Consider the following 72,089-nt stretch of genomic DNA (forward strand, 5'->3'; position numbering starts at 1 on the left):
GGGTTCCGCGACATGTATGACTAATAGAAGTAACTGAGAAGATCCAAAGAAAACCAGCACCTTTCGTTATAGGTTCATTTTGTAAGCACTAGCCGGCCGGTGTGGCCGTGCGGTTCTAGGCGCTTCAGTCTGGAACCGCGTGACCGCTACGGTCGCAGGTTCGAGTCCTGCCTCGGGCATGGATGTGTGTGATGTCCTTAGGTTACTTAGGTTTAAGTAGTTCTAAATTCTAGAGGACTGATGAACACGTATGTTAAGTTCCATAGTGCTCAGAGCCATTTGAACCAATTTAGTAAGCACGGAGTCGCTTAGGCAGCTTCAGCGCAGACGCTACTAGAGAGGGGTTCTGCATCACGTTACGGTCTGTTGTTAGCGTATAGAGAGCGTTCATTCGTAGAAGAGCGAACCAGCATATTGTTCCTTCTATATGTATCTCGCGAAAATGCCAAGAAGATAACATCACAGAGATTCGAGCTCACACAGAAACTTACGAACAATCGTTCTTCCCGCGAACCGTACGCGAGAGGAACAGGAAAAGGAGGAAGTGACGCTGGTGCACGAAGTATCCTCCACCACACACCATAAGGTGGGTTGCGGAGTGTGGATGTGGATGTAGACGTAGAACCTCTTCATTACTTATCAATCCACCTAAGTTTCAGCATTTTTTTTTTTTTTGAGCACGTCTCAAACGCTTCCTATCTTCCCGTAAAGAAATAATGTAGCCAATAAGACAACCTGTGTCTTCCCACTTCAGGCTATCGTCTCACTGTCTGTGGGAAGACGAATGGTCGTAAGGTGGTAAAAAATGAACTGCGTTTAAGTAAATAGACCATCCAGTCGTAGTGAACCTCACACCAGTCACAGATAGAAAGAAATCATGCACACCTATTGTTAAAAATAGGTCACTGACCAATGACACAGTTTTCTGCTCTGGAGGTAGGTGGATGGGATGATCAAATAATATGTGAAGCTTGCGGAAAATCTTTACACGTAGTTCATATGCTGACATAAGGGTAACACTCAGCTTGGCTAGAGACTTGCCCATGATCTAAAATGACAAGGGCAACAATACCACACGCATTTAAAATTTGAAGTGCCAGGCCTCGTACGTGAAGAGGGGATGAACCCAGTGAGCTCTGAGTGAATGTAATTATCAATTAAACACTCATTCACATTTAATAATAAGAAAATTGCTTCAAACCATTAGTGGACTTGACGAAATAAGTTGTAAATTGAATATATCAGTGGTAAATGACATGCCTGTCTAGAAATTATGAATAAAACTGCTAACATGTGTTTCCCTGGTGAATCGTTGCGCCTATTACGCCTACAAGCACAAAAATCGTTCAAACCACGAGATGCGTGTGTTGATATCCAGAAAGGGAGCGGATGACCACGTTTTTAAACAGCATCGTCGTCACCACTACCATCACTATCAATACAGAAAATGGCATTTGGGATCTTTGCATGTCTAAACGCTTTCTGAGAAACAGACTATCATCGAGATTCTTTTAATGAATTTTTCAGCCACGGCCTACGCAGGTGATATAAAAAAAATGTCTCTGAGCACTGTGGGACTTAACATCTATGGTTATCAGTCCCCTAGAACTTAGAAATACTTAAACCTAACTAACCTAAGAACAGCACACAACACCCAATCATCACAAGGCAGAGAAAATCCCTGACGCCGCCGGGAATCGAACCCGGGAACCCGGACGTGGGAAGCGAGAACGCTACCGCACGACCACGAGCTGCGGACAGATGATATCATTACCAGTTTTGACTTCTTAGCAAGTCATCATCAGATGACCTGATTAAAAAACAAGAGAAATAGGTATAGTAAAGTGCTAGGAAATCAGTTACCAAATGAAACTAAGGGGCGCCTACAATGTTAAGTCTACTTGTGCGCTAATTGTTGGAAGTAAAGGCTACAGTTAACTGCGTAAAAGCACAAGCTGGTAACTCTTAATCTCAAGTATCCACTTAGAAATATTCATAATATATTTTATAATGCATCCAATCTTGACCCCTTGAATTGTGTTTTGGCGAATAGCTAAGGAATATATTAAAATGAGTATGGTAGTGTGCAGAAGTTAGTTTGAATTTGTTATTTAGTTTCGTAATATTTTATTACCCCCACTTTTCTTTCTTTTCAATCGTATCATACTATGATGAGCTTCTAAGAAGATAGAATTGGTTATGATACCGTTTGTTAAAACAGAAAAATACAATAAAAGAATTTCGATAACAGGGCTTTTACTGTGCTCCCCACAGCAGTCCGCGTAATTTGTTATGTCCTACGAATATTTCTTGAGGGGATTTTTGTCTTCCGATTTCATGCATACTCGGAGAGATTAGGAAGTTAAACATTACTGAGCAAAACTAATACAGCAAGTGCAACGGGAAATAGGTGCGTGCGTCACTTGAGAAATTATTCGCTTCCGTGCTCAGTGCACTGATCAGTTGAGCAGTGAAAAGGAGCTGGTATGGACATTACAAAAACGCACATTTTTTTCCATGAGTTATACTGAATTAATTACGAGATATGCAAGTTCTTGATGACACATGACGAATTACCACATTAAATAATTTATGTTCACACAAAAACATTTCACCGTCCAATTTTCAACAATTAAATCGACTATAGTGGTGTTATGGAACTATTCTACAATTTATGAAATTGATCAAATTTTTATGAGGACTATTAGAGCTGGGATCAATAGGATTCTCACCAATGAAAATAAAATTGGGCTGAAAGCTTGCGAAAGTGTGTTCTTCAGGAACTCAAAGGAAATATTAGGTACACTTTATGTCAGGTGTCCATAACTGAAGCATTAAAGGTGGGTATTGTAACCCACGCCCTGTTGTACTGCGTAGTTAGTAAAAGGATAATTTCATTTGTTTGTAAGTTGGAAACGGGGTGTTTTGAAACAAAGTCGCTATCGATTTTTCGCAAACAATTCGATCTCTGAACTCACAACATCCACACGTTACTGGATGTTGGCGGGAGAGTCTGAAACTGAGTAAAGGCTGATGCTGCCTTTCGCCTTTTCTGAAAAAAGAAATAAAATAAGAATGGACTGTGCGATGTTTATGGAAATGTAGCACCTGTAGCACTAGCTCAGAGGATTTTCTACTTAACATTTCAGAGGTTGGGTACTGCTCCCTAGTGCACGACAAATGTTAACAAGTTCTTCAGTGTCGAAATTCCTATTCGCTGAACTGGACGCAACATGTCCATTCTCTGAAAGTTGCTTATCCACAACTTATTACCATCCTTCGTAAAAGAAGTTACTGGAAAACCAGCAACTGAGCCAATAGCGGCTTCAGTAATAAAATTACTGCTGAGTTACGATTTTTCATTAGTAGTTTAATGCGTTTCGAGAATTTATTTCCATTTCATAGTATTGTAGGAGTTTGCATATGCGGGAGGTATGCAAGTGAGACTATGCTGAAAATGGAATATGGTGGAGGAAAAACGATTCCTGTCTACCTAACGTGCAAGCTCAGGAAGAGAGAAAAATTTCACTGTATGACAAAAAAGGACTACTAATAAAATGATTGCAGTGTCTGTACTTCCGAGGTCATCAGTCCCCTAGAACTTAGAACTACTTAAACCTAACTAACCTTAGCTTAGGATATCACACACATCCATGTCCGAGGCATGATTCGAACCTGCGACCGTAGCGGTTGCGCGGTTCCAGACTGTAGCGCCTAGAACCGATCGGCCACCTCGGCCGGCCAAAATCTACGTTCGAATGACTCGCAGATCCTTTGACACAATTTAATTAAAGTGTTAAATATTTGACGTTAAGCATGTAAGCGAGAAAAAGTTTAGAAAAGGTATGAAAGTATGTTTAAAGTTTGTTGCAAGTCGCTAAGTGCTCCCATTGTCAAACACTGGCTAATTTTCACTCCATTTTAAGCAAAAGCTAATTTTTCACGCATCGCAATGTTTATGACACTATGTCTCCTTAACTATAATTTTGCAGCCACCATCAGCTGTGTATATGCATAGTGTCTGAAAAATGTGTTGCGAGTAAATAGTAGAGGAAACCTCAATTAAAACGTCTTGTCTGATGCTGAAGTTTACTGCATTATCAGCGAAAATTTGGTAAGCGATAAACTTTTTTTCCGTTCATCATCTGGTTGAAGGTGTCAGCGAGAAAAAGTTTTGAGAAAGTTTGCCGTTACCTGTCATGTTTGTTGGAAGTCATTAAGTGTTCTCATTTTTAAATACTGGTTGAATAATCTAGGTAATCCGCGCCCTTCGAGTTACGCTGCCTCAGTACTGTTTCTAGCTGTATACTTGTCTTACTTAGTGTGTTAAAGCCTCAGTACAAGATTACACTTGTTTATGAGTCGATTATTATAGCATTTAAAATTTTTAAGTGCGGACAATGATAATTCTGTGAAATGCTGAAAATCAAATTTTTGTTGCCCCTGGAAGCAGATAGATAGGCAACCTGCAACTGAGATTTGGCACCATCTACCAGGTTAGGCGTTTAGTAGTGTAGATGAGTATTAAAGAAATCTCTTAATAGACATCCCTTTACGTTTCGAGAAAACTACTACTACAAACATATAGCACTAACAAAATAAAAATCTGCATAATTTCCACATAAACAATCAAGCAAGACATTACACTAAATCACTGAACCCGTCATCGAAAAATAAAAATAAACGATCTCTCTCTCTCCCTCTCCCTCTCTCTCTCTCTCTCTCTTTCTCTCTCTCTCTGTCTCTCTCTCTCCTTCCCTAGTGACTTCTTCGCTTCATTTCGACTCATCCTCCTCTTGTGCTACTTTCTCTACCTTATAAACTACCCCTCTCCCCTCCCGCCATCCTATTCCTCTATCCAGATCATTTAACTCCTAGAATAACCATTCAAATGAATGAATAAATACTGACATAAATAAAAAATCATATATCAAAAGACGATATGTAGATAAAGAGAAAACTGAATGTCCAGGATACATTGGCAACGCTATACACATAAAATACACGGATATGTGTTTAGTCACCTTTGTGGTGGAATATTTGGTTGTGTTTTAAGGCAGGAAATGTCTTGTGCTACAAGTCAAAGTGACTTGGTCAAAAACATCAGTGCCACATGCTGGAACTTGTAAAATGTGTATGCAAGTGACGCTCCTAAATGTTTCCAAAATTCAATCAAAAATGCATTGATTATATATATAATTTCATTTGAAACTTCGTGAAAGATTAAAATTGTATGCCTGACAGACTCGAATTCAGGAGATTTACCTGCACTTGCTCGCGAAAGGCAAAGTTTCCGAGTTCGAGTCTCGGTCCGGCACACAATTTTAATCTGCAGGAAGTTTCATATCAGTGCACACTCCACTGCAAAGTGAAATTTTAACTCGGCAAAAAGTTCAAGTTGCTTATGCAAGTGGCTATTTCAGATCGAGGATCAAATCCAGAATTATAAGTATGTTCGATTCCAGATGTATGATTAAGTATTAAATGAATAAAACAAAACACACTAAACGCATGTGGTAAAATAAATACACATCCTTAATAGTTACAAGCACGAACTGAAAATATCTTACGTAATTATGCACCAGCTACGGACCCCGTTGCCGCGACAATGAGGAATAGATTCCCATTTTCTGGGAGGAAATGGAGGAAGGCGATACCGACATAGAAAAAATATCACTAAACGTAACAAAAACTTCCCAGGCGTATTATTATTCCTTCTGATGACTGATATTTATGAGCCTTCATCAGAGAATCTTTCGGATTACGATGTAACTAAATGAAAATTGTTTGTTTCAAGCTCTTACGATTTGAAGCTGGAGTAGCTGTTTTTAAACCTTACTTCCGCGAGACTGTATTCGTACAAATGAGAAAGAATTTTAAGCAATGTTCCTTCGAACGGGAAATGGCTGAAAGAGTTTTATTATGTGGTTACTTTATCATCTCAAACCTCCACTGAAAACCAGCATACAGACTCTTCATCTTTTGATCCGAGTGGGTGGGTCCTAAGTGTTCTCCGAAAATCGTCGGCGGCTGAAAATCGTTTCAAATTCAGGTAAAAACTTAGTGGTATATGAATAAAAGCAGCCAGTCAGTTACGCAGCTAACTCACCAAGATAAGTTATACATACATCTTGAGCATGGCAATAACTGAATTACGGTTTCACAGTCAGAACAGAAGTACAGTAAATAGTTTCTTGTTTTTCCATTTTTTAAGGGTTGGATGTATTATATCTCTCACGTTTCAGCTACACAGAATAGGACTATCTATGGAGTGTGCATTCAGACACGCAGAACAGAATAACGTGGCCATTACTTTCAACTATCAATTGACCATGGTGCGATGTAACGCTTGCCTCTAAGCACTGATCAGATTTTGAAATTTCATTCTTAGTGCACATAGAATCTATCCAAAAGTACTGTGATTCTTGTATATACATTACACTGGTATTTTTATAATTTATTTTCGATGTGACACAAGGGGTTAACTTGGCTTGAAGCTGAGAGAAATTAAATGCGAGGTTATTTTGCTTGTTTCTCTCAAGTGTGACAGCTTAGATACGTCAATTGGTTTGTTATACGCGAGCAGCGGGGAGACGCCACTGTGTTTTTACGTTTTGTCCTGCTGTTGATGGTGCTTTTAATTCTCTTTTTTAATAAGGTAAGGAGCGATGGCATTGAAAAATGGATACCTACTAAGCAAAAGTGAAAGTGTCTCGAAAATCTTGGGGTTTGTTGCTATGACATGTAGGAACATTCACACATTTTTAGGGTGGATATTCTTCATACTACTTTCTGGTCCCACGTGTTTAGTGTTTGTTCATCCTTAGTGAAACAAAACTATTAATTAGACATGCGCATTATCCACATCGTACGTACAATGTGGCAACACATACTATAGGACATACAATGACTTATACACTCCTGGAAATTGAAATAAGAACACCGTGAATTCATTGTCCCAGGAAGGGGAAACTTTATTGACACATTCCTGGGGTCAGATACATCACATGATCACACTGACAGAACCACAGGCACATAGACACAGGCAACAGAGCATGCACAATGCGGCACTAGTACAGTGTATATCCACCTTTCGCAGCAATGCAGGCTGCTATTCTCCCATGGAGACGATCGTAGAGATGCTGGATGTAGTCCTGTGGAACGGCTTGCCATGCCACTTCCACCTGGCGCCTCAGTTGGACCAGCGTTCGTGCTGGACGTGCAGACCGCGTGAGACGACGCGTCATCCAGTCCCAAACATGCTCAGTGGGGGACAGATCCGGAGATCTTGCTGGCCAGGGTAGTTGACTTACACCTTCTAGAGCACGTTGGGTGGCAAGGGATACATGCGGACGTGCATTGTCCTGTTGGAACAGCAAGTTCCCTTGCCGGTCTAGGAATGGTAGAACGATGGGTTCGATGACGGTTTGGATGTACCGTGCACTATTCAGTGTCCCCTCGACGATCACCAGTGGTGTACGGCCAGTGTAAGAGATCGCTCCCCACACCATGATGCCGGGTGTTGGCCCTGTGTGCCTCTGTCGTATGCAGTCCTGATTGTGGCGCTCACCTGCACGGCGCCAAACACGCATACGACCATCATTGGCACCAAGGCAGAAGCGACTCTCATCGCTGAAGACGACACGTCTCCATTCGTCCCTCCATTCACGCCTGTCGCGACACCACTGGAGGCGGGCTGCACGATGTTGGGGCGTGAGCGGAAGACGGCCTAACGGTGTGCGGGACCGTAGCCCAGCTTCATGGAGACGGTTGCGAATGGTCCTCGCCGATACCCCAGGAGCAACAGTGTCCCTAATTTGCTGGGAAGTGGCGGTGCGGTCCCCTACGGCACTGGGTAGGATCCTACGGTCTTGGCGTGCATCCGTGCGTCGCTGCGGCCCGGTCCCAGGTCGACGGGCACGTGCACCTTCCGCCGACCACTGGCGACAACATCGATGTACTGTGGAGACCTCACGCCCCACGTGTTGAGCAATTCGGCGGTACGTCCACCCGGCCTCCCGCATGCCCACTATACACCCTCGCTCAAAGTCCGTCAACTGCACATACGGTTCACGTCCACGCTGTCGCGGCATGCTACCAGTGTTAAAGACTGCGATGGAGCTCCGTATGCCACGGCAAACTGGCTGACACTGACGGCGGCGGTGCACAAATGCTGCGCAGCTAGCGCCATTCGACGGCCAACACCGCGGTTCCTGGTGTGTCCACTGTGCCGTGCGTGTGATCATTGCTTGTAGAGCCCTCTCGCAGTGTCCGGAGCAAGTATGGTGGGTCTGACACACCGGTGTCAATGTGTTCTTTTTTCCATTTCCAGGAGTGTATAATACGGAACCGCCACACTAACTTCGACGACTGACTCCTACATTTGTTATGAGAGCTCTACAAAAGGACCAAAGATACATATCAAGAAATATATGAAAACATGCTACAAATTATGATGAACCTTTGACAGTAACACTATATTTAATAAAGAAACGTATTATATTTTCGTAGCGTCCCTACTTTAAATCAAACGTAATGACTTGGGTGTGTGTATAACATCGAGGTAATGATTTAGGATGACATGAGTAAATCTTCTCTGCAGGTGAAAATTGCTCGAAATGTGTGTACATTCAACGAACTGACTGACAGCACACCACCACACCACCGTAATTGTCTAGTACTTGTCTCATAAATGTATGGCCATGCAGTCACGCAATTCTCCCTACTATATTAAGCTCTCTCCCTACGATATTAGGTCCTTATTACACTTTGTATATCGATTTTTCAGCACGTGAAGCGCCCGTTGTGGTAACTAATTAGACCTTTGCAGTACTTACTGTGGAAAGTAACGTGTTCTACTTTAACGCATATTGATTTGCATCCGTACCAGGGAAAATGATTTGACATCACTGTTACTAATAAATAATCGTGTAAAACAGGGTAATAAGTGAAATATTAACGTTTAGTTCTTGGCGTAATACGTAAACAAACAGTTTCGATTTGATGTTGTGTCATACGCAGTACGATATGCACACTCCATAGATATTCCTACTTTATGGTCGGCAGCGCGGATAAAAAAATAGAACGGCCACATATATCGATACCTCAAAAACAGCAGAGAAATGCTGGGGCGTTACTGATGCGAATCTAGGCTCACGTGTGCCACCTGGGGTGATATCACATTGCGGATCGTGCTTAGTTAAGTGAGGCAATTTGGCGTTTCTTCAACCTCCTCTTCCCCGTGGTGAGAATCGTAAGATCTAGCTCGCCCCCCCCCTTTTAAAAGCATAATTTTCTTCTTAATTATTTTCATTTAAGAGTACGTAAGATTAGTATTTAAGACAGAACGTAGTGTAGAATTGCAGTGAGAAAATCGAACAAATACTTAAAATGAACTACTAAAATTCGTAAAAGAATATTCATTCTAATTCAATTCACGGGGATCCATGTGTGATGTCTGGAGTGACTACTGGGTCCAACATGTCCGTGTGATTTTCAGTAAAATCATCTGCAACTTGAGCCTCGCTCTGATTTAGCCACTCTAAACCGTTGTCGCTTGTACACGAAGCTCAATACGTCGACGTATGGCAATCCTTGAGCATCGCACATTGCGGGCAGGGGTGGTGGTGGTTAGTGTTTAACGTCCCGTCGACAACGAGGTCATTAGAGACGGAGCGCAAGCTCGGGTTAGGGAAGGATTGGGAAGGAAATCGGCCGTGCCCTTTCAAAGGAACCATCCCGGCATTTGCCTGAAACGATTTAGGGAAATCACGGAAAACCTAAATCAGGATGGCCGGAGACGGGATTGAACCGTCGTCCTCCCGAATGCGAGTCCAGTGTGCTAACCACTGCGCCACCTCGCTCGGTTTGCGGGCAGGGGAAGCTGGTGCACTGTGCACCACACGCCACTGCTCTGTTCCTCCTGTGATGGATGAAAAGTAGATACATGTGCTTCGACATCTTTGTTCTAGATCACCACGTGCAACAGAGGTCGTATGGTATGCTGGTGAAGACATACTAAGGTAGAATCGATTGGCAGTGGCGAATCAAGAAGGGAGCAAATGACGTTCCGTCATGCTCTTAAGGGTCCGAGGCCGTCGGATGCCCATCAGCCTGAGTGATAAGATACGGAGATGGCAGGAAACTGTCGTGAAGACTGATATGCAGAGCACTCCGGCGTGGGTTGCAGTAGCCCTGGTAGTATTTCTTCATCTTGTAGACGTGCCTTTTCAGTATGCAACATAATAATCACGGTAATTCATTTTGAATGAGTGATAGCGCTGACTGAGCCGTCGAATAATGAAACATTTCCGGGCGTAAACACGGCAGGTCGGGACCTGTCCGCGCGTCGCTGCCACCCGACTTGTACGCCGCAACGTTCATCGAGTCGCGTGTTCGGCTGGCCGGAGGAGGCTAAACAATCGAGGAGATCCTGAGCTACTTTGTGGCGTTAGCATAACCGCCATTAATTTTATTGTGTAGGATTTAGCCATTTTTGTGGAGCAACATGTTTTACTTAATTTAATCCAGTTGTATCGCAGTTTTACACTGTTTCTTGCGGAAAAGGTTACGTGCGCTTGGGTGAGATTATGCTCGACCCACCTCCTCCCCCATACATACCTTACATAGTAATGGACGTCTCCTTTGTCCACTGGAGTGTCCTAGTGGACCTTTCAAGGTCGTAGGAGAGGAACAGCAACGTTAGCGAAACAAACATGAAAACAAGTTCTGCAATATTGTACTGTGGGACTCGTAACTGTGCCAGAGGTCGCAGGAAACGAGGGAGTGTGTCGAGCTCGCGCGAACGTCACGAGACGGGCTGACGACATCACGTGCGGACGCCGCTGTGCGGCAGATAACGGCGTCCCCTATATATTGGGCCGGCCCAGTGGCCACGGCACAGCGTCGCGACGTCTCGAGAGCTCGTAGCATCACATCGACCAGCACCATGACGTCTGCCAAAGTCATGGTGAATATCTGCTGCCGCCACTGCTGCTAATGCTGCCGCTGTCTGCTGCCAGTTCATTAACGGAACTTATGATGGCTTAAAGTCTCTGCTGGCCGGGGATTCGAACCCACAGACCGTTAACAGGCAACTCTCTTACAGACCCAACTATCAGGTGTCGCTCCGTCAGAAAGAGCACTGCCTCAGAAAGTCGAGGCGCCGAGTTCGAACGCCGACCAGCACTCAGTTTTAATCTGTTAAGGAAGTTTCATAGTATTGCGCTGCTGACTGACATATTCATTCCTCTTCTTTCTCAGTGTTATTTCTGCTATGTAGGGTGGTCGCTCATCAGGCTCTGTGTCTCCACTGAGCGCGTAATGTGCTAGGTTAGGCTGGAGACTTGCTGTGGGAGGTATCCGGTCATCGTTGACTCGATCGCCCAACAGGTCGTTTACCGTATACTTTCAAAGAAATCCCGCGATTTGCAGTTGTTTCCTGTTCTTCTCGAAGTATTCGTCCGTTCCAGTGTAGACGTCGTTCCCTCAGTTTCTCAAAGATAGGTACCAGATGCGAATTTATCATAGGTCATGCGATTCAGAATTATCAGGCCAGGGATTCACCGAATAAATTTGGTTCTCAGTGCAGAACGTCGTTGGTTTACTTCCTTTGTTGTCGCCCAACATTCTGCACCGTGTCCCAGGCAACAGGGCGGACAGCAGAGGGGAATAATTTTGACCTGAGTTGGTCTGGGGTCTTATTACCACATGGCACACCAGTCCGCCTTATACGAAATACATTGCTGACACGGTTTGTGTTTTCGTCAACGAGTGAGTCGTCGGTTGTGATTTTTGAACCCACATACTTGACGATATTTGTGTCTGACTGATCTGTACTGTCGATCTTGAAGGTATGGTTTGTATAAACCTTCGCGGCTGGAAATGCCACGGTTTTCAGAAGCGAGCCAAAGTGTAAATGATACCTGCACATAAGCTACAACCCCTTTGGAGAATTTCCTCTGTAGGTAGGGAAGAATGGTTTAGTTTTTCTAAGAAATCCATTCGATCATGGCACAACAGCGGGGAATATGTAAAGTAATTAGAGTGGCGTATCCAGCGGCAATAATTTTCATTTAACGAATCAGGGATGGGGTACTTAGCACAAAACCACACTTTGTAGCCGGAACGAAGTATTTCTCGCATTGTTGTTGTAGCTACCTGTCGTAAGGCCTTCACTATCGTCTAGCCAAGCACTGTTATAGTTTTACGGTTTTTGAGTGTTTTTATTACTTGAAAACATGTAAGGCAGAGAGTTAGAAGACGAGAAAATTTACGTGTTAATCGCCTTTCGTTGTTGCTCAGATACTGTTTCAGGACATACGCTCGCAGAAATTGTTGAGAAATGTAGAGAAGCGTTCAACGATGTCGACAGGAATGTCTCTCTCTACGAATACTTTTAGATCATCGTGTCGGAAATAAAGTCTAGGGATAGCAAGTCTACGATTTCAATAATGAGAATAGTTAAAAAGGGGTTAAGAGTAGCGCTGTAGAGTGAACAGTTGACAAGATTTCATGTGAGCGGTTTTAAACGGGTCATTAGGCAAGTAGACACTGCAAAGGTCTGCTTGGCTACTGGATAATGAGATGCTAATAACATCGTTAAGAATTTTTCGGTCTTGTGGTTTGCAAGCTCGACATCCGTTTATCCTTCGTTTCCCAAATCGCTTTAGCCTCCTCTGCTTCTCTAACCCGAGAAGTTATCAGTGTCTAGGGACTCCATCATCAACGGGTCGCTGAATCGTAAATTTCTTTGTTGATCCACAGGTACTGGTGGCAGACAGGACAGGGAAGAGTGGAGGAATGATAGGTCTTGTCGTTTTCAAAGGCCATACACTCGCGTTCACATTCTATATGGATGACATGTTCGAAATTTGAGCTCACCTTGTACTGAATGCCACTACTTTAATAATCTTGCACTGTGCTGAGCAGGTCTGTAAGTTGCAATGTAATAATATTTTTCCAGAACCGTCCTCTGATCGACCCTTCGGAGATCCTGCGCCCGGAACCCATCCACGCGGGGAAACCGATCGCCCAGTTCAGGGACTACACTATCGACGACACGGACCCCATCAAGGAACGAGTCCGCAAGCTCTACTACGACATGCACAAGTACCAGACCGTCGACTTCGTCAAGAGTAAGTCCGCTCTGCGCAACCAGAGTTGCTGCGAATTATTCCTGATTGCTGGTTGCCGTGCTCTTACTCTTACGAACATGTCGCCTGTCTTACAGAACAGCATGCCAAGTGGCTGAAGTTCGACAAGTTCCGCGCGCCCATCATGGACACGCTGGAGAGGCTGAGCGGCATGCTGGACCAGAGTGACCCCGACGTCGACGTGCCCAACATCGTGCACGCCTTTCAGACAGCGGAGCGCATTCGCGAGGACCACCCGGACTGTGACTGGCTCCAGCTGACAGGACTGCTTCATGACATGGGCAAGGTGAGCTCACACAAACACAACAAACTGGTCTTCGTCAAGAGGAATTATTGCATTCTGGAGGTCCTTTCTACAGATGAAATGATTAATAGATACATTTTGAATGAAGTAAACGACACACTTTCTTTTGTCTTGCTTGACAAAAGTTTATTCTCGTAAGACATAAGTTTCAGGTTGCAAGCCCATTTTGTAGTACAGAGCTAATTCCAAAGATGGTAGCCACTTTTGAACTTGGAAAGGGACTCACAACACGAAATCCATGTCACACGAATGTGAAACTTTGTTGAAACAAGGCAAAAGACTGTTACATTTGGTTAGCACAATATAGAATGTCTCACCAAGTAGTTGAATGAATTAAAATGAAAGGATCCGTTTTTGTTACTTAAATAACAATCACAACTGAAAATACTGGTTGGGACACTATCACAACTAATTTCAAAGATGGCAGTCGCTTGTGAACTTAGAAAGGGACTTACGACCCGAAATCCATGTCAAATTAAGGTACAGCTTTGTTGAAGGAAGAAAAAAGACTGTTACGTTTGGTTAGTACAACAGACAATGTATCACCAAGTACTCAAGGTTGAATGAATTAAAATGAAAGGATCCGTTTACTTATTATTTAAATACCAGTCATAACGAAAATTTTCTTGCAAAAATACTGGTGGGAGCACTGTATATTATTATAAAGGCCGTAACAGCTATAAGAGCAAACATTTCCTTTGGTGATTGAGGACGGAATATTGAACAATATTATATTAGTATTTACGTCACTTGTAGACTAATAATTATAATTATTAGGAGTAGTATGTTTTAGGTTGGTTAGAACCTCCAAGGTATATGTGACAATGGGAAGTCTTTAATACTTAATTTCCGCTGGGCAGTAGGTCAGGTGTTGAACTGTGACAAGTGGACGAAAAACGGATAGTCTATACGAGCAGGCTTGGTCAATTTGGTGGTGCAGTTATTATCGTTCAGGAAACGTCAGCTAGTGAATAATGTGGGAAGACTGATTGACGAAGAGTAAAAACAACCAACACACTAACGTGTGAAAATATTAAGCTATCACATATAAAAGTATCTGCAGTTATACCCGTTACACGCTGTATAATTCACTGTAAAATCTGCGTGACATCTATGCCAACAATTTGCATATTTATCTACATATTAGAGGAAATATTCTGACCTCAAGGACAGACACAATCCGATTCCACTAGACTTTTGTTCGAGACGAGATGAAACGTAGCGTGTTCAACAATATTTCTTAAAATGTAGGTAACATGAGAAAGAATTTTCTGTACTAATGGATCCTGTTTTGCATAATTTGCACGTGCGACTCGTTTGCATAAAACATGATTCGTGCCGCTCAGTAAAATTTAATAAGGGTTATTAATGCAATGACAGTGAAGTACTGATTCAGGAGACATGAATGATGAAGTAAACCTATTGTTCCAGATAATGGCGTTCTACGACGAGCCTCAGTGGGCTGTCACTGGAGACACTTTCCCTGTTGGCTGCGCTTGGGCCGACTCCATTGTCTACAGAAACACAACTTTCCACGACAACCCGGACACCTACAACCCCAAGTACAAGTAAGGAAACATTCATGCAAAAATAGAGGAATTTTATTGTCATTGTGACGTTTCTTTTCCGTCGAGAAACTAGTCACTTGTTCACGCAGTATGAAACGCTTATAGTGCGAAACAAACTTAGAAAACATTGTAATCTTACAGTACGAAGTACGGAATGTACACTCCCAACTGCGGCCTGGACAACGTGCTGATGGCCTGGGGACACGACGAGTACGTCTACCGCCTGCTGAAGCACAACGGCTCCAAACTGCCGGAGATGGGCCACAAGATCATCCGCTTCCACTCCTTCTACCCGTGGCACTCGTCTGGTGACTACATGCACCTCTGCAACGAGGAAGACATGGAAACCCTGAAATGGGTCCTAGAGTTCAAGTAAGTGTGAGGAAGAAACGTGTTAATCACACTGTACACTACCAATTACTTGAAGTATACACCGAAAAAAAATAGACACGGTTTCTTGAATGGTATAACGCAACCATATATTAAATTGGAAGTTATCGGATTACTTGTGTCAAGGCTGCTACTGTCCCTGGCAAATTCAGTTTGTTTTACAATCACGCGTCTTGCTTTCAGCCTAAATGCCCTTTTTAAGGGTTATCAAGTTACTTACTGAGCACGAGTTTAAATGTTCTTTCGAAATGTAGCGTTCTGAGGGTGAGTGCCACTTTGCATCGAAATACCTTGATGATTGTCACACATTATAACAAAAAATATTTGGTCAGGCGAACATCGGAAACTGAGGAACATATTTATACAACAAAGAAATTCGCTTCAGTTGCCAGTAATTTATTTATTGCACGACCGCTTTCTAAACCTAAAACTTCGTCTTCAGGTGCCACAAAGTAACATTAACTTGCGTATCGTGCTGTCCAGACGGGCGCTCTGGTTGCTGGTCCTTGAGGCTTTTGTTTGGTATGGTTATGACACCCGCACCCTCACATCCCACAACCCCTATGACTGACTGGCCCGATTGCCACACGTTTATTTTCCCATAATTACTTGGTGGCACCTGAAGACAAAAGTTGAGGCTTCGAAACCGGTCGCGCAATAAATAAGGTTTTACTGGCACTGAAGCGGATTTTCTTATTATATAAATTATAACACCATACTCCGAACGTGAACACACATTATGTTTTGTGGTTGGGGCTTGAAGTACCGTTCTGCGGAACTCATGTCCAGTGAAATACCACATCGATCAGTACAATATGGCAGCTAATAATCTGAAAGTATTTCGACGATAATGCTCAGTTATTGCTTTCTATCGTTTGAAAACGACCATTTTGGTCTGGTATTCTTCTCTTGTATTGCTGCATCGAATCTTGAAGATAAGGCAGCTGCCTTGGTGGAAATAATATGTTTATGCTGCAAGCTACTACACACCTTCCTTCAGTGATGGCGCATCAAAATATCTGACTGCTATCTTTCATAAAATTGTATTTCGGTAGGTGTTCAAGACACAAAACTCCCTTCACACGGTTTATTACCTTCTGTGACAGTAGATTTACAGAATCTAATTAAAATGCTTTACAACAGCATTTTTAAAATTAATCTTTTCCTTTGCAGCAAATACGACCTCTACTCGAAGAGCGACGAGATGCCCGACATTGAGAAGCTGAAGCCATACTACCAGAGCCTCATCGACAAGTACGTGCCTGGCGTCCTCAACTGGTAGACCACAAATTTCCAGGCCTGTCACAGACTCACCATTCCCAACGAAACAAGTAATTTATTCGTTTGTGCTAATTATTAAACGCACTTCCATCACTGCCGAAAAACAGATTGCTGAAAGAGAGCGTTCTGTGCATTTCATGCTTTCATAGTGACAGTTTTGCTCAAATAACGTATTTATTATTGTCACCTGCAAGGAATTTGTACAATTAACCTTTAAGTGTAAATTTAAGTGGACTATTATGCTCCATAGCTTTAAGTGTTTTGGGCATATGTTCTAATTATTACAGCTCATACAAGACACATCATGCTGCTAGTAGCTATTAAACGTAATGAATTTCTATTTGTCCAATGCAAGTACGAAATAGTTCTATTGTAACTGAAGACTGTTAATCTAATATAATGTTAAGTGTCAAATTTTGATAATTTTTTGTAAATAAATTAAACGACAATAAAGTTATTATTGTTTTAAATCTGATTTATTTACCTTTACTTTTTCCTTGTGAAGTCAAACTAACAGAAGGTAGTGATTCTTTTGTCATAATTTTAATAATTCTGATGATAGGCTTACAATGAACTTACAATAATCGAGAGAAAGTAATTGTCTACGGCCAAAGTTTGGGGGGAGGGGGATACACTAGAAATAGTTTAAAAGAAAATGTAATGCACAGTTCTAGCTACTGGCACCAGTAAGATTAGAAAGAAGTTTGAATTAATAAAAGTTAAAGAACGCTTAAGTAAATTTTCTTTCACTAATCGTCCTCTTGGCTAGGAACAAGGTATGTTAAGCTATCAGGAATAAGGGAAATAACAATTTCTGGGAAGCTCACCTGGGTTTAACGTATGATGCATAATCTTCAAGATTGGAAATAATTATTTCCAATTTTGTAAATATACTATTGTATGCCACATTCTTCCGTTTGAATTGCATTACATACATTTGGTAAAATCAATTTTGTTTTGGTTGGTACGGCGGAAAATAGTTTGTTTCAGATGGCAGACTTGCTGACAGATGATTATAGCTATTGAACTGTAAACTGAGTATTAACGAGCCATATATCATCTGAAACTGTGCGTTCTGAAGTAATATCCTTAGTGTGCTCATGAGCATTCCACAGCTAGAGTGGAACAAACGCACCGCGTCAGTTGTTGGGAAGATGGGTATTTTTGGACACAAGGTTATATGGTGTAGTGAGTTTAAAAATGAATTCAGTTTGGGAAGAATGTCAATAGTTAAACGTTCCGTTGATGACGCTGTCATTACAGATGGCCCTCAGGTTCGAACTGGGCAAAGGAACCATCATATCATTCGCTTAATAGATTTGGGGAAGCGACAGAAATCTGAACGTGAATGGCCGAAAGGGAATTTGTCTACCAAGGTAGCGCTTTCACTTAAATTTCTCGACATCTGCGTTGGAGCATGCATTTTGACATTACTATAACATTTCACCTCCAACAAGGAAGGACATTTGTTACTAGTATTAACAGTATGATCAAACTACACAGGCAGTTATAAAAGACGATCTTTCAACAAATTGGGACAAAGTATTACACAGTATATTGGCGCTGCAAATTTCTCCTTACAAGAGTTTATCTTTCGGCATATCGCTAATAAAGTTTGTCTTCACAACACTTGTGACCTGGTACCCTGATCTCAACTTGTATTGTACCTTGTGGTTTACAACCCTGCCTTGGGTACTACATAGCAGCGAGACCCTTCTTTCTTTTAATTTACTTACATGCGCTTGGTTTCATTGCTAAAAGTCTATTGCACCCTACAGTGATAGTTGGATAAGGTTCCTCCTCAAGAACTTCCGGTAACAAGTCAAATGTATTAGATACTGTAAATACAAAACTTCGGGCCACTGCTTATTATTTTTACCCGGGTCCATTGTTCTTTTCCACTTCCACCTGAAGCTCGCAAATTTTTGTCTTATTCTCAGCGATTCTCCCTCTCTCTCGCCCCAATGGAATTCCAAACCACAATCCTCTTACACTACTTCCTGTCTGTCTTCATATATGGCAACATCTACACTTAACACGCTTTGCAACACAGGAAAAGATTAATGCGATTCCACTTTCTAAGCGCAACTTTAAAATTAAACTAAGTCGCTAAATTAGGCGTACAGTTAAGCTACAGGTGTATGATACAACGTAAGAAGTTAGATATGTCCACCTAATACAAGAACTCAGCAACTGCTTAATTGAAGAATGAGTTAATTAATCTATTCACCATAAAATGTAAGTTTAATTCACTACTTATCGCGAGCATTACCTGATTTCAGACAGTGTTTACTACTGGCACAAGACTACCTATTACACAATATGCAATTTTACATTATAATTTAAGCACAACACATCGGATGACAAAATTCTTAAACGGTCAGATGAAGAGAATGCAAATAAACTTATTTAACCTATGAAAATCGTCAATTTTCCACTAGTAGCATAGATGCAGCTACAGAAGGGCACTAGTGCTGCGAAACAAATGTGAACTGCAAGATTCACATATCATGTACGGTTCAATGAAGTAACAGTACGAGCTTAGACTATATTTTCAATTATCCTTTATGTCCAGGCATATATATCAGTTACTTTAAGTGGCTATTGGCAAAGTAGCTGTAAGCTACAGGCTATTTTGAAGAACTATGATTGAAAATGCTAACAGTACGTAAGTTCACAACTACAGACTACTACCGTACGTGTCTTACAGAAATATGAGAAAATTTAATACACAAAAAAGTTTTGAAATTCAAAACAAAGAAAATTTCGTGACATCGTTGAAGGAAAACATTAAGGCGATTCCACTTTTTAAGCGCAATTTCATTTCCGTGACAGTCTTCAATTAGTCTGTGTCAGCTAGGAAATTTAAATGCCATGCACTGTGCTACGGAAGGAACACTAATTTCTGTTGTCAATCCCTCTTGTAATAAAAACATAGTTCTCTTTGTCTCCGTCTACAAGAAGGATAGTAGAAGTGATACACGGAGCTACCGTCTACTATCTTTGATATCAATCTTTTGTAGAATCTTTGAACATAATCTGAGCTCAAACATAATGAGTTTTGTCGACAACATAACCTCTTTCATACCAGCAACCACGGCTACCATTTTTCACGTGAGATAGTGAAAGCGACGGATCAAAATAATTAGGTGGACGTAATAATTTTCAATCTCTGTTGGTCCATTGCGGCCAGAGGACATCGGCTGGTACGTAGTTTTCAATTTAATAAACTTTACCAACAGCCGCACACTTCAAGATATTTTATTTTATTCTGGAAGCAACCACTTTCGGACGCTTTTATCAAATCAACGAACTTATCGCATAGCGCCATATCTTGATTTGTAATCTTTGTGCCACTGATTTGTACGAGTTGAATTGCTGTCAACTTTAGTGTGAATCAGCTGCACGATATCCAGTTTTATGGCGCTGTATGATAAGTTCGTTGATTTGAAAAAAGCATGTGGGGCCTGAAGATTGCAAAATGAATTACCGAAACTGTTTGCTTTCCGAATAAGATATCTTAAAGTGTAGGTTGTTGGTAAAGTTTATTGAATTGAAAACTAACAATTTTTGGCTGCCGAAAGGCAACTGACTCAGTACAACACAAACGTTCGTTAAAAACTGTACAGTTATCTGTAATTATATGGGATATCATACGACTAGTGACTAAACTGAAAATTTCTTGGTTGGGAGGACGTAGCGTGTTCTCTTCGATGGAGAGTCATCCACAGACATTGAAGTAATTTCGTGTGTGCCGAAGTGGAGTGCACTTGGATCCTTGATAATGTTGATTTACATTAATGCCTGTACCACCGTTACGGGCGAGTCCAAGTACAAAGACGCACAGCGGCTCCGAAAATGGCTGAGTCCCAAAGCTGCAAATTTGGATGGCTATTGAAAGGATGGCTTTTGTGCAAGAGATGCACCAAAAACAGCGGAGTGTCAGGCAAGCTGAAAGATGGCTTCTTACAGCTCTCTGAGAATCTATAATAATTTAAAAGTATTAAAGCAAATTTGAGTACATCTGTAATCTTAAGAAAATGAGGCGCATCCATGGCATATCAGTAAGTCAATATCTTTAAAACTACAGAAATTATATTTCAAAGCGAATAAACATTTTACAGAGAACCTTTGAATTAACAACTTTTAAACGCTTCAGGCCATTTCAACATATTATATCTCAGATGATAGCAATGCACTATAATTCTCATCCCTGAAAGTCACTCACCTGTATCTGTTTTATTTATCGAGTTGTGACATCTTTTACCTCTTTTTTATTATTCAAATGTTTGTCAGAACATCATATAATCCACAATTACACAGCTACTGAGTGCAGCATGAATACCTCACATTTTGTCACACTTTTCTATCTATTTAATTAACAGTTTACAATTTTGCCAGTAACTTTATTTAAATATTAATTACAATTGATATCACTAAATCATGGCAGTTTGAAAGGTGCTCAATGGAATGTGTTAGCTGACACCAACTTTGTAAAAAAGTGCCAAATGACGCTTGTGAAACGTCGGCCTAAATAATTATTTAAACAATATTTAACGCTAATCTTCTGACATTTATCATAAGTGAACTTGTGCAAGAATTCTGGCTTATTTATTTAGCTGGCTTATTTGTTTATGGAAAAACCTATGTTTGTATTTATTGTGAATGGACTGAGTGCGACTGAAAGTGTAGAATATTTATTTGTTTAAATATTATTGTAATAGTTTAGTCTGGGAAGTGGTCATGTTAAGTGAAAACTACACTCCTGGAAATGGAAAAAAGAACACATTGACACCGGTGTGTCAGACCCACCATACTTGCTCCGGACACTGCGAGAGGGCTGTACAAGCAATGATCACGCGCACGGCACAGCGGACATACCAGGAACCGCGGTGTTGGCCGTCGAATGGCGCTAGCTGCGCAGCATTTGTGCACCGCCGCCGTCAGTGTCAGCCAGTTTGCCGTGGCATACGGAGCTCCATCGCAGTCTTTAACACTGGTAGCATGCCGCGACAGCGTGGACGTGAACCGTATGTGCAGTTGACGGACTTTGAGCGAGGGCGTATAGTAGGCATGCGGGAGGCCGGGTGGACGTACCGCCGAATTGCTCAACACGTGGGGCGTGAGGTCTCCACAGTACATCGATGTTGTCGCCAGTGGTCGGCGGAAGGTGCACGTGCCCGTCGACCTGGGACCGGACCGCAGCGACGCACGGATGCACGCCAAGACCGTAGGATCCTACACAGTGCCGTAAGGGACCGCACCGCCACTTCCCAGCAAATTAGGGACACTGTTGCTCCTGGGGTATCGGCGAGGACCATTCGCAACCGTCTCCATGAAGCCGGGCTACGGTCCCGCACACCGTTAGGCCGTCTTCCGCTCACGCCCCAACATCGTGCAGCCCGCCTCCAGTGGTGTCGCGACAGGCGTGAATGGAGGGACGAATGGAGACGTGTCGTCTTCAGCGATGAGAGTCGCTTCTGCCTTGGTGCCAATGATGGTCGTATGCGTGTTTGGCGCCGTGCAGGTGAGCGCCACAATCAGGACTGCATACGACCGAGGCACACAGGGCCAACACCCGGCATCATGGTGTGGGGAGCGATCTCCTACACTGGCCGTACACCACTGGTGATCGTCGAGGGGACACTGAATAGTGCACGGTACATCCAAACCGTCATCGAACCCATCGTTGTACCATTCCTAGACCGGCAAGGGAACTTGCTGTTCCAACAGGACAATGCACGTCCGCATGTATCCCGTGCCACCCAACGTGCTCTAGAAGGTGTAAGTCAACAACCCTGGCCACCAAGATCTCGGGATCTGTGCCCCATTGAGCATGTTTGGGACTGGATGAAGCGTCGTCTCACGCGGTCTGCACGTCCAGCACGAACGCTGGTCCAACTGAGGCGCCAGGTGGAAATGGCATGGCAAGCCGTTCCACAGGACTACATCCAGCATCTCTACGATCGTCTCCATGGGAGAATAGCAGCCTGCATTGCTGCGAAAGGTGGATATACACTGTACTAGTGCCGACATTGTGCATGCTCTGTTGCCTGTGTCTATGTGCCTGTGGTTCTGTCAGTGTGATCATGTGATGTATCTGACCCCAGGAATGTGTCAATAAAGTTTCCCCTTCCTGGGACAATGAATTCACGGTGCTCTTATTTCAATTTCCAGGAGTGTATGTCTGTAGAAGGTAGGAACGATTTCTTTTTGGTGGGGACGGCCTTCAGGCAATGAAAAGCAGACAGAAGCAGAACACCGCGGGAGTCAAATGGAGACTGTGACATTTCGAATGAACAGATCAAGGGAACGATTGTGGACACATGGTTGGTAGTTCTGGAAGGAGGCAGACATGCATGTGGTGTCACGTGGTTTTTGATGCAGTGGGGAATAGACTTGGGGCAGTGAACGGCCAATACCATGCTTCTGAAGGAACTTCATATTTCGAGAGATGTGTATGTGCTCCAAAGTAGGAATCATAACATTCTCTTCTTATATTACGGAACTGAGGGTAATCACAGTATGAGTTACAATTCTTTCTATTGCATGCGTTAACTTGTAAATCATCATACTGAACTCTGAACTGTTTGGGCTGGTGAATATTTCGTGTATTGCGTTTACAGAATGGACTTATTTTTTACGCATCTTTGACGTCTATTTAGCTTGGGGATCATCTTTGACCACAATTTAGTTTGGGGATTTTGCTACATTCTCGTAACGCTCTCGAAGTAACTTTACTGTATTTTGTGAGGTATTTTCTATCTGTATTTTAACTGAATATCGTAGGATCACTTCCGTTTATTTGAGATATCCTTTCTTGAATAAACATTGTTAAACGTACTTGCCTGTACTCTAAATCAGTTACAGGTGTTAGAATAGAACCCTTGTTATTAAATTATCCGTTTAACTTTTATTTTGTATTTCTTTGCATTTTATTAACTCGCAGTTCTAGCCAATGCATAGACTTTATGTCTGCTGGATCACAGCTAAGGTTTATTACTTGCTGCTAATTAGCTACAGGGCATGAAAGTAAACGTGCGCGGCTCGACCCTACGATAACATCGAGAGCTGTGCATAGCCTAGACACCAATGGTACCACTAAGCGTAGGTAAAGTGGCAGCTGATTTGCTCGTATGAGATGTTGTTTAGATGAGCAACTCAGCATTAACTGTCGGTTGCTATAGCACGCCTTGGCATAAAATAGAAACGTCAGACTCTTTCAATTGACACGGTCGTCCGCTCCCGGTAGCTGAGCGGTCAGCGGGATGGACTGTTAATCCTAAGGGCCCGGGGTCGATTCCCGGCTGGGTCGGAGATTTTCTCCGCGCAGGGACTGGGTGTTGTGTTGTCCTAATCATCATCATTTCATTCCCATCGACGCAAAAGTCGTCTAAGTGGCGTCAACTCGAAAGACTTGCACCAGGCGATCAGGTCCACCCGCCGGGAGGCCCTAGCCACACGACATTATTATTAAGTGACACGGTAATTTGATGTAAATGTGTGAAATTATAAGATTGGGTACCTAACAAAACACGAAAACTTAATGTGCTGTGACTACAATATCAGTGAGTTACGACTCTATGCGCCCATGCTATATACTGTAAGTGTCTTGTAAACATTTAAGAGGATATGAAGTGGAGTGGTCACGGAAACGCAGACGTAGGCAAAGCAGGTGGTAAACTTCGTCTCACTGTCTGAATGCTAAGAAATGCCAGCAACATTACAAGGAAGATAGCTTACAAGGTACTCTTTCTAGAGTACTGTTCAAGTTTTTGGGACCAAAGAAAATAAGTATAACGTGAAATAAATGTATAGAGTGACGGATAAATCGAATGATAACATGTTTGTTTGACTCTGAGGAAAGCTTCATCGAAGCGCTTCAAAAATCTCAAGTGGTTGAAAGCCAGTTGTCCCAGAAAGTGTTCTTACAACGTTTCAAAAAGTAGTAGTAAGCGAGGAATACGGGAGTGTACTGCAGTCTTATTCGTATCTCTCCTGTAGGACCAAGAAGACAAGATTATACAAATTAAAATGCTCCAAGAGTGAATGGGACGGAAAAGGATCCTAAAATTTAGCACAATAAAAGGTATCCTCTGTCATGCATTTCGCAGTGGTTTTCAGAGTATGGATAGGGATGTACATGTAGCCACAGAAGTAAATAACTATTTAAATAAAAATGAATTTTTGATATCTCACGGTTTTAAATCTGCCTGCGTAGTACAAAATAATTTCTCCTAGCCCCACACAAATCCCTAACTCCATACAGATAGTCCTGAAAATTTCAGATGGTGAATTTTTGATAGCTATGAAAGCACTTACAAAAATTAAAACGAAAAGTGCGGAGCGTTCGCAATGGTTAATAGTAAAGAAGTAAGCTATTCATGCATCAGTTAGTAAGCAGTATAATAGTAAGGATGTGAATTATTCATACATCAATTATGTACTGATGGGCGAGTCAAGTTTTTCATAGCTGTTAAGAACACACATTCACATGTTTTCGGGACCATCTGTATGGAGTTAGGAATCTGCATGCTGCTAGGAGAAATTCTTTTACGTTATTAGTTCGACTTCAAAACGTGATAAATTCATTTTTATTTAAATAATTGTTTTCTACTTTTTAGTCTCGTGTGAGTAAAACTTTTCAACCGATTTCAAACATTTTGATGAAAGACTTATGGTAAAGTTCACGTTTATTTCATTCACTTGACTCAACCAATATATTGGTTCCTTCTGGGGAAATCTCTCGAAAAGACCACGAAGGTAAAAACTAGAGAGATTCGAGCTCATACAGAGGCTTACCAGCACTTGTTCTTCCCGCAAGCGATTAGCGACGTGAGCAGGAAAATAGGGAAATGGGAGTGATAAAAAAAAGTACCTTCCACCAAACGTCAGAGAACAAAGCGGGGCAATACTGCGTTGTCGTCCAGTTCTACGCTACATTTAAAACTTCAAGCCTCTACGTTCATTGGGAATATAGCTCAAAATAAACTACAAAGACAAGAAAGCGATATCCATCTCATCGTCCCCTTTCTCTTTGCTACCAAAGCGTGTGGATAGGAAAACAATCCAGTAATGTTCTAGTACAGTTTACAGTGCGCTGCACGGCACGATCACGTCCATTCACTAACTAGGTCTTAAACTGAAAAGCGAAATGAAATGGAATGATTAGGTTTGTAGTAGAGAAAACGAATGTTCGACTTCGATATATTGGGAGAATTTTAGGAAAGTATTACACTAAAAAGCGACACGAAATGGAACGAGTAGAATTATACTAGAGAAAACGAATGGTTGACATCGATATATTGAGAGAATTTTAGGAAAGTGTAGCTCATCTGTAAAGGAGAACGAGTATATAAAACTAATGCGACGCATTCTTCTGTACCGCTCGAGTGTTTGGGATCCCCACGAGATCGGATTAAAGAAAGAATTCGAAGCAGTTCAAGGGCGTGCTGCTACATTTCTCACCAGAAGTTCGATTAACACGCAAGTATTATGGGAAAGCCTCGTGAGCTCAAATAGGAGTCCCTGGAGGGAAACATACGAGAAAACGCGGAGAACCATTATCTGAAGCTGACTGTGGGACGATTCTAGTGCCGCCAACAAACATTTTGTAACTACTGCCGAGATAAGATAATAGAAATTAGGGTTCGTACGGAGGTGCATAGATAATCATTTTTTCCTTGCTCCATTTACGAGTGGAATATGTAAGGAAATGACTGATAGTGCTAAAAGGTACCCTTAGTGGTAAAAGGTGCCCTCTGCCATTAGCCATACGGTGGCTTGTGGAGTATATATGTGGATGTAGCTGCAGGATAGCTGATATGTCAGGCGTTGCCCATCTTTTCACCCCCACTGCCACCCCTATCGAACAGACCGACGAGAAAGCGAGTTAATATTGCATTGTCGTCCTGTTCTGAGCTATGTTTAAAATTTCAAATCTGTGACTGTTAAAATTAATTGCAATATTTGTATCGAACAGGCAGAGAGATACGAAAGCAGCCCAATAAATACTTGGTAATATTTATTATGGATGCTACCTGGTTTACTGTTAGTGTGTACTTTTACAGTGACTTGTCAGGAAATAATAATGCACAGCAAAAAAGTAAAGCAAATTGTGTTTATGTTCTTGGTGATCTTCGTGCTCGGAGTATCGTTATATTGTTGAAATAGATTGATGTAGATGAAATTCATGCACAATTTAGGTTCTGTTAGCGACTGTCACTATATTTGGAATCTATCCAATAATACAAATAGCTGGGAATATAAATGGCTCACACACACATAGGATCAATCAATACGTAGGCTCAGTCGAGGAATGAGCAGATAGCAGACAACGGTTCACTGTGAAAATGTAGTCAGTTGACAAAGTGAGTAGGGCGCGTACTAAATACGACAACAGGGGTACTGAACATCTACAAAATACAAATAACAGGGGATAAAAAATATCTACTAAGAATGGCAACGCAAATGATTATATATTTACTTGCCTAGCGGAAGAGCGACTCAGAGATGCAGAAAAAACCTGAATTGACAGACGATTAAAGATAACGTCAACAATACCCTATTTACGAAGTTTCAAGAAGCTGTACTAAGGTAAGGAGTCCAGGAACGTATTGTAGCTCCCTACGCATCGATTCATCGGTAGGGAGCGCGAAGACAGAAGATGACAACTACAGGACGCAACAGGTATTAAAGCAGTCGTTCTTTACTTACTATCTGGATATGTTGTTGTTGTGATCTTCAGTCCGAATACTAGTTTGATTTGCGTCACCACGCTAGACAAACCCTTGAAAGCCTCTTCACCTCTGCGTAACTACCGGAATACACATCCATTTCAACCTGACCACTGGTAGTCAAGTCTTGGTCTCCCCCTACAGTTTTTATCCCCAACGCTTCCTTCCACTCCATTAGCAAAGCAACTATTTCTTGTCGTTTTAGAATTTCTCGTATCAGCCAATCCCCTGAGTGAAAACGTGCCTCAATCTTTAAAACCGAAACCCTTATCGTATCGCTTTGTTCTCAACCAGTCTGTAGGTCTGTCTGTCTGTCCGACTGTTAAGAACCATGTTTTTCAGGAACGGGTAGACGTAACAAAGTTCAAATTTATGTTACATGTTAAGGCCTATGGTCCCTTGGCAGTGTAAAAATTTTAAGCTCTTAAGTCAACTCAATCAAAATATACGGCTATTTATGTCACATATCTGATACTCATTAAAATCTATAGGGTATCTCCCGTTGACCAAGAATCATAAAATTGGGCAAGAAGGAAGTTTTCTCAGTACACGTAAAAGGAAAAATCCGAAAATTGTTAATTTGTAATTACACACACGAAAAAAATATTTTTTGTCACTTAACATCCATCTGTCTGTTCGCCTGACCGTGTGTAAACACCCTTTTATCTTGAACAGCTTGATACATAAACTTAATGTCACATAATAATGACTGCAGTCCCTTGGCAGTGTAAACATTTTAAGCTTCTAAGTCAATGTAATCAACAGATACTGTAATTTATGTCACAAATTTTGATAGTCGCAAACTCACTCAATAAATCTGTATAGTACCTCCAGTTGAAATAGAAACATGAAATTTGGCAAGAAGAAAGGTTTTACAGCACTGGCGGAGTAAAAAATTTGAAAATTGTTAAATTGTAACTATATTACACAAAAATGTCTTTTATCCGTTAGAGCATACGCTGCATTCATCATGTGTCAAAAGCTTTATAGGTAAATATCATTGCATGCAAACGTAAAATGTAAGTTTTAGTCATGTTTGAATTAGTAAATAAAAAATATTTTATTAAATCTTGTATATCTACTTATACGAACTGAAGTCCCCTGCTCGCTTCTTTTTGCATGTCCGTGCTAGTCCGAGGAATTACTGAAGAGATTTTGATATGGCCTTGGAATTCCCGTGACCGTGATCTTGCCATTATCAATAACCGAAACAGGTAAAAATCTTTGAGATTCTTGATTCCAGGATGGATGATACATGTTTGCACGGAACCACCAGCGAGCGAATCTTACTAGCCCTCGTTCAATTTTTTCCTCGCACTTCATAAGTTGTCCGATACATTCACCTAATCTCTAGTATTCTTCAACAGCATTTCATTTCAAGATGAAGGGGCGACGTGATAACCTTGAAGGTAACAGAAATCCTATGTTTAAGAATACGTGGAAACCAAAACAGTGTTTGAATGAAAGCTTGTTTATACAATTCAGTAACCGCTTTCGGTACAATCATCATCAGATTGATCTATCTCCTTAAATTTAGAAAAAGACACAAAAATTTTTTTTTAGTTGGTTTACTAGGTTTAAGGGGAGAAATCAATTTGATGATGATCGTAACGATTGAAACGGGTTATTGTTTTGAGAGAACAAATTTGTGATCAAAGACTTTAGTTTTCCACTTATTCTCAAACATTTCAAAGCTTCTGTTCTGTTCTTGTATGAACTGTTTATCGTTCACGTTTCTTTTCCGTACAAAGCTATTCTACAGACAAATACCTTCAGAAATAAACTTCAGCTGAAGAACCCGAAACAGAAGCTAACAGGTGACTTGTCACTTTCAGAAAAGATTTCCTAATACTTAAATTTACATTCAGTTTTAAAATATTTCTCTTTTTTCGGTAACGGTTTTCTTGTTATTGACAGTGTGGTTTCTGTTTCGGCCATCGTCATTTATTTTGGTGCCTAAACAGAAAAAGTCATCCATTACTTCTAGTGTCTCTAATCCTACTCTAGCTCTCTCTAAATTACCCCCTTTCATTCGACTACTTGCACTTGGGGTGGGATTGCTCTAAGAGACGGAGGAATTAGCAGTGATCAACGGTATGAGAATATAGAAAGAAGTATTAAAGACACGCAATGTCTATCCTCAAGACACGTGGCCTGTAACTGAAAAACTGTTATTATGATCTCTCCATTGGTAGAAAATTTCGCATTAGTTCCTCATTCGGATCTCTGGGACCTCACTGCCAATGGCGAGATAACTGTAAGAAAAAGATGCAATAGCCAACGAAAGTGTAACCTGTAACGAGACGGAACGTGGAATTTCAAAAGTTTGAACGTGGTAGGGATGTTGGAAAACCAGGAAAAGATAAATACACTCACGGAAATTGAAATAAGAACACCGTGAATTCATTGTCCCAGGAAGGGGAAACTTTATTGACACATTCCTGGGGTCAGATACATCACATGATCACACTGACAGAACCACAGGCACATAGACACAGGCAACAGAGCATGCACAATGTCGGCACTAGTACAGTGTATATCCACCTTTCGCAGCAATGCAGGCTGCTATTCTCCCATGGAGACGATCGTAGAGATGCTGGATGTAGTCCTGTGGAACGGCTTGCCATGCCATTTCCACCTGGCGTCTCAGTTGGACCAGCGTTCGTGCTGGACGTGCAGACCGCGTGAGACGACGCTTCATCCAGTCCCAAACATGCTCAATGGGGGACAGATCCGGAGATCTTGCTGGCCAGGGTAGTTGACTTACACCTTCTAGAGCACGTTGGGTGGCACGGGATACATGCGGACGTGCATTGTCCTGTTGGAACAGCAAGTTCCCTTGCCGGTCTAGGAATGGTAGAACGATGGGTTCGATGACGGTTTGGATGTACCGTGCACTATTCAGTGTCCCCTCGACGATCACCAGTGGTGTACGGCCAGTGTAGGAGATCGCTCCCCACACCATGATGCCGGGTGTTGGCCCTGTGTGCCTCGGTCGTATGCAGTCCTGATTGTGGAGCTCACCTGCACGGCGCCAAACACGCATACGACCATCATTGGCACCAAGGCAGAAGCGACTCTCATCGCTGAAGACGACACGTCTCCATTCGTCCCTCCATTCACGCCTGTCGCGACACCACTGGAGGCGGGCTGCACGATGTTGGGGCGTGAGCGGAAGACGGCCTAACGGTGTGCGGGACCGTAGCCCAGCTTCATGGAGACGGTTGCGAATGGTCCTCGCCGATACCCCAGGAGCAACAGTGTCCCTAATTTGCTGGGAAGTGGCGGTGCGGTCCCCTACGGCACTGCGTAGGATCCTACGGTCTTGGCGTGCATCCGTGCGTCGCTGCGGTCCGGTCCCAGGTCGACGGGCACGTGCACCTTCCGCCGACCACTGGCGACAACATCGATGTACTGTGGGGACCTCACGCACCACGTGTTGAGCAATTCGGCGGTACGTCCACCCGGCCTCCCGCATGCCCACTATACGCCCTCGCTCAAAGTCCATCAACTGCACATACGGTTCACGTCCACGCTGTCGCGGCATGCTACCAGTGTTAAAGACTGCGATGGAGCTCCGTATGCCACGGCAAACTGGCTGGCACTGACGGCGGCGGTGCACAAATGCTGCGCAGCTAGCGCCATTCGACGGCCAACACCGCCGTTCCTGGTGTGTCCGCTGTGCCGTGCGTGTGATCATTGCTTGTACAGCCCTCTCGCAGTGTCCGGAGCAAGTATGGTGGGTCTGACACACCGGTGTCAATGTGTTCTTTTTTCCATTTCCAGGAGTGTACAAAGGCGCAGTCTAGATGTAGAGGGGGGGGGGGGGGTTAGTGAAGCAAAAAGGAAAGAAGATAACAGCAGCTGAAAATGTTATAATACAAGGGGGATCCTCCCCCCATGAACCACAGACCTTGCCGTTGGTGGGGAGGCTTGCGTGCCTCAGCGATACAGATAGCCGTACCATAGGTGCAACAACAACGGAGGGATATCTGTTGAGAGGCCAGACAAACGTATGGTTCCTGAAGAGGGGCAGTAGCCTTTTCAGTAGTTGCTGTGGCAACAGTCTGGATGATTGACTGATCTAGCCTTGTAACACTAACCAAAACGGCCTTGCTGTGCTGGTACTGCGAACGGCTGAAAGCAAGGGGAAACTACGGCCGTAATTTTTCCCGAGGTCATCCAGCTTTACTGTATAGATAAATGATGATGGCGTCCTCTTGGGTAAAATATTCCGGAGGTAAAATAGTCCCCCATTCGGATATCTGGGCGGGGACTACTCAGGAGGACGTCGTTATCAGGAGAAAGAAAACCGGCGTTCTACGGATCGGAGTGTGGAATGTCAGATACCTTAATCGGGCAGGTAGGTTAGAAAATTTAAAAAGGGAAATGGGTAGGTTAAAGTTAGATATAGTGGGAATTAGTGAAGTTCAGTGGCAGGAGGAACAAGACTTCTGGTCAGGTGAATACAGGGTTATAAATACAAAATCAAATAGGGGTAATGCAGGAGTAGGTTTAATAATGAATAAAACAATAGGAATGCGGGTAAGCTACTACAAACAGCACAGCGAACGCATTGTTGTGGCCAAGATAGACACGAAGCCCACGCCTACGACAGTAGTACAAGTCTATATGCCAACTAGCTCTGCAGATGACGAAGAAATCGAAGAAATGTATGATGAAATAAAATAAATTATTCAGATAGTGAAGGGAGACGAAAATTTAATAGTCATGGGTGACTGGAATTCGGTAGTAGGAAAGGGGAGAGAAGGAAACGTAGTAGGTGAATATGGATTGGGGGTATGAATTGAAAGAGGTAGCCGCCTGGTGGAATTTTGCACAGAGCACAACTTAATCATAGCTAACACTTGGTTCAAGAATCATAAAAGAGGATTGTATACATGGAAGAAGCCTGGAGATACTAAAAGGTATCAGATACATTATATAATGGTAAGAAAGAGATTTTGGAACCGGGTTTTAAATTGTAAGACATTCCCAGGGGCAGATGTGGACTCTGACCACAATCTATTGGTTATGTACTGTAGATTAAAACTGAAGAAACTGCAAAAAGGTGGGAATTTAAGGAGATGGGACCTGGATTAACTGACTAAACCAGAGCTTGTACAGAGTTTCAGGGAGAGCATAAAGGAACAATTGACAAGAATGGGGGAAAGAAATACAGTAGAAGAAGAATGGGTAGCTTTGAGGGATGAAGTAGTGAAGGCAGCAGAGGATCAAGTAGGTAAAAAGACGAGGGCTGGTAGAAATCCTTGGGTGACAGAAGAAATATTAAATTTAATTGATGAAAGGAGAAAATATAAAAATGCAGTAAATGAAGCAGGCAAAAAGGAATACAAACGTCTCAAAAATGAGATCGACAGGAAGTGCAAAATGGCTAAGCAGGCATGGCTAGCGGACAAATGTAAGGATGTAGAGGCTTATCTCACTAGGGGTAAGATAGATACTGCCTACAGGAAAATTAAAGAGACCTTTGGAGAAAAGAGAACCACTTGTATGAATATCAAGAGCTCAGATGGAAACCCAGTTCTAAGCAAAGAAGGGAAAGCAGAAAGGTGCAAGGAGTATATAGAGGGTCTATACAAGGGCGATATACTTGAAGACAAAGTTATAGAAATGGAAGAGGATGTAGATGAAGATGAAATGGGAGGTATGATACTGCGTGAAGAGTTTGATAGAGCACTGAAAGGCGAAACAAGGCCCCGGGAGTAGACAACATTCCATCAGAACTAGTGACAGCCTCGGGAGAGCCAGTCCTGACAAAACTCTACCATCTGGCGAGCAAAATGTATGAGACAGGCGAAATACCCTCAGACTTCAAGAAGAATGTAATAATTCCAATCCCAAGGAAAGCAGGAGTTGACAGTTGTGAAAATTACCGAACTATCAGTTTAATAAGTCACGGCTGCAAAATACTAACGCGAATTCTTTACAGACGAATGGAAAAACTGGTAGAAGCCGACCTTGGGGAAGATCAGTTTGGATCAGATTGCCCCTGCAGTGTGCGGCCGAGAATTGGCATGAAGAAGGAACTGCTCGACAGTGGGCTGAATGACACAGGCGAAATCTCTAACCAGGCCCTCACACTTGGCGAGAGACACATCTTTACACTCAAAACTGAAAAGAGCGACGCGACACGATCGACGGGCATACTAAAGACACTGCCCAACACATCTGTGCAAAGTTTTACCGGATTTTCTCAGTGGTTTCCATTTCGTGACCGATATGAAATTACTGGGAGATCAAGAAGCTTGCACAGGATAGAGTAGCATGGAGAGCTGCCTCAAACCAGTCCCAGGACTGAAGACAACAACAACAACAACAACATGAACTTACATTCTGGACAACCCTCGTATGATAGTCTTTTGCAAAGCTTCAAATCGAGGTGCCGGCCAGTATGGCCGTGCTGTTCTAGGCGCTTCAGTCTGGAACCACGTGACCGCTACGGTCGCAGGTTCGAATCCTGCCTCGGGCATGGATGAGTGTGATGTCCTTAGGTTAGTTAGGTTTAAGTAGTTCTAAGTTCTAGGGAACTGATAACCTTAGATGTTAAGTCCCATAGTGCTCAGAGCCATTTGAACCATTTGAATCTACCCTACATTCCCATTCATAACTAATCCCCCTTGTGTTGTTGTTGTGGTCTTCAGTGCTGAGACTGGTTTTATGCAGCTCTCCACGCTACTCTATCCTGTGCAAGCTTCTTCATTTCCCAGTACGTACTGCAGCCTACATCCCTCTGAATCTGCTTAGAGTATTCATCTCTTGGTCTCCCTCTACGATTTTTACCCTCCACGCTGCCCTCCAATACTAAATTGGTGATCCCTTGATGCCTCAGAACATGTCCTACCAAGCGATCCCTTCTTCTAGTCAAGTTGTGCCACAAATTCTCTTCTCCCCAATCCTATTCAATACCTCCTCATTAGTTATGTGATCTACCCATCTAACCTTCAGCATTCTTCTGTAGCACCACATTTCGATAGCTTCTATTCCCTTCTTGTCCAAACTAGTTATCGTCCATGTTTCACTTCCATACAGGGCTACACTCCATACATATACTTTCAGAAACGACTTCATGACACTTAAATCTATACTCGATCTTAACAAATTTCTCTTCTTCAGAAACGCTTTCCTTGCCATTGCCAGTCTGCAATTTATATCCTCTCTACTTCAACCATCATCAGTTATTTTGATCCCCAAATAGCAAAACTCCTTTACTGCTTTAAGTGTCTCATTTTCTAATCTAATTCCCTCAGCATCACCCGACTTAATTCGACTACATTCCATTATCCTCATTTTCCTTTTGTTGATGTTCATCTTATATCCTCCTTTCAAGACAATGTCCATTCCGTTCAACTGCTCTTCCAAGTCCTTTGCTGTCTCTGACAGAATTACAATGTCATCGGCGAACCTCAAAGTTTTTATTTCTTCTCCATGGATTTTAATACCTACTTCGAATTTTTATTTTGTTTCCTTTACTGATTGCTCAATATGCAGATTGAACAACACCGGGTAGAGGCTACAACCCTGTCTCACTCCCTTTCCAACCACTGCTTCCCTTTCATGTCCCTCGACTCTTATATCTGCTATCTGGTTTCTGTACAAATTGTAAATAGCCTTTCGCTCCCTGTATTTTACCCCTGCCACCTTCAGAATTTCAAAGAGTATTCCAGTCAACATTGTCAAAAGCTTTCTCTAAGTCTACAAATGCTAGAAACGTAGGTTTGTCTGTTCTTAATCTAGCTTCTAAAATAAGTCGTAGGGTCAGTGTTGCCTCACGTGTTCCCATATTTCCGATGAGAAGTGTTTGATCACCCACAATACAGTCCGCAACTGGCTCCCCCTGAGTCTCATCTCTGCTCACAAGAACCGCTGGCTATGAAGCCAAAATTTTTCCGCGGACAACGAGCTGCAGAAAGCACAGGCAGCTGCTTTCTATACGAGGATATTGGAAAGTGATACAACACTAAGACAAAAGTCAAAGTTGGAGCTGCGACTATGTAGAGAAGTAGGTGGAAGGTGTACCTAACTGTTGCAAACAAAACGTTTCTGGTTTTCACTGTGGTTCCCATTTCGCGACCGAACGGAACTTACTTTCTGGACAACCCTCAGATAAGATCTTAAGCTTTGTGTGGATATGGGGTTCAGTTCGTTTCATATGAAGTACATTCACAATACTTGTCACTGAAGTGACCAACTAAGATAGCGCTCTGGTAACTTAGCGATTTTAGCAAACAACAATGCGTGTATTCAGCACTAGGGTCAGAGCAGCAACTAACTTAACGTTAGTATTTCCTCTGCAAGGCCGAGACACTGCAACGTTCACTAAACAGTTGTCGAGGAGGCACTGTTGGTAGCCCCTTAGTTCATATGGGCGGTCAGTTGCTGAACAGCTGAACGTCTACTCGCCTGTACACACCTCCACAGCTACAGTTCACCCCTGTCATCTATGGCCCGGGATGAACCTCAGTTGCCCCTGCGCCCTTGGATACGGCCATTTTGCCATACACGGTATGCTTTAACCAAGACAGCACGATAACGGTTTACAAATTTGGCCGTTTGGAAAATGCTTGCACCGTTGGCCCGAAAGTCAATGATCAAGCTCTTTTGGACGTTGTAATGTCGTCCCTCCTTCCTAATTCCATCTATTGTCCACATTAGTCATCTATGAAAATTTGAGAGGAGCGAAGATCACAATAAACTTTCTGGTTTACTCAGCTCGTCATGTAGAGTTGGCTCCATTTCAAATTTTAGGTCCTCACGGCTGGATTGATCTAAATAAATTTGAAGTTTGTTGTTGCAGAATTTTTGTTTTTGCGTAAATCTAGTTTCTCACATTTTAGTATGTCGTTCAGTCTTTTGATTTTCACATTAATATAGCTGAAATTACATTGTTCGCACAAATACAAAAATACGTCCGATCACATCAGAGTCATGCTTACGTCTCTCACACTGTCCGAAAATAACCATATTCCAAAGGGTTTACAATTTTTCCTAATAAATGAAATTATAATAGTTTCTGTTACATTGTTACTTTCGATTATTATTTCATAAATGAATCAAGAAACAAACATAGTAACCAGTACATTATTACGTAATTAATAATAGAAATTTTAAGTGTGTCAATAGTTCGTAATAATGCTTCAAAAAACAGTAATTTTAACTGTACATTCAGAACTAGTACTTGTCGATTATAACATCGAGACTGAAACAGTTTATAAAATAATTCATTTTCATAAATTTTAGCTTGAAATAGAACGTACTGTGTATAAAATTATATGAAAGTTCCAGAAAAGCAACTGAGATAATATTGACCTGTCCAAAATTCGAAAAATAATATTGGTATCGACAAGTACTGTTGAGGAAAACTAATGGTAGAGGAGTATGTCTCGGTACAACGTCAGACAACGATAGCACTGTTATCCGCGTCGCCCGGACACGGTTTATGTACCCTCCACTGCCAGTGCTGCCACCTGTCGTCTGTGAGCGTTTGTTGCACGTTCATGTCGAACACAGACGGGGCCGTGTAAAGGCGAATTTTGCAGAAAAAAATTAAATTTTGTGATCACATTATAGATGATTGAAAGGTTTTTGTTTGTTTGTTTGAGAATCCCCAGGAAACCGATGGTAATAACAACAGTTCAGATATACATGCTGACCTCACAAGGAGAGCTAGAAGAAAATGAGAAAGTGTATGAGGATGTAGGAATGGGTAGTTTAGTATATAAAGCAAGATGGTAACTAATATTCAGCGTGTTGTGCTTGGTGCTGTTGTCCTGTACGTCGAGTGCTGTGATTTTAATTGTGTGCTGGACGTGTACATAGTGTTATTGTCACTGATTGTTATGTGCTATGCCATCCGTCGATACTTTTATGATCCAGTGTGTGGTTTTCTTTCGTGCGCAAGTTTTTTACGGTTTTTATCTCCATTTTACAGTTCCACCCTTTTCGTCTGTTCTCTTCCGTACTGTTCCCCTTTTTTTATATCTATGTGCGCCATATTTTCTCCATTCTGTTATTTTAAATGTCCTCTTTGTATAATTACTGTCTTTCAGATGAAGAGCAGCGCATATGCTGCTGCCAGCCCGCCACAGATGCCGCATTGAAACACAATAAAGGCAAAAAAATTATTCAGCAGAGATTGGAACGCTGTACTAGTGTAAGGAATAGACGATGAAGGAAGAGGGGTTAGTCATAAGTATTACGGTAGAACGTAGGCTTGGTATTAGGAATAACAGAGGAGAAAGACTGAGTTCCACAATGGATTTCAGTTAATTGTAGCTAATAAACTGTTCAAAAATCACAAGAGTAGAAGGTGTACTTGGAAAACGCCTGGAGATGCGATAATATTCCAGATGGATTACATAATGGACAGAGATTATCAAGTCAGATATTGGATTGTAAGGCATACCCAGGAGCAGATACAGACCCGGAGCACAATTTAGTAATGATGAAGAGTAGTATGAAGTTTAGTATGAAGTTTCAGAGAAGAATCAATGTGTAAAGAAGTGTAATACTGATACGCGTTTGAGTTCTTTCAACCAATAGAGACTTCGGAAATGAGTACCACAAGTAGAGATGCACTTATGATGTTGGGGTTGATAATGGTAGCAAGACTTAAGGAAAATCAGGAGACTTTCTCAGGATTTGTCGACGTAGAAAGAGCGTTCGACGGTGCAAAATGGCGCAAGACGTTCGGTATTCTGAGACAAATTGTAGTAAACCATATGGAAAGACATATAATGTACAATGTGTTCAGGAAACTAGAGGGAGATAAGATTGGAAGACGAAGAACTATGTTTTTTGATTAATAATTGCGTAAGTAAGGGATGTAGAAAGTTCAGTCTAACATGAAAGAAGCACTGACAGAAATAAAAGAAAGGTGCAACATTAGGATTAAAATACAAGGGAAAAAGATGTCAAAGGTTGGATTAGCTGATGATGCTATCCTCAGTGAATGAGAAAGATTTACAGGAAATGCCGAACGGAATGAACCGTTTGATAAGCACACACTTCGGACAGAGAGTAAACCGAAGGTAATCGAAAGTAATAAGGGGTTGGAGGAGTGAAATTAACCATAAACTTAACATCAAGAGCCGAGCGGTTCTAGGCGCTACAGTCTGGAACCGCGCGACCGCTACGGTCGCAGGTGCGAATCCTGCCTCGGGCATGGATGTGTATGATAGGTTAGTTAGGTTTAACTAGTTCTAAGTTCTAGGGGACTGATGACCTCAGCAGTTAAGTCCCAGTTGAACCATTAGCATCAAGACTAGGGACCACGAAGCAGACGAAGCTACGATATTCCGCTATCTTGGCTGCTAAATAACACTTACGGTCGAAGCAAGGAAGAGATATAAAGCAGATTAGTACATGAAAAGAGGGAATTCCTCATTAAGTGATGTCTGCTAGTATCAAGCATCGGTCATAATATGAGGAAGGCATTCTGATTGGTTGGTTGATTTGGGCGTAGGGGGAAAAACAATGAGGTTATCGGTCCATCGGATTAGTGAAGGATGGGGAAGGAAGTGGCCGTATCCTTCCAAAGAAACCATCCAGACATTTGATTAATAATCTCTTACAAAAGACTGGAGGCTAAGAAGTAATGTTTTCAATGGAAATTAGAATCCTGTATGCAATTCATTCCTAGGTTTTTCATCTGTCACTCATCACATCTTTCGCCTCTGGTAAAGTTTGTTGATATGGTACGGAACCAACATTAGACTGTAGGTGCCGCTTTGTAAGTGAGTCCAGCGTTCGGACGAAGGCAACGGCATACCAGATACAACAGAATACGCTTAGTAAAGAACTCTGTTGTCCATAACAGTTTTTCATAAAAGTGACAATTAGCGGTGTTATTTACCACATATTCGATTAATTTTGTATTTAAATGACTTAGGGATTCGAAATGAACGAAAAAAAACGAAAGAAATATTGTACGATATTGCAGTGCCTATGCTGTTAAGAAGAACGATACTATGTTCGAGTCCAGATCAGGCCCAAGTTTACAAACATATCCTTCTGATATGCAGCTAACGGTTGTTAGTATCCGCAACTACGAACACATTTCATGTAAAAAAATAATGACCGAAACGAGACTTCTTCCAGTATTTACCAGTCTCGGGCGCTACCGTATTTTTTTTTGTATATATTGCAAGCTACATGGAAATGCTCGTAGAACATACAACTTTATTTAAAAATTTGGTTCCATCGAGAATCGAACCCCCCCCCCCCTCCCCCGCCCCCACGTGGCATGCAACCGCTTTACCACAGACCACACTTATTGTCGAAAAATATATATTTTTTATGTATTAAAGATTATTAAAGATTGTTGGTAAAAGGTAGAAACCGATTTTCTCGAGAATTTACAAGATTTGCACGGAACTACTTTGGGATATTTATATTTCAGATCTGAACTTCACGTACCATAAATATAAAAATTACAAAAAATTCAATTGCTACGTGATCTCCTTGTTAGAGACAATAGAAGTAAATGACACCTTGACATGTAATCAGCCTGCTACACAATCATTTTTAGGATCGTAGGAAAGCTGATTTACAGCCACAATTAAAAGAAATGGCTGATGCTAATGCTGGGTGTCCGCCAAATGGAATCAGTGTACAAGTTACAGACGCACGCACTGTTTCGAAAATGATTACTGGGCGGACGTCACGACCCTAAATCCTTGAGCCTTGTTGACCCGACGCCCTCGACGCCGCCTCCGGGCGTCGCGACGCCTCAATGTGACCGCCGGGCACGTGTCGACCCTCTCAACTGTAGCACTCTCTGTCTGGAATGCGGCTTCTGGGAATAACTGCAACACCAGATACCGTGCTGCTATACAGTACGAGCTAATGAACATACGAGGGGCATTCAATAAGTAATGCAACACGTTTGTTTTCTGTGCCAGTTTCGGGTGAAAAAAACGCGGAATTTGTTCTAGAATGAAATTTTCACTCTACAGCGGAGTGTGCGCTGATATGAAACTTCCTGGCAGATTAAAACTGTGTGCCGGACCGAGACTCGAACTCGGGACCTTTGCCTATCGCGGGCAAGTGCTGTACCAACTGTGCTACCCAAGCACGACTCACGCCCCGTCCTCACAGCTTTAATTCCGCCAGTACCTGTCTTTCAAACTTCACAGAAGCCCTCTTGTGAACCTTGCAGAACTAGCACTCTTGGAAGAAAGGATATTGTGGAGACATGTCTTAGCCACAGCCTGGGGGATGTTTCTAGAATCAGCGCACATATCAGTGCACACTCCGCTGTAGAGTGAAAATTTCATGTCATACCTAACAACCCGAGTTCGATTCCTGGCTGGGTCGGAGATTTTCTCCGTTAAGCGACCGGGTGTTGCGTTCTCATCATCATCATTTCATCCCCATGGACACGCAATTCGCCGAAGTGGAGTCAACTCGAAAGACTTGCACCAGGCGAACGGTCTACCCGACGGGAGGCCCTAGCTACACGGCATTTTCATTTCCATCCACCTCCATCATCGTTAGCTGAGCTTGCCACTATTTTGCAGGAAAAATAGTATAAGATTCCCCTGAAAACCATACCCGTCCTCTATGTATCCATTCCGAGACAGACTAGAAGCTGTCTTGAACGCCAACAGTTTCCTTAGACCGTAAGAGGCATGGTAATGTGTTCTGTTTTTTACGTTTTTATATGCCTGCCCCCTGTAATTGCCACCAAAGTGTCCTAAAAAACGAAAGTTTACTATCACATGGAGATCAAATAATCAATGAATTCGGACTGAAGATAGATTACAAGCTGCCACATTCATTAATCCTTGCCGAAACCATGTCTCTGAAGAAACCCAGTACTATCTCTACTGTAAAAAATATCTCCAATGAAGCGTGAAATATATTTTTCGTTGCACAGTCTTATGGCATCAACTTTGGGGACAGTCTGTGTTTTAAAATTGTTATTAGCCAGTAAAAGTGAAGTCAGAACAATCTGACTACCCAGTTTGCGACCTTGGTGCACTATATTGTTCATATGTCTCGAAATACTAATTCTACTATCCGTGAGCTACGTGGTTAAAAAAGAAACTGCAGACGGGGAAACGATTTGCATCTTGATAAAACTTCTTTGACCACTGCTCACGAAAACAGTTCATCATTCTATAGGTTTCACTTTCAATAGACTTCCAGCATAACGGAAAGCAAAGTTATGAACAATAGACTTTCAAAGCTCAGATGGAAGGCGTTTCTGTGGCCTAGTGCTCTTATTGTGCACATTAGTTCCTCAGTTTAGAGTTTTTCAGTGCGATATGTTATTTGTTGTTATATGGCTGTAAATACGTTTGAGTTTCTATTAATTATATAGTCTTCCAACCCTTTGTGGGGTGTGTCACGAGAAACAGATTCATAAAGATTTGGAGTTATTTGTATAGATGTTTGGAAATAACTAAGTGTTCTCTCTCTTAAATACTCGATGAACAGGCTGGGCAATTTGCGCACCGTGTATTACGTTCCTTACTATAGTTTCTAGCTGTTATACTCATCTTACTTCACACGTTAAACCTTCAACATAAGATTACACTTAGTAATGAGTGGCTTATGAGAGGATTAAAAGTTTTTAAGTTGGTTCGCAATTATAGGAAATACTGAAAAATTAATTTTTTTGCACTTAGAACAGTTAAATAGACAACCTGCAAAGCAGACTGTCCACCATGCACGGGATTAGGGATTACCAGTATAGGTGAGCACTACATATCATGAAAACTGCCCCAGCCACAGAGCACCAACACGCAATAAATAACAGCATGATTCACACATAAACATTGGAAACAATAAACTGTGATGTCACCGCCAGACACCACACTTGCTAGGTGGTAGCCTTTAAATCGGCCGCGGTCCATTAGTATACGCCGGACCCGCGTGTCGCCACTGTCAGTGATAGCAGACCGAGCGCCACCACGCGGCAGGTCTAGAGAGACGTCCTGGCACTCGCCCCAGTTGTACAGCCGACGTTCATAGCAATGGTTCACTGACAAATACGCTCTCATTTGCCGAGACGATAGTTAGAATAGCCTTCAGCTACGTCATTTGCTACGACCTAGCAAGGCGCCGTATTCAATTGATATTTATTATGTGAAGCATGTATCATCAAGAGAGATGTTCTACAATTGTGGATTAAAGTTAAGTATTACATCATCTACGTACTTTATGTGCAATTCTCAAAATATTGTCCTGTTCCAGACCTCACGCCAGTCAGCGTGTAATTAAACGCGTGCATTTCGGCCTCCTCTAGAAACACAGTGTTGGCTCTTCTGCCAACACTACATAAACTATATGAAATCATTGAACTCATCATCTAACGACTTCTCTCTCTCTCTCTCTCTCTCTCTCTCTCTCTCTCTCTCTCTCTTGTAGCTTCCTCGCTCTCACTCTAATTCGACTCATCTTCCCCGGTGACACCGTTTCTGCCTTATAATTACCGCTCTCCTCTACCTTCTCCCTCTATCTACATCATTTAAATCCAAGAATACCCCATCTACCAACTCAGATATGCAAATAAATATGGAAAGACGAGGTATAGACAAAGTAAAAACCGAAAGACGTAGATACACTGGCAACACTAAAGACATAAAATACAAGGACATGCATTCAGTCAGGGGCACGAAATAAACCTTAGTGGTGGAATATTTAGTTGGGTTTTACACCAAGCAGTGTGTTATGCTACCAGTCATAGTGAACTGGTCGAAAACAGCAGTACCACATGCAGGAACTTCCGTAAAATGTGTATGCAAATGACACTTCTGAATGTAACCAATAATAAAAGTAAAATGCATTAAGTTTTCAATTGCTTATGTAGCGGACTGTTTTGGTCCTAGAATCAAATCCAATACTATAAGTATTTTTGCTGCAGGTATCTGACGCAGTTTAAAGTGAATAAAACGAAACGCACTAAATGCGTATGGTAAAATAAATACATATGTTCACACATTGGAATACGAACTTTACAGCAACTATGGATACTATAGCCGCAAAAATGGAGAAATTAATACAAAGGGCGATATTTGTCAGTTTTCATCCTTTAAAAAATGAAAAATTGCGTTATCTACCGGAAATATTGGAGATAGGGCCATAAAGATAGGAAGAGATTGGTATTGTACGGAAAGAAACGGAAGAAGGCAGTTCCTATGGTTGACGACATAAACAAACCAACTATAAACTTAACACAACCTTCTCAGGCGTATAACTGTGTCTTGTGCTGATTAATACAACACTAGCGTTCATAAGAGAATCTTCTGGATTTCGATGTGTCTAACACAAACGCTGTTCGTTTTAAGCTCTTATGACGACTTGTAGCTGGAGCAGATGTTATTAAATCGTACTAACACGAAGCTCTGTATTCGTACCAGTGAGAAAGAAGTTTAAGCAATGTTTCTGCAAACGGGAAAGAGCTGAAATAATTTTATGATGTGCTTACTTTAACATCTCAAACAGCCGCTGAGAACCAACATACGAGGGTCACTCCAAAAGAAATGCACACTATTTTTGTAAAAATACAGTTTTCATTCTGCATGTGTGAAAGTTTTACAGTATGTAGATACATCTTTCCCGCTTGTTTTCAAACTTAGTTCAACCTGTTCCCTTGAGTGGCTCCGTCACAGTATGTATTCAAGATGGCTGCTACACTTGACGTTCGTCAGAAGCAACGTGCTGTCACAGAATTCCTGTGCTGTGAAAAAGAGACAGTGGGAAACACCCACAAGAGGTTGAAAAAGGTGTGTGGAGATGCTGCTGTCGATTGCAGTTAGTCGGTGGACAAGCAGGTTATTTGATGAAAGCGGGCACGGCAATACTACAGACAATGTGCAGAGAGCTAACGAATTGGTGACTGCTGACAGACGCATCACAGTGAACGAATTGTCGCCCTTCGTTGGGATACGGGAAGGAAATGTTTGAAGAATACTGAAAGTGCTGGCGTTAAAAAAGGTTTGTGCCAGTTGGGTTCCCAGTATGTTGACAGTGGCTCACAAAGAAACAAGAAAAACGGTATGCAGCGAACTTTTGTAACAGTACGAGAATGGTGGAGATGAATTTCTTGGAAGAATTGTGACAGGTGATGAAACATGGCTCCATCATTTTTCACTAGAGACGAAGAGGCAATCAATGGAGTGGCATCACGCAAATTCGCCCTAGGAAAAAAATATTCAAATCCACAGCTTCTGCTGGAAAAGATATGGCTACGGTGTTTTTCGATTCCGAAGGACTCTTGCTTGTGGACATCATGCCAAGTAGAACCACCATAAATTCTGAAGCATATGTGACGACACTGAAGAAACTTCAAGCTCGACTGAGTCGTGTTCGACCACATCAGCAAAAGCAGGATGTTTTGCTGTTGCACGACAATGCACGGCCACATGTCAGTCAAAAAACCATGGAAGCGATCACAAAACTCCGATGGACAACACTGAAACACCCGCCTTACAGTCCTGACCTGGCTACATGTGACTATCATCTCTTTGGGAAACTGAAAGGCTCTCTTCGTGGAACAAGGTTTGAAGATGATGACTCCCTTGTGGACGCTACCAAACAATGGCCCCAACAAGTTGGTGCAGAATTTTACCGTGCGGGTATACAGGCGCTGGTTCCAAGATGGCGTAAGGCAGTTGAGACAGTTGAGAGGGATGGAAATTATGTGGAGAAATGAAAATATTGGTCCTAAAGGATGCATCTACACACTGTAAAATTTTCAAACATGCGGAATAAAAGCTGGATTTAAAAAAAAATAGTGTGCATTTTTTTGGAGTGATCCTCGTCCAACCGCTTTATCTTTGCGTACGAGTGGGTGGATCATAAGCGTTCTCTGTAAATGGTCGGCAACTGAAAATCGCCTAAAATTCAGGTAAAAACTTAATGGTATATGAATAAAAGGAGCCACTCAATTACGTAGCTAATTCACTAAGATAATTTACCCATGCATCTTGAGCGTGGCAATAATTGAATTATTTGTACTTATGGAACACAGAAACGGACTGGTTTATCTTGTGCGTGTTTATTTCGTATTAACGTCCACGCAGTTTCACAGTCAGAGTAGAAGTAAAAGGAATTTGAAATTTCATTGCTAGTACAGGCGGACTACATTCGAAAGTACTGCGGTTTTTGTATATGCGTTTCATTGGCATTTTTATAATTTGGGTTTGAGTGATACAGGGGCTTCAACTTGGCTTACAGCTTTGAAGAGTTAAATGCAATGGCTTTTTGCATGTATGTATCACGTGTGAAAGTTTACATACGCTAACTCATTTGTTACTTGAAAATAAGGGAGAGACACGGCGATTTTTTAGGGTTTGTACTGCAGTTGATCGCATTATCGAGTCTCTGCCTTAAGAATGATTTTTCGAAATCGATCAGTAGTCCAAAAAAGCGACAGCGGAGCGTCCCGAAAAACATCCGGTTTATAGCCATAAGCTTCATCAGATTAGCGTTTAAGGAACATTCAAATATTTGCAGGGACGATATTCTCCCGCATTGCTTCCTGGTGCTGTGTGTCAAATCTTTCTTCATGCTTAGGAAAACAAGTATATTAATCGCACATACTCTTTATCAACATCGTAGTTACACTGAACCGCCACGCTAACTCTATTATTAACACCTACACTGATTGTAAGCAGCATAAAACATGACTCAAAGAAAAGTATCATGAATCGTACGAAAATATATTACAAATAATGGAGAACCTTTAACAGTTACGATAACAAAAAATTGCAAAAAGGAAAACCCTAACAACAGCGTCGAGGTGGAGAGCGCTTTACTACCGTTCAGCCTGTGACCGGAACTCTCGGTAAATACCGGATGGTAGTAGTTTCATAGTCTCCAGTGTTCTGAGGTGTCGTCAGATAAATACGCATCTACAACTGTTATCTCTGTGAAAACAGAATCATCTCCAGTTGTGCAGAGGCAGCTGTTACTATACATCTGCGCTTATTCCCTTAATGAAAATCTCTTATTTACTGCTGCCACTGAAATCATGCTTTGTTACGTGTAATCTGTACATTAAAATGTATTGCTTTTACAAAAAATTACATTCTTAAGCACTACTGAAACTTAAATCGGGTATCCTCTGAATAACGTGCAATATATATAGTAAACGAAAAGTTTGTACAGTTTCCTGACTACCTAACTTAAGATAAGAGTAATGGCTTGGATTTGTGAATACTCTGGACGTACTGACTCACAATGACGTACATAAATATTCTTTATAGGTGAAAATTTGTCGAAATGTGCATGCATTCAATTGATTGATTGACATCAAATTGGTGCAATACCATGTTTATCTAGCGCTTGTCTCATAAATACATGGCCACAGAGTCGCACAGATTTTCCCTACAATTGTCTTTATTACACTTTTTCTCCAAATTTTTCAACACATAAAGCCCCTGTTAGTAGTATGATAACAGTAGTCACATCTTTGCAGCATTTGCAAAGAAAGTGACTTGTCCTAGATTACCGCATTTTGATTTGCATCCATTGCAGAGACAATTATTTGGCATTGCTGTAACTAATAAATGAATGTGTAAAACAGAGTAAATAAGTGTAATATTACAGTTTCATACTTAGTATAATATTTAAGCAAACAATGTTGCCCGTAAGTCACATGGCACTTTTAGTTTGACGTTGTGACATACACAGTTCGATATGCACACTCCATATACCCCAACTTTACGGTCGCCTACAGATGTTAAAAAATAGAACACTTAGTAGATCGAAACAAAAAATCAGCAGCAAAAATACTGAAGCGTTTGGAACGCGACTCTAGGCTCACTGTCTCACGTGCGCCCGACAGGGGTGATATCACTTTACGCCTCGTGCTTAGTGCACTGGAGTGTCCTAGTGGACCGTCCAAGGCCGTAGGAGAGAAAACAGCAACGCAATGGAAACAAACACGAAGACACGTTCGGCTACATTGTACTGGGGGATTCGTAACAGTGTCAGAGGTCGCAGTAAGCAAAGGAGTGTGTCGAGCCTCCGCGAACATTACGACGTCACGACGCCGGCTGACGACATCACGTGCGGACGCCGCTGTCCGACAGATAACGGCGTCCCCTATATATTGGGCCGGTCCAGTGGCTACGGCATAGCGTCGCGACGTCTCGATAGCTCGTGGCATCACATCGACCGGCACCATGGCGTCTGCCAAAGTCATGGTGAATATCTGCTGCCGCCACTGCTGCTACTGCTGCCGCTGCCACTTCATTGAAGGATGTTATGACGGCTTGAAATATGTGCTGGTCGGGGATTCGAACCCAGACCCTTAGCAGGCAACTCTCATACAGACCCAACTATCTAGGGTTGTATGGGAGGTATCTGGCCATCATTGCCTCAGTCTCCCAACAGGTCGTTTACCATCGACTTTCAGCGAAAACCCGTTGCTCGCAGTTGTTTACCGTTGTTCTCGCAGCATTTGTCCATTTCAGTGCAGACACCATTCTCTTAGTTCCTCAAAGATGGGTACCACATGCGAATTTGATCATTGGTCACATGATCACATAATCACGAACTGTCAGGCCTGGGACCCACCGAATCGTTTCAGTTTTCATCACAGCAAATCGTTGTTCTGTTCCTCTGGTTGCGAGCCAACATTGCGCACCGTACAAGGCAACTAGGCGGTTTGCAGAGCGGTATATTTTCTACTTTAATCGGTTTGGAATCGTCTTGTCCGCCATTTGACCCATGCAGTGCTGACACGGTTTACGATTTCGAGAACGTGTGGGCAGTCGGCAGTTAGTTTTGAAGACATTTGTCTTGTCAGATGTGTGCTGTCGATCTTGATGGTGTGGTTCGTAAACTATTTACTTTCACGGCTGTACAAGTAAAACTTATTCAAATAGTCCGGGCTGTGTGTTCCGTGGTAGAATCAATCTTTTTGGAGAACCTCGCTTTCCAACCCGTCCGCGGAGTACATCTTTAAGGGAGATTGTAGCTAACACGAAGATCCGATTGACACTCTGATCTATTGATGGCTTAGAAGATAGCCAAGGTGTGAATCGGATCTTCATAGAACCATATGGGGAAGAATCATTGGGTTTCTGCAAGACATCCATTCGGCCATGGCACAATAGGGAGGAAGTATACATCTTGCAGAATGGCATATCAAGCGCCGAAAATGTACGTTTTAGGAATCGAAGGTGGGTAACTAATCACAAAATCACACATTGTAGCCGAAAAGAAATATTTTTGACATTGTTGCAGTAGCTACTTGCGCACGGTGTTCTGTACACGTTCAATCTCGTCTAGCCAAAGACTGTCCTACTTTTACGATTTATGACTATTCTCGTTACTTAAAAAAAAATTGCGGGTCAGTGACTTAAAGCACAAGAATACTTACGCGTTCGTATCTTTCGTTGCTCCTCAAGTCCTTTTTCAGAAGTTGAGTACGCAGAAATTGTTGAGAAATATAGGGAGATGTTCAAGCGATCTGAATAGAAACATCTTTGAGTAAGAATATGTGTAGATCTACTGAGTTGGGAAGCAAGTCTACAGTTTTGAAAATGATAGTAGTTCGTGTTAAGCAAAGCACAGTAGTAGAGTGAACAGTTGAGAAGACTTCATCCGAATATGAAGCTTCCTGGCAGATTAAAACTGTGTGCCGGACCGAGACTCGAACTCGGTCCGGGACACAGTTTTAATCTGCCGGGAAGTTTCATATCAGCGTACACTCCGCTGCAGAGTGATAATTTCATTCTTCATCTGAATAGTACAAGTGGTTTTAAGCCGGTCAACAGGCGAGTAGACACTGTGAAGGTCTGCGTGGCTAGTGGATAATGAGATACTATTAAACCTCCCTGTCACACATTTGTTAGTGCATACCTTAAGAATTTGAAGTCTCGTCCACAGCACCGAGCATGTTGGTATCGTTGTCGGCGCACTCAACTTCAGATTATCCCTTGGTTTCCGCAAACCGCTTTACGCTTATCTCCTTCTCCAACCCATAGGATATCCATGATTAGTGGTTTCATCGTCGACGGATCGTTGACTCTTGGTCTTCCGTCCTTCCTTCACCGACAGGTATTGGCTGTAGAACTATATAAAGGACAGTGGACTAATTCTAGGCATTCGGATATTGGAAGGGCACTCTGTCACCTACACCCTAAATTCAGACTGCCTGTTCGAGATTTGAAGACAAAAGCTCCAGAACGCAACTATTTTAGTAACCATGCGGTATGCTACGTAGATTTGGTAGTTGCAATGTAATAACTTTTTTTCAGAATCGTCCTCTGATCGACCCTTCAGAGATCCTGCGTCCGGAACCCATCCACGCGGGGAAACCGATCGCCCAGTTCAGGGACTACACTATCGACGACACGGACCCCATCAAGGAACGAGTCCGCAAACTCTACTACGACATGCACAAGTACCAGACCGTCGACTTTGTCAAGAGTAAGTCCGCTCTGCGCAACCAGAATTGCTGCGAAGTATTCCTGATCGCTGGTTGCCGTGCTCTTACCCTTACGGATATGTCGTCTATGTTACAGAACAGCACGCCAAGTGGCTGAAGTTCGACAAGTTCCGCGCGCCCATCATGGACACGCTGGAGAGGCTCAGCGGCATGCTGGACCAGAGTGACCCTGACGTCGACGTGCCCAACATCGTGCACGCCTTCCAGACGGCGGAGCGCATCCGCGAGGACCACCCGGACTGTGACTGGCTCCAGCTGACAGGACTGCTTCATGACATGGGCAAGGTGAGCTCACACAAATGAACCGGTCTTCTTCAAGAAGCGTTATTGTGTCCTGGTGGCTCTTCCTAAGTCTGAAGGGATTAATAGGTACATTTTGCGTAAACTAAACGAAACGCTTTTTTGCCTTGCTTCGTAATTTTCTTTCGTAAGACGTAGGTTTCAGGTTGTAAGCCCATTTCCCAATACACAACTAATTCCAAAGGTGGCAACCAGTTGTGATAGTGAAAAGGAACTGACGACTCAAAACCCAGGTCGTATCAGGGTAAAGTTTTGCGAGAAAACATAAAAAAAAAAATTCATTTGGTTAATACCATATACAGTATTTCACCAAGGATCTACAGATGAATGAATTAAAATAAAAGGCTCTGTTTCCTTACTACTTAAATGCCAATCATAACTGAAGTGGTCTTGCAAAAACGCAGATTCGAACTCTATTACCGGATGTCTCTCCAGGAGTCGTCAAGGGCATTTTCTCTGGTGTTTTGACGGATACTTGCAACTTAATTTTTCAATGTGTAGCTGGACTCACTCCAAAGAAACACTGCTCATCACGTCTTCCATGCGAAGCTCCGTCTCGACGGGAAACGTCGGTTTGTTTTCCGTTGCAACAACATGATTTATAAAGTGGAATTTTATGTGGTCGTGCAATAGAGTGGTCTCAAATTAGTCCAGCGCGATATTTAATTTATCAATTTTCATTAGCAAAGACGGTAAAACACGAAGAAAATCCAGTACGCCAGCAGCGACATCACGGCCCTGGATCGTTCTGACATACAGCAGTGCTGTTCGGTCGCAGCTGGAGACCGTCTTTCACTGCCCCTGTCAATTTATATCCATAAAACGAATACCGCAGTAGACTAGTTTTGGACTTCTTTGTCGAATGAGCACGTAAAATTCTGGTTAAAAATAATTCCGTTTTCCAGCGGAAAACAAACTACCGTTTCCCCGCATGAAAGACGTGATGAGCAGTATTAGTTTGGGCTGACTCCAGTTACACTTGCAAAACCTAAATTGCAAACATCTCACAAAATACCAGAGAAAATGCACCTGAGGACTCTTAGGAACGGCACTCTGTATAAATCAGTGTACGAGGGTAATACTAAAAGTAAGATCTCCTATTTTTTATAATTACATAGATCTGTTTATTTCTACAATGGTTTACATCAGTTTACAGACTGAACATTTAGCTGTTTTTCGACATAATCACCATTTCTGTCGATACATTTTTGTAGACACTGTGGAAGTTTTGTATGCCCATGGCATACCAGCTCGCAGCCATGCTATTCAGAAAGTTATGAACTTCTTCTTTCACCTCGTTGTCGGAGCTGAATCGCTTTCCGGCCAAATGTTCTTTTAATCTAGGGAACAGGTGGTAGTCACTGGGCGCCAAGTCACGACTATAGTGTGGGTGGATAATTATGTTAAACTGAAACTGTTGTAGGAGAGCAACGGTTTCCCGACCGATGTGTGGGCGAGCGTTGACATGGAGAATGTGTACGCCCTTACTCAACATTGCTCTTATCCGGTTCTGAATTGCCCGTTTGAGTTTTTCCAAAGTCTCACAGTACGTGTCAGCGTTAATTGTGGTCCTAGCTTGGAGAGAAGGAATCTTACCTCAACGCAAAACATAATGCAGTTTCAGCAGACGTTTGTTCAAGACAAAATAAAATTTAATCCATTAATCACTGTTTCTTGTAATAGGACATGAGAAGTTAATTTGTTTATTAAAGGGAACTTTTTGGCACCATTCACACAAGCGAGTCGTTTGCATCAAACGTGATTCGCTCCGTCTTGTAAAGCTAAATAAGGGTAGTCAGTATAATTACCATTAGGCACCGATTCAGGAGACGTGACTGATGAAGTAAACCTGTCGTTCCAGATAATGGCGTTCTACGACGAGCCGCAGTGGGCCGTTACTGGAGACACTTTCCCTGTTGGCTGCGCTTGGGCCGACTCCATTGTCTACAGAAACACCACGTTTCACGACAATCCGGACACCTACAACCCCAAGTACAAGTAAGGAAACATTCATGCAAAAATAGAGGAATTTTATGGTCATTGTGACGTTTCTTTTCCGTCGAGAAACTAGTCACTTGTTCACGCAGTATGAAACGCTTATAGTGCGTAACAAACTTAGAAAACATTGTACTGTTACAGCACGAAGTACGGCATGTACACTCCCAATTGCGGCCTGGACAACGTGCTGATGGCCTGGGGACACGACGAGTACGTCTACCGCCTGCTGAAGCATAACGGCTCCAAACTGCCGGAGATGGGCCACAAGATCATCCGCTTCCACTCCTTCTACCCGTGGCACTCGTCTGGTGACTACATGCACCTCTGCAACGAGGAAGACATGGAAACCCTGAAATGGGTCCTAGAGTTCAAGTAAGTCTGAGGAAGAAACATGTTAATCACATTGTACACTACGAATTACTTGAAGTATACACCGAAAAAAAAAATTAGACACAGTTTCTTGAATGGTATAACGCAAGCATATATTAAAGTGGAAGTTAACGGCTTACTTGTGCCAAGGCTGCTACATTCTCTGGCAAATTCAGTTTGTTTTATCTTCATGCCTGCTGCTTTCAACCCGATCGACTTTTTTTCAAATGTCAACAAGTGACGTTTTCAGTACGACTTAGAAAGTTCATTCGGAAAGTAATTCTCTCAAGTGAGTGCCACTACGCGTCCAAAAACCTTAATGATAGTCACACTTTATTGCAACAGATTCCGAACGTGAACAAACGTTATGTTTTGTGATTTGTTATGAAGATGTTTGACGATTATTACTGCATCTGGATGTACAGCGACATTTCATATATCCATTCAGTTTCGTAGCTTAGGAGAAGAAAGGAATATTTAGTTCATCGCTCCACCGTCTACGAGATCATTTGAGAAAAATTCGGTAGCGCCATTTTCAAAGGAACCACTGTGGCAATTGTCTTGCTGTGTTTATGGATATCGTCAGAAACCGAAATCTGAATGGCTGGACGGCAGCTTCAACAGCCTTTTTTAGAATAGGTTGATGTATATTTTGAAAAGATTTTGTTATTCACGCTGTGTCATTTCTTGCTATCATTTGAAAATGACAACTTTAGGCTGAAATTAATCTCTCGTGTTACAGAAACGAATCTTGCAGATTACGTAATTGCCTTTGTGGAAAGATAGGAAACTCCATTCTCACAGTTTATTGCCTACTGTGATCGTACATTTACAGAACCTAGTTAAAATGTCTTAAGACAGTATTTGTAAAATTAATCTTCTTCATTGCAGCAAATACGATCTCTACTCGAAGAGCGACGAGATGCCCGACATTGAGAAGCTGAAGCCATACTACCAGAGCCTCATCGACAAGTACGTGCCTGGTGTCCTCAACTGGTAGACTGCAAACAGCCAGTCCTGTCACAGACAAAAAATTCACCGCGAAACAACTAATTTATTCCTTTGTGCGACAAAAACAACGCATTTTCATCACTGTCGCAGAACGGGTTCACTGAAAGATATGATTCTGCTCATTTCATGTCATTATCGCGACAATTTTGCTCAAATAACTTATTTATTATGGTTCACTGTAGAGTTTGTACAATTAACTTTTAAGTAAAAATTTGTGTTGAATATTTTGCTCTATAACTCCGAGTGTCTTGGGTGTAGCTTCAGATTTTTATAGCTCATACAAAACATCATCAGGGTACCAGCAGGTATTAACCATAACGTATTTGTGTTTGTGCTTTGCAAGTATGAAATAGGTTTATTGTAACTGAAGACTGTTACTGTAACATAATGTTAAGTGCTATAGTTTGATTATTTTTTGTAAGCAAATTAAAATGATGATAAAGTTATTGTTGTTTGTAATCTACTGATTTATTTCCCCTCACCTTTTCCTTGTATTGGAATCATTCAGACAAAAAGTCATAATAGTTAATAATTCTGGAGATCAGTTCACAATGGCCTCATAGTTATCAGGAAAAACCAATTTCCTACCTCCAAAGTTTCGCTTTGTGAGTGGGGGTAGAGGGGGGGGGGCGATAATATGGAAACTACTCTTCTATGTCTGCTCTGTATCAACGGTTGAAAAGAAATTATTCATTTCTGGCAAACTGTAAATATAGTACAAAGAAAATAAAATGCACACTTCTCGCTATTAGCACCAGTAAGAGTGGAAAGGTCTTAATTAATACCAGTTAAACACTTAATTATATTTTATTCCAGTAATCGTTCTCTTGGGTAGGAACAAGACATATTAACGTCTACCTCTTGCGCTATCCGAAATCAGTGAAATAACGATTTTCTGGAAGCTGATTTAGGTTTAAGGTAGGATGTACAACCTTCAAGACAAGAAATAATTATTTCTAATTTTGTAGATATACCTTTGAGAACAACATTCTTCCATGTGTATTGCATTATATACGTCTGGTAAAATCAGTTTCGTTTTGGTTGACTGAATATTAACGAACCATATATCACCTGAAACTGGGAGTTCCTTAGAGTGCTCATGAGCATTCCACCACTAGAGCAGAATCATTGCACAGCAACAAGTATTGTGAAGAAGATGGTTATAATTGAACACAAGGTTATATGTGTTTGTGAGTTTAAAGACGGAATAGATTTAGGAAGAATGTTTAGAGTTGAACGTTCTGCTGATGACACTATCATTACAGATGGCGGTCAAGTTCGAAGTGGACAAAGGAATCATCACATCATTCCCTTTAACCGATTTGGGGTAACGACAGGAAATCTACAGGGTGTTACAAAAAGGTACGGCCAAACTTTCAGGAAACATTCCTCACACACAAATAAAGAAAAAATGTTATGTAGACATGTGTCCGGAAACGCTTAATTTCCATGTTAGAGCTCATTTTAGTTTCGTCAGTATGTACTGTACTTCCTCGATTCACCGCCACTTGGCCCAATTGAAGGAAGGTAATGTTGACCTCGGTGCTTGTGTTGACATGCGACTCATTGCTCTACAGTACTAGCATCAAGCACATCAGTACGTAGCATCAACAGGTTAGTGTTCATCACGAACGTGGTTTTGCAGTCAGTGCAATGTTTACATATGCGGAGTTGGCAGATGCCCATTTGACGTATAGACTGGTACGGGGCAATAGCCGTGGCGCGGTACGTTTGTATCGAGACAGATTTCCAGAACGAAGGTGTCCCGACAGGAAGACGTTCGAAGCAATTGATCGGCGTCTTAGGGAGCACGGAACATTCCAGCCTATGACTCGCGACTGGGGAAGACCTAGAACGACGAGAACACCTGCAATGGACGCGGTAATTCTTCGTGCAGTTGACGATAACTCTAATGTCAGCATCAGAGATGTTGCTGCTGTACAAGGTTACGTTGACCACGTCACTGTATGGAGAGTGCTACGGGAGAACCTGTTGTTTCCGTACCATGTACAGCGTGTGCAGGCACTATTTGCAGCTGATTGGCCTCCATGGGAACACTTCTGCGAATGGTTCATCCAATAATGTGTCGATCCTCATTTCAGTGCAAATGTTCTCTTTACGGATGAGGCTTCATTCCAACGTGATCAAATTGTAAATTTTCACAATCAACATGTGTGGGTTGACGAGAATCCGCACGCAATTGTGCAATCACGTCATCAACACAGATTTTCTGTGAACGTTTGGGCAGGCATTGTTGGTGATGTCTTGATTGGGCCCCATGTTCTTCCACCTACGCTCAATGGAGCACATCACGATTTCATACGTGATACTCTACCTGTGCTGCTACATGTGCCTTTACAAGTACGACACAAATGTGGTTCATGCACGATAGAGCTCCTGCACATTTCAGTCGAAGTGCAGTGGATTGGTAGAGGTGGACCAATTCCATGGCCTCCACGCTCTCCTGACCTCAACCCTCTTGACTTTCATTTATGGGGGCATTTGAAAGCTCTTGTCTACCCCGGTACCAAGTGTAAAGACTCTTCGTGCTCGTATTGTGGACGGCTGTGATACGATACGCCATTCTCCAGGGCTGCATCAGCGCATCAGGGATTCCATGTGACGGAGGGTGGATGCATGTATCCTCGCTAACGGAGGACATTTTGAACATTTCCTGTAAGAAAGCGTTTGAAGTCACGCTGGTACGTTCTGTTGCTGTGTGTTTCCATTCCATGATTAATGTGATTTGAAGAGAAATAATAAAATGAGCTCTAACATGGAAAGTAAGCGTTTCCGTGCACATGTCCACATAACATATTTTCTTCCTTTGTGTATGATGAACGTTTCCTAAAAGTTTGGCCGTACCTTTTTGTAATATCCTGTATATGTGGACGGCCGACAGGCAATTTGTCTATCAAGATAGCGCTTTCACTCAAATTACTCGACATTTGCGCCGGAGGGTGCATTTCGACATTGCTGTAACATTCTACCTCGAACGAGGCAGGGTATTTGTTTATAGAATGGTTTGATAAAACTACGCAAGCAGTTATAAAATGCTATTTTTCAACAAAATGGGGAAATCAGTGTACAGAATATCCACGCTGCAACACTCTCCAGACAACACTTGATCTTTCGGCATATCGTTAATCAACTTTGGCTTCACAATAACTGTGCTACTCTGTTCCTAATTTGTTCTGTATCTTCTGGCTTACACACCTGCCACGACTACTATGTAGCAGCAACTCTATTTTTCCTAATCTCTTTTGTTATCGACCTACACTCAGTTTCTTTGCTAGAAGTCTGCGGCATCCTAGTATGACCTACAGCTGGACGAAGTTCTTCTCTCGAGCTTCAGGAAACCAGTCAAATACATTAGATACTGTAAACTTAAATGTAGTTGAAGTTAAAGAGTTGTTCCCTTTGGCCCAGTGCTTGTTACTTACACACAGTTCCTAAACTCTTTTCCCGCTCAACCTACCTACTTGAAATGTCGCGTTATCCTATTCAATTTGAAGCACTCAGAACTTTACCCCCTATTCATCGATTCCCTTGATGTGTTTTCCACAGCCTACAGTTCCATTTGAGAGCCTCTTTGAGTTCCCTATTCAGTTTCCGGGAACGAAACTCTAATCCACAATCCTCGCCTTCTACTCCCTGTCTGTCTACCCTAAGGCAACATCCTTGTTTATCATGCATTGCGACACACACAAAAGTTTAAAAATGAAACTACAGATTTTAACACACTTTACACTACACGAATTTTCGTTATTTACGAATTGAAAAATTTAGACATGCACTTTGGCGCTTCAGGTGTGTGATATAACGTAAAAAGTTAGTTGTGTCCCCTCAACACTCAATTAACTGAGGTATGTGTTAACTGTCTCATTCAAAACTAAACGTAACTTTCAATTATTACTTATTACGAGCATACTTGATATAAGACAGCGTTTATTGCTGACACTAAACGGGCTACTACGTATGTTACGATTTTATCTTATAACTCAAATACGAAGACTCGGATCACGAATTCCTCAGTTGCCCAGATGGAGCTGATATGAAGGAAAGAACTTACGTACGCTATGGAAATTGTCTATTTTTCATTAGTAACAGAAACACACCTACGGACGGGTACTAGTGCTACCAAACAAATGTAAATTGTAAGATTAATGTATCATGTGCAGGACACTGAAATAAAAATGTGAGCTTTGGGCAGATTTTCAAATATCCTTTATGCGAAGGTGTGCCCCACAGTTAGTTCAGGTGGTGACCGACAAAGCAGCTATAAGCTTTTGGAAAAGTATGGGTAGAAACGTTAACAGTGCTTAAGTTAACAACAACAGACTATTTCCGTGCGTTCTTACAAAGTTTGTGAGAAAATTTAGTACACTAAAATGTTTTGAAATTCAAAGCAAATGAGGTTTTGCAACATCATTCAAGAAAAATATTAAGGTGATTCCACTTTCTAAGAGAAATTTCAGTTCTATGACAACCCTGAATTAGAGCTCATCGCCTAGAAAATGTACGTGTACTACATTATGCTACGGAAGCAACACTAAATAATGGTGTCACTCCTACATACAAACATAGTTTTCTTTGTTACCGTCTACAAGAAGGATAGTAGTAGCGATACACAGAACTGCCATCCAATGTCCTTTCGTAAAATCGTAGAAAATACTGTGAGCTCAAACATAACGAGTTACGTCGATCAGCATGAACTCTTCCAATGCCAATAAGCATGGTTACCGAAAACAACGGTAGTGTGAAATCCAACTCGCTCATTTTTCACAGGAGATAGTGGAAGCCATGGATGAAGATAATTAGGTGTATGTAATAATTTTTGGTTTCTGTAAGACAACTAACTCAACACACTAACGTTTATTAAAGACAGTACAGTTATCTACAATCATATGGAGTATCGTACGAAATTAGTGGCTAGACTGAAAATTTATTGGTAGGGAGAGCGTTGCATGTTATCTTCGATGGAGGGTGTTCCTCAGACGTTGAATTAATGTCGTCTGTGCCATAGTGATGTGCATTGCGACCCTTGATGATCTTGATTTACATTAAAGTCTTGGAGTACCGTACTCATAATAGTATCAGACTTCATCTCCAGATGATACAGTTATCTATAATGAAGTACTATTGTTAAAAAAAGAAAAAACCTGCTATAATAGTGAGAGCTTGATAAGATTAAACTGTCTGGCTAAAATTAGTAATCCGATTTAAATGTTTTGAATTGTAAAATCGGGTACCTACGAAAATACAAAAACGTAGTATACTATGTCTACGATATCAGTGGGTTACAGTTGTACGCACCAGTTGTCTGGGTGTAAATATTTGTGAGAATACGAACTGGCATGGTCACGGATGCGCAGCCGCAGTTAAAGCAGATGGCAGATTTCGTCTCACTGTTAGGATACTAGGAAATGCCAGTAATACTGCAGGGGAGACTGCTTACAAAATGCTCCTACAGCTCATCCTACACTTATTGTTCAAGATTTTGAGCAAGGTAAACAAGCAAGTGACGTGAACGTTTACACTGAAGGATAACACGAATGTTCACACGTTTTATTGGACTCAGGAAAAAGTATCATCGAAATCCTTCAAAAAGCTTTACTGGTTGACAGTTGCAGTGCGGCACCAGTTGCCCCAGAAAGGTGTTCTTACAACGTTTCAAGATCTAGCTGTAGGCTAGTATTGCAACATTCATGGTATCTCTCTCGTAAGACTGGAAAGAAAAGATTAGATTAACGTATTCCATACGCGAACTGGTTGGGAAGAAACCTTAAAATTTAGCATACTAGAAAGTATCCTCTGTCATGCACTTCACATTGGTTTTCAGACTACGTATAAGGATGTAGATGTAGCTGAAACACCACAGCGGCAAATAACTACTTAAATAAAAACGTTTTTAAATCGGACTGAATAGTACAAAATAATTTCCGCCAGCCCCATAAGGATTTGTAAGCCCACACAGACAGTCCTGAAAATTTGTGATTGGGAATTTTTAATAGGTATGAAAATAGTTGCAAGATTTAAACCGAAAAACTTGTGGCGTACGCGATACATAGTAGTAAGTAATTGAACTACTCATGCGTATGTTGGTAACTAATGTAATATTAAGGAGGTGATTATTCATATATCAATTATGTATGCATGCGAATAACGTTTTTCGATTTAAATGTTGTTAGTATTTTCAAAGCTATTAAAAACTCACGGTCACATATTTTCGGGACTATCTGTATGGAATATATTTTGACTCATACAGAGAAGACAACAGAAACCAGTCACTTTTTACATTAGCTATTAAAAACTCACGGTCACATATTTTCGGGACTATCTGTATGGAATATATTTTGACTCATACAGAGAAGACAAAAAAACCAGTCACTTTTTACACTGCTATTCCTTTATTTAAATAGCTCAGTTACCGGTTTCGAACCGGAAGGTTCATCTTCAGACGGCTAGTTCACGTTAAGATACATTTTGCGTTAGCTTTCACTTTTTGTTTTCCTAGATGATGAAATTTACTCGGGGTGGTGGTCTCCTATCCCCGAAACACGATGTGAGAGATTGTCTTTGTTATTGTAATTGAATTGTGCCTCATAGCGATTTTAAATGATGTAATCAAATTATTCTAGTGGATATGTTTTGGTGACTTACATTGAAAAAACCACGCCATTACATTCCAGTGCTGACGCTTGTGATCATGCAGCAGCGAAGACTTTCCTTAAGTGTGTTGAAGCACCACTCACATACCAAGATGTTTTACCACATGGAAGTATGTACACAAAGATGGCGCGATATCGCAGCCATGATAGGTATACATTGGAACCAAAGTAAATATTAATGATGGATCTCCGTAAATAAATATTACAACTATGGACATATTATGTAAATATTATGGCATACATCAGAAGCAAAGTAGATGATTTGGAATGGATGTACATAAATAAATATTACAACAGTGGACATTAAATACTTTTTTTCTAGGATGAACCTTTAGGTTCCAAACTGTAATCGGCGTCATTTAAATAAATAAATAGCATTGTAAAAAGTGGCTGGTCGCTGTTGTCTTCTCTGTAAGTGTCAACCTATATTTTGTACACAGCCACGGGCTCAGAATGTCAGTTTTCGGCAAAATGTCATCTGTATGGAGTTAAGAACCGGTATGCGGGTAGCAGAAATTATTTTAATTACCGATTCGACTTCAAAACATAATATATTACTAATTCTTTTTTATTTAAATAATTATTTTCTACTTTTTAGTCTCATGTATGCAAAATTTTTGAATCGGTTTCAAACATTTTGATGAAAGACAAATATAAAGTTCACGCTCATTTCATTCACCTGACCAATGTATCGTTTCCGTATACGTACCTTTGGTGAAAATACGACGAACGTAAAAACTAGAGAGAGTCGAGCTCACACATACGCTTACCAGAAATGGTTCTTGCCCCAAGCAGTTCGCGACTGGAACAGGAAAAGTGGGAAGTTGAAGTGATACAAAAGCACCCTCCGGCACATGCCAGACAAGAAAGGGAATTAATATTGCACTGTCATCCTGTTCTGAGCTATGTCTAAAATTTCGAAACTGTAACTCTTAATATTGATTTCAGATTTGTACCGAACAGACAGACAGAGACGAAAACAAATAATAAATATTTAGTAATATTTGGTATCTGGTTTGTTCTTAGTGCGTACTTTTACGTTTACATACCATGACATAATAATGCACATCAAAAAGCAAAGCCAATTGTATTCGTGTCCTCAGCAGTTTTAGTACTCTGTGTATCGTTTTGTGTGTGTTTGAAATCTTATGGGACTTAACTGCTAAGGTAATCAGTCCCTAAGCTTACACACTACTTAACCTAAATTATCCTAAGGACAAACAAACATACACACACACACACACACACACACACACACACACACACACACACACACACACATGCCCGAGGGAGGACTCGAACCTCCACCGGGACCAGCCGCACAGTCCATGACTGCAGCGCCCTGACCGCTCGGCTAATCCCGCACGACTGTGTATCGTTTATTGTGATAGACCGATGTAAAATAAATTCACGGATATTTTCGTTTTTCTCATCGACTGTCACCGTGTTTGGAATCAGTCACATAATACAAATAGCTGCGCCATAAAATGGAACAATTAAATATACTCAATAGAAGGTTCATCGGCAAAATGCCACCAATCTACAAAAGGATTAGGAGCGTACTAAATACTATAACAGAAGATACGGAACATCTACAAAATGCGAATAACAGGGAATAAAGAACATCTACAAAGAATGGCATGGCAGATGATCACCTGCTTGCTCGGCTAGCAGTAGAATGTCACGGAGTTTCTGAAAAATCTGAATTGGCAGACGCTTAAATACGTATAACGTCAACGAAACCTTATTTACGCAGTTTCAACAACCAGTAGTATGTGAGGAGGTTAGGACTATATTACAGCTGTTAAGGTATCGATCGATTCCGCAGAAATCACGAAAACAAAAGCGGACAATTACAGCACGTATACAGGCATTTAAAGCGTCTCCACGCACTATCTGGATATGTTTTTGTTGTTGTCTTCAGTCCGAAGAGTGATTCGATTTAGTTCACCACACTAGACAATCCCCTGAAAACCTCTTCGTCCCCGCATAGTTACCAGAATATACACCCATTTCAACATGGTGACTGGTGGTAGAGTCTTAGTCTCCCGTCATAATTTCTACCCCCACACTTTCCTCCAGTAGCAATGTAACGACTCCTTGCTGTCTTATAATTTCTCCAATTAACCAATCCCTTTAGTCATAGTGCACTATAATTTTTTTCTCCGAATTCTACTGATTAACTCTACGTTAGTTATCCGATCCATTCATTTATTTTTTAGCACTGTTACGTAGCACTTCATTTCAAGAGATAACGAGATGAAATGATAACATTGGAAATAACAGAAATCCAGTGTTTGAGAATACGTGGAAACCAAAACAGCCCTTGACTGTAAGTCTGTTTATCCTTGAAGCTTCTTTATATATTTTTACTTACTTAAACTGAAATGACTGAATGGTAAAACTTCTGTAGTTAGTTTCTTTAGCTTAAATAACAGAATAGGCGAAACGTCTCAAGTTGCGACTGAACCTACTGAGTGAAACTGAATGCAAGCGTCACTTTGCTATTTTTTATCATTTTATTTCTGACCTGCAGAATTTGTCCTGACAAACACAACTCAAACTTCTCCTATTCATTAGTCACACACATATTCAAGGATAACGCGATCTGACTGCTTTAACATTAACTCAAAAGAATGGCCCTGAATTAGAAGAAATCCTAACAAGAACCCATACACTTCATAAGTCACTTACCTCACAGAAAATCTTCATTACACGAACTACATGGATACAGTAAGCACCAATACAGCCAGCTAAATGAAAGATTCTAACTACTAATATGCATGTGGTTAGCAAAGGAAAGATTTTGTTGCAGAGCAAACAATGTGTTTAGCAGATTTTACCTTAATCATGTGACAACCAGTTTTTTACATAATCGTCCTTGACATCCAGTTCCGAAAAATTATATAATCGTCAATGATATTGAATCTCCATGACGGACACACGTCCAGACCGTCCACTCGCGCTAATACTTCAGACCTCTAACCTCCATCACTGCTGACTATTAACTTCCAACTGCGAGTCCGACCAGCCACAGAGAGTCTCTTACAGAGGACGCACAGCGCTGTCAGGGTTAATGCAGTCTATCGCACTGCCAACATATAATCATATAAACATATAAACAGGCTACTTACATTGCTCCCCTGCTTCTCTCAAAAAATTTTACCAAGTTTTTTGGGCAGGGGCCAAGACGAATTTGTTAAAAAAATTTATATTAACAATATCAAATAGATTAGATGAACACAATTAGTAATTTACTGCTGGTCAATAAAGCAAAAAAATTATCCTCGCAGTTCCTAAAGAGTCTTAATCATTTATCAGAAGAGTAGTCTATGACATTTTTATGCAAAAAGTCTGAGCAGTAAAAGAAAATGCACACGTAATTAGTGGACCTCCATGGAGTATTGAAGAAGCAGTGTCGTCTTCCCAATGGAAACACACTGCTGACTCTTGACATGAAGACATTGGTAATGGGCCCCATCAGAGCAGACCCACAGCAGAGTCAGTCGATGTGTTGAAGAATATTAGTAGAATTGGTAGATCACCACAGAGAAGACCCACAGTATTCTTTGTAGAGATTATTGTAGTAACGGGCCACCAAAGGTGCAGATCCACTGTCGTTCTTGTAGAGATGGCCAGCAGCCATCCGTTGCCACTGTGCGTGTGCACAATCATAGTTGAATAGTCTTGATGAGAATGTAGCAAGTCCATGAACCACCACTTGTGCACTCACAATTTTTTTTTTTTTTTGCAATATCGTTAGAACCAGTAATGCTGTTAACCAGTCCCTTGCTGAATTATCAACACACGTGCAAGCACTAACACCGTCATATAACCTCTGAGATGTTATACATATACTATGAGCAATGGTCAGATGTGAGCAGTAAAATGAATCTCTACTATTTTTGGAGAACTAGTGTCTATACAATTTCAATTTTACAGCATACAAATTCAATCACAAATGTGAAGAAAATATCATTACAGTAAAGAACATGATAATACAAATAACATTTGTTGTAATACAGGCTTCACGAAAGGAACAGAAATAAACATATACATGAGTATGACCATCATAGTGAACACAGCTTAGTATTAGAAGGGAAATTTTTTTTACCAAATTTATCTGATCAGAAATAACTCAGAAGCCAAGATAGCTTAATCAGGTAAACACACAGAGACAGGAAGAAGAGAAACACATAAGGGTACACATAAACACATTGCGAAATAACACAAAAGGAAAGGACATGGTCTGTTTTCAGTGTGACATGTGGTACTGCAGACTTGTGATACTTCATTTCCAACCAAACCTTCATTTTTTCTCGGAGATCTCCCTTAGTTCAACATTGTTCCCAAAAAAGATCCTGTCTATCTGTATTTATACTTTCATATATTTCTTACTTCATCATTTGTTTCCAAGAAAATCTTACCTAGCAAAATAATTGTTCCTCATTATACACTACTCTGTGACCAAACTTTTCCTTATAGCTTCTCAATGCATTTCTTCCTAACTCATCACAGTCATTTGATTATATAGCATACCCCCTCTTAAACTGACTTAAATCTACTGAGCTCATCAATATAAGCATATCTAAGTTGGCAAAGAAAATGCAGCATTACGACTAATATAAGGCAATACGCAGCAAACGAAAAAAAAAAAAAAATAAATCAGAGGTAAAACGGGCTTAGCACAGTAATACAAAGTAAAATGCAGCAGGATAATGCCTGACACTTAGCAGCAGCAAACGCAATAACTTATAACTAAACATGAGAAATGAGATTTAGAAAAATTATTACAGTAAAGATAGCAATGCAGATAACAGAAATGCCTACTCACATTTTAATGTCTATGTCACACGTTAACACTAGAGTGGTGCACACAACAACTTATTCTACCAAAACATTACCAAGTCCATGAAAAGAAAATTACGTATGCAATTCCTGTTACTAGACCTTTCAAGTGCTCTTTCTTATTGATCTTTCCTTTCGAAGTGCTCTTTTTTAAGAACGTGGGTCATAAAATTATTATTAAATGGATCTGTTGACAGAAAGTATTTACATTAGCAAATGTATTAAAATGTTTTATTTTATAAAACCAATGCTGCAGCGCAGCTAGAAACGAGATATCAAATAAAATAAGCAAATATGTACAAAGGAAAGCATAAAAACATCATTCACCAGCCATATGGCATTTCATAAGTCGGCAAAAATTCTTGCAACTCTCATAGCGAGATACTTGTCATAATCAGATGTGTAGATGTACGAGTATTTTTATCACTTCATAAGCATTTCAGTAAGTAGCACAAGGTGCAAACTCTAAAGTGTAATCATATGTTTCCAAGTAATAATGTGTCGTATTTATGGTGGGTTCTACAAAGAAATGTCAATAGCGAGGTCAACAGCCTCTCTTTTCTTCAGCTATGTGAGCACTTACGGGAGTGACTAAAGCAGCACAAGTAAAGTTGAAAGTCCACACAACAACGGGTATGTTTCTAAGTGGCTAGCTTGCAGGCAACACAGAAGAGCATTACGTCAAGCTCACATGCACTCTTTACCAAAATATTAACGACAGCAATGGTAGTTTCATACAAATAAAAAGATTTCACAGGTTGGAAATATACGTTGGAAGTGTACAGAAATGAAATCTCATGAATAACAGTGTCCAAAAATATCTGTCAGTATTGTGGTGCTCACATTTGTATATATACCGACTTTTCATAATGATCATAACTACTCCTTTACGTCACAATATACATCGTCGTCGTAAAAAAATATCGTCATAACAGATCAGTCAAATCTCAAAATCGTCATAGCTTCCGTCAGTAATTCCAAAATCGCTAAAAAAAATTCTCTGCTAGTTTCAATAGTGTCATCTACCTCAAACGTATTTCAAAACTCATCTCTCAAAGCTCCTACCGTATCACAATGGTTCCAAAACTATATGCGAACAGTTCACAAAATATAGACAAAGTACAATTTCCTAAGTGTGAAGTAATCCAACTGGGTAATTAACTAGACATGTGTCAGGGGCGTAGTAATAAAAAAAAATCGTTTCTCTCTTCTAAATGGCCAGATAGCTGTGTAACTCTGTCTTAGAGAAATATGGTACCAATGTGTAAAATTGTATAGGCAAATAACCTATTAGCTAGGGCTCCTTCCAATCTCCACACCCATGGTACACAAAGTAGGCGTATCCCCATGAGGGAGTTTGTTCCTCTCTGTTAAATGATCAGATAGCTGTGTAATTCTGTGTTACAGAAATATGGTACCGATGTATAAAACTGTATAAGCAAATACCATATTAGCTAGGACTAATGGTGCTTGCCAAAAGCATGGTACACAAAGTAGGCGTACCCCCATTAGAGATAATGTAATTATGCCCTCAAATGTTACAGATTAAAACTGCAGAATAAAATGTATCACGGAAAACCTTCTCTGTTTCATAGTTGTTTGAAAATATTTCTGAAAATGTTCTAAGTAAAAAGGTAATCACTCAAATGCATGTCATGTAGCGCTAAACCATAGTTCTCGCAGTAAAAAAAAAATCTGTCATTACTTAAGGGTAAAAATGTGCCAAGTGTCGTAGTTATCGTCGTCCAGCCAAGTTCGGCAGCCGTATTGCAAGTTCTTTTTAGTTGACGCCACTTCGGCGATTGCGAGTCAATGATGATGAAATCATGATGAAGAAGACACAACAGCCAGTCACCACGAGGCGTAGAAAATCACTGACCTGGCCGGGAATCGAACTCGGGACCCCGCGTGCGGGAAGCGAGAACGCTACCGCAAGACCACGAGCTGCGGATAAGATCACGTAGAAACAGTATCATAACGATGAAGCATTTCCAACAAAGCCGGCCGGGGTGACCGAACGGTTATAGGCGCTACAGTCTGGAACCACGCGACCGCTAAGGTCGCAGGTTCGAATTCTGCCTCGGGCATATGTGTGTGATGTCCTTAGGTTAGTTAGGTTTAAGGAGTTCTAACTTCTAGGGGACTGATGACCTCAGAAGTTCAAGTCCCATAGTGCTCAGAGCCATTTCGAACAATCTGAATTTCCAGCCCGGTAAAATATTTTTAAGATATGTTCCACATAGATTAGTGTTTGTCAAACCCGTACAGTCTCTCGGAACTTATCCGCATTTGCTTAGTTAAATTGCCTGAACATTTGAGACGTATTATTTTGACAGGACGTTTAAGGATGACATTGAAGCTTTTCAGGGAGTTTTGCGAGAATTAGAAATTGACACTGACAATCGCATAATGCGAAAACAGGAAAACAACAATTACAGGTCACATCCGTCACAATTCCAAGACTACATAAATAATAACTGGGCATGACAACGCTATTCTTATAACTGGAAGTGACAGATAATAACGTGCGTCTAATAAAGCACGCTACGCGGCCATGGCGCACCTCCTTTCAGCCACGAAGATGGGCTGAGGTACTTCCTACTCGTGTTCGCATAGGCCACGATGCTCTGACACACGGATTCTTGCTTCGGAGAGGCGACCCTCCGCTGTGTTGTGTTTCTGGTGTAAAGACCACTGTACATCACATTTTACTAAACTGTGTTTTATTATTATTATTATTATTAGTCGTAAAGCTCCCAACATGGAAGACGCTAAGGAAAGATGGTTCACTTCTGGGGCTTCTTATTCTTCTTGTTTGCCCACCAGGTCTTCATTCTTTGCGAGAATTCAGCTTTTCTTTCTTCGCTCCATTTTGTTCCAGTTCTCGGCGCTTTTGTCTCTGGTTTGACCTCCCATTTGTCAACTTTAAGTTTGAAATTGTTTCTTTTGTTCATGTCTTCAGTAGTAATGTTGGCTAATTCCAGATCTTTCTTTACATTTTTGATCCATTCTCCTCCATTAACAAGGGATGCTACGTATCTTACTATTTTTTTTTTGTACGTCTGTGATCGGGAAGTCTCATTATGTGGCCATAGAATTTTAGACGCCTCTTCCTCATGTCTATCTCTATGTTAGAATATTCTTCAATTTTAGAATTTTTCTGTAATCTATACCCCTCTTTGGTCCATCTTGGTCCCAGAATTTTCCTAATGATTTTCCTTTTCTCTTTCTTCAGGTTTTCCATATCTGTTTTCCTTTTAAGTGTCAAGGTTTCGCTGGCGTATAGCATTATTGGTTTAATTACCGACTTATAATGTTTAATTTTTGTATTTATAGATAGACATTTTTTATTGTAAATGTTTTGGACCAGCCCTAGACCCCTACGAGTTTTTAATATTCTTTCTTGTTGTGAGTATTTTTCAGAAATTATCTCTCCTAAATATTTAAAGTATGGTACCCTCTTAATTTCTCCATATTTGGTTTGTAACTTAGAAATTTCTAGATTTGTTGTTGTAAACACCGTTTTCTCAAAAGATATTTGTAGGCCAACTTTTCCTGCACACTCTTTTAAGGTTTCTATCTGTTTGACTGCCATTTCACTAGAATCTGCCATTATTCCAAGATCGTCTGCGTAGGCTAAGTAGGGGATTTGTAGGTCATCTTTTTTGGTTCCCAGTGATATTGGTTTCCAGTACTTTTGTTTTTTGAGTTCTTTTTCCCATTCTGCCATGACTCTATCCAGAACTAAGTTAAATAACAGAGGTGATAATCCATCACCTTGTCTAACCCCAGTTTTTATCTCGAATGATTTTGAAAGTTTTCCCATGAATTTCACTTTGCATTTTGTATTTGTTAATGTCTGCTCTATGATGTTCCGTGTCTTCTTATCCAGTCCTTGTTCTTCAAGAATTTTAAATAGTGTGGGTCTGTGAATTGAATCATATGCCTTTTTAAAATCGACAAAGACATATACTGTAGGCTTCCTTCGCGTTTGTCTCATCCTTGTAATCAATTTCAAGTTTAAAATTTGTTCTGGACATGATCTGTTTGGTCTGAAACCAGCTTGGAAATCTGAGATTTTGGGTTCTAGCAGTTTTTGTGTTCTTTCAAGAAGACAAGCTGATAATATCTTGTATGTGACGGCAAGTAAGGAGATTCCTCTATAGTTGTTCACATCCGATTTATCCCCTTTTTTATGTAACGGATGTATTAGGGCACATTTCCAATCTTCTGGTATTTCTTCAGTAACCCATATGTTTTGAATAATTTTAACTAGCTCATTTCTTGAGTTAGACCCTAGACTTTTGAGAAATTCGGCTACAATTCCATCTTCTCCTGATGCTTTGTTATTTTTGAGTTTGTTTATGTGTTTGATAATTTCTTCTTCAGTTGGCGGTACAGAGTCTTGCTGTTGCGGGGCTTTAGTGCTGGATATTGGAAGAGCTTCTGTTGGTTCTGGACAGTTTAGTAGCGTTTCAAAATATTTGGCTAATTCTTCACAGTTTTCTTCGTCGCTTAGTGCCAGATTCCCATCTGATTTCCGAAAACAGACATTTTGAGGGATATACCCTTTAATTTGGTTTGCAAAAGTTTTGTAGAATCAATGCGTATTATAATTTTTAAAATGTGCATCTATTGATTCCAGTTGCTGAGTTACTTACTTTCTCTTCTCTTGTCTAATAAGTTTATTTGAAAGTTTCCATGTTTCTAAAAAGTTTTGAAGAGTTTTCTCATTTTTATTTGAACTGTACTTCGCAAAGGCTTCTGTACGAACTTGAATTGCCTTTTCGCATTCCATATTCCACCATGGATGTTTGTGCTTCTTCTTCAGTGGTATTTGCTCCTTCGCTATTTTTGTGATTTTTTCCTTGAATGTTTCCCAGTTGTTTGCGGGAGAATTTTCCCATTTTTTAATTGTTTCTGATTCTGTTAGTTTTTGTAGGTCAAATTTTGGGATTGCTGGTGGAATTCTTGGTGTTTTCCTTCTTGGGGTGAATTGGACCCGAGCTCTTGTGAGATAATGATCTGAGTCAATATTTGCACCTCTCCTAACCTGGATATCTCTGATCTCTTTTTGGAAGTTATATGAGATGGCCACATGGTCAATTTCAAATTCTCCCAATTGGCTTATAGGGGATCTCCAGGTCTTCTGTTTTCTTGGTTTCTTATTGAACGACGTTGAGCTGATTTTCATGTTGAATTGTTGACAAAGTTGGATTAGTCGCATGCCATTTTTGTTGGTCAATTTGTGTGCTGGGTATAGCCCAACCGTCTTCCTGTATTTCTTTTCTCTGCCAATCTGTGCATTGAAATCTCCAAGAAGTATTTTGACATCATTCCTCGGTATCTTTGACATTTCAAGTTCTAATCGTTCCCAACATTTATCCACATTGTCTAGGTCCTTTCTATTGTCAACATTGCAGGGTGCGTGAACATTAATTAGGGTGTAATATTTATTCTTGTGTTTCAACCTAAGAAACATTAGTCTATTGCTAATAGTTTTTACAGATTTTACAAATTTAACTGAGGATTTTTCGACCATAAAGGGCATACCAAGCATGTTTGCCCCTTTACCAATTTTTCTGTCCGTTCCACTTTTGAAAATTCTGAAGCCATTGTAGTCAGTGATTTGATTATCAGGAAATCTGGTCTCTTGTACTGCTAGGATTTGGATTTTCAGCTTCTTTAGTTCTTCTGTTAATGTGTATAATTTTCCGGTTTGTATTAGTGTCCGTATGTTTACTGTTCCAATGTAATCTTCATTTTTGGGAAGTTTTCCAGAGTGCTCCGATCCACTCACAAGTCGTGTAGGTCCGGTCTCCCCAGAATCCGATAGACCGGTTGCCACCTTTCTGCTAGGTGGGTGGATTTCACCACCTGGGGTGCTTTTGTTATTACATACACGAACCATGACTTTACTTGTAATTGTATTTTGGTCTGACATGTGCCAGTTGGTAGGATCAAGGTTGTGGAGCCTTGAAACACAAATCAGCCGCCACTAACATGTGGAACAGACGCTGTCGGGAAACCGCCACTGACATGTGGAACCGTCGTGCCCTAGTTTGCTAGTTTTGGTCCACCCCGGGTATTTTATTTCCCCGGTACCCACCATATCTGGTGAGCATTCCCCTATCCGCCACCTGGGGAGGCGCCTGGTAGGAGACTAGCAACTCCCCCAGGCAACTGTGTTTTATTATCGTACCAAAGGGCAGCGGCAGATTTTTCGAAACATTTCCCCTCCATTGTAAACGAGTGTGATGAGACTTTTAAAGCTTTTTGAACAGTCCACCATTTTCCCAAGAGATGATCTTAATGTATTAACAGGGTAACAGGGTCATCCATATATTTTTAAGTGGTCAGCCGGTCGCATTTGCTTGTGCCTGTGTCTTAGATCTTCCGTCTTTTTCTTCTGTTGCAATCCCTGCTGAAGTACCTTTCATGCTTTCTCCGTCTTCTTAAGGGGCGTGAGATAGAGTTATTGTATGAACGAACGCGAGTGAAGTGCGAGTGAGTGCTTGAGTGTTCCCAGAAGCCATGACGGCTTCTAGAGCCACTATTCTTGAAGTACTAGTGGCTTAATTACTTCGCCTCCTTTAACATCTGGAAAAGTCTTGTTTCTGAGAGGACTTATAAAGCGTGCGCTTACTAACTACACCATTTCCGAAACCTTTTTATACAGTTACACGCACAATCATTAACAGTTTTAACTTAGCATTTCAAAACACCAACTGCATCACAGCACTGCGTATAACCCACTCCCACTCTGTTCCGCCTTACGCTCGGCTACTGTGCTCATGAAGGTTAGGAAAAGACACAGTGTTTCTAAGGCTTGCTTAACTGACAGTTATACAGGGTGTTTCAAAAATGACCGGTATATTTGAAACGGCAATAAAAACTAAACGAGCAGCGATAGAAATACACCTTTTGTTGCAATATGCTTGGGACAACAGTACATTTTCAGGCAGACAAACTTTCGAAATTACAGTAGTTACAATTTTCAACAACAGATGGCGCTGCGGTCTGGGAA

The 72,089-nt window shown here is 41.3% G+C and overlaps 1 protein-coding gene across 1 annotated transcript; it reads left to right on the forward strand.

Annotated features, from left to right (window-relative positions):
* Positions 1-10,891: 10,891 nt before the first annotated feature.
* LOC126416596 (inositol oxygenase-like) lies at positions 10,892-54,002 on the forward strand. Its single transcript, XM_050084348.1, has 6 exons — positions 10,892-10,969; positions 49,675-49,846; positions 49,942-50,150; positions 52,027-52,163; positions 52,305-52,535; positions 53,424-54,002. Exons 1-6 carry the CDS (start codon positions 10,949-10,951, stop codon positions 53,530-53,532), a joined length of 879 nt encoding a protein of 292 aa, XP_049940305.1. The 5' UTR covers positions 10,892-10,948; the 3' UTR covers positions 53,533-54,002.
* Positions 54,003-72,089: the final 18,087 nt, after the last annotated feature.

This window comes from Schistocerca serialis, chromosome 8, assembly GCF_023864345.2.
Source record: "Schistocerca serialis cubense isolate TAMUIC-IGC-003099 chromosome 8, iqSchSeri2.2, whole genome shotgun sequence".
NCBI lineage: Eukaryota > Metazoa > Arthropoda > Insecta > Orthoptera > Acrididae > Schistocerca > Schistocerca serialis.

Coding starts and splice junctions, on each gene's coding strand:
- LOC126416596 (XM_050084348.1), top strand. CDS start 10,949: ATGACGTCTGCCAAAGTCATG. Junction 49,847..49,941: donor GACCGTCGACTTTGTCAAGA/GTAAGTCCGCTC, acceptor TCTATGTTACAG/AACAGCACGCCAAGTGGCTG. Junction 50,151..52,026: donor TGCTTCATGACATGGGCAAG/GTGAGCTCACAC, acceptor CTGTCGTTCCAG/ATAATGGCGTTCTACGACGA.